This window comes from Cucumis sativus, chromosome 6 (genome assembly GCF_000004075.3).
Source record: "Cucumis sativus cultivar 9930 chromosome 6, Cucumber_9930_V3, whole genome shotgun sequence".
Lineage (NCBI taxonomy): Eukaryota > Viridiplantae > Streptophyta > Magnoliopsida > Cucurbitales > Cucurbitaceae > Cucumis > Cucumis sativus.
In genome coordinates this window covers 11,348,451-11,420,539 of record NC_026660.2, presented here as the reverse complement: position 1 = coordinate 11,420,539, position 72,089 = coordinate 11,348,451, and the positions used below count along the sequence as shown (strand labels likewise).

At 32.6% G+C, this 72,089-nt stretch overlaps 3 protein-coding genes across 5 annotated transcripts; 1 reads left to right on the top strand and 2 right to left on the bottom strand.

Moving 5' to 3' along the window:
- Window positions 1-456: 456 nt before the first annotated feature.
- Window positions 457-4,677, bottom strand: LOC101221933 (zinc finger CCCH domain-containing protein 3). Its single transcript, XM_004143148.3, has 7 exons — window positions 4,216-4,677; window positions 3,543-3,721; window positions 3,333-3,386; window positions 2,988-3,104; window positions 2,559-2,858; window positions 1,384-1,629; window positions 457-1,133 (listed from the first exon to the last, which is right to left on the bottom strand). Exons 1-7 carry the CDS (start codon window positions 4,265-4,267, stop codon window positions 789-791), a joined length of 1,293 nt encoding a protein of 430 aa, XP_004143196.1. The 5' UTR covers window positions 4,268-4,677; the 3' UTR covers window positions 457-788.
- Window positions 4,678-25,944: 21,267 nt separating this feature from the next.
- On the top strand, window positions 25,945-30,715 carry LOC116404455 (serine/threonine-protein kinase STY8-like). Of its 3 annotated transcripts, none has more exons than XR_004217295.1 (8): window positions 25,945-26,189; window positions 26,597-27,513; window positions 27,770-28,147; window positions 28,397-28,526; window positions 28,699-28,749; window positions 29,185-29,280; window positions 29,834-29,909; window positions 30,408-30,715. XR_004217295.1 is itself a non-coding variant. In XM_031886842.1 (8 exons), exons 3-7 carry the CDS (start codon window positions 28,097-28,099, stop codon window positions 29,894-29,896), a joined length of 372 nt encoding a protein of 123 aa, XP_031742702.1. In that variant the 5' UTR covers window positions 25,945-26,189; window positions 27,337-27,513; window positions 27,770-28,096; the 3' UTR covers window positions 29,897-29,909; window positions 30,408-30,715. The 3 variants fall into 3 exon arrangements, 2 of the variants coding, with proteins under 2 accessions (XP_031742702.1, XP_031742701.1); XM_031886842.1 differs by having other exon boundaries at window positions 27,337-27,513; window positions 28,416-28,526; XM_031886841.1 differs by having other exon boundaries at window positions 28,416-28,526.
- Window positions 30,716-37,968: 7,253 nt separating this feature from the next.
- Window positions 37,969-53,630, bottom strand: LOC101210608 (E3 ubiquitin-protein ligase COP1). Its single transcript, XM_004143185.3, has 13 exons — window positions 53,240-53,630; window positions 52,008-52,085; window positions 51,620-51,775; window positions 46,066-46,419; window positions 44,377-44,534; window positions 44,197-44,262; window positions 43,939-44,017; window positions 43,408-43,563; window positions 43,028-43,126; window positions 39,737-39,841; window positions 38,943-39,122; window positions 38,751-38,861; window positions 37,969-38,678 (listed from the first exon to the last, which is right to left on the bottom strand). The coding sequence occupies exons 1-13, from the start codon at window positions 53,552-53,554 to the stop codon at window positions 38,508-38,510; spliced, it is 2,028 nt and encodes a 675-aa protein (XP_004143233.1). The 5' UTR covers window positions 53,555-53,630; the 3' UTR covers window positions 37,969-38,507.
- Between the last annotated feature and the right edge of the window lie 18,459 nt (window positions 53,631-72,089).

Here is a 72,089-nt window from a genome sequence, read left to right as displayed (position 1 = left end):
TTTGTCAAGGACCTATAGACACAAATTCTAAAATTTAACAACTTGATTTGTTAGACACATTCCATAGTCTAAATAGGCTAAATTCTATTTTTTCTAAGAAAGTTTATGATTACCTATTAGAACACAAAAATTAAATATTCGGTTGGGGTTATATAGATTTTGTTAGAAATTTAGAAAAATGTGTACAGTTGATTTTTCAAACAAAAAGTTGAGCAAATAAAGATATCAAGCAAAAAAAAAAATAACAATTAAATTCATGTTCAAATCACAAGAAATACACACCACTTAATGACTTAATTCAAAACTTCAAAAATCCAAACTTTTTGATCCAACACAAACTTCAAAGACTTCTTGAAAGGTTTTGAAAAGGAAACATGAGAATTTGAATCTTAACTTGTCTAAAATCCAAGCATACCAAACGAAAATTTATCAAAGTAGCAATACAAAACCTGTGTCTATAAACTTTATGAACCAAAATCTCATCAGATTGCAAAATTAAATTCCAAGTCCCATCTCATAAATGAGAACGGAGTAAGCGGACAAAAAAAGAAGAAAGAGGATTGTTTTTAATTTCACCTGCACTTTATTCAACACAAAAAATGCCTTCCCTTGCCCCACAGCTTACTCAAGTAAACGAAAATCTCCAAGCAACTTGTCTCCACTCCACATTTATCACAGGTGAAAATGGGGGCACCGGAGGTATAAAAAGTAAAAGAAACTTTGTAATTCCTTCAACATACTAAACAACACAAGAGTCAAAATGAACAAAATAACCAAAGCTTTCAACCTCATTGATCTTGTAAGCTTTCTGAACCACCTGGTAATGAGCATGAAACGGAGGTTGCCTCTTCACCTGTGCTGTCTATTATGACTTTTGAATCCGTAGTTCGCCGTTTGTTGTTCGATGGATCCGCTTTCTGAACCCATTCAGAAGATTTAGATACCGTCCCGGGCAACGTCTCATGTGAGGACATTGTGAAGTTGTTGCTGGGATACTTTATAATAGACGAATCAAGCAGAGGCAGAGTGAAACCATAATTATAAGGATATGTCGGAGATGGGTGGTCAAATTTACAACTTGGCCCATACTTGCACAGCCCATACATATTGTAGTATGAACATATAGCTTGTCCCTGTATGAAGCAGTCAAGCAAGTAATCAACAATATTATGGGATGATGAGGAATAAAGATTCAACTGATTACCAGCTAAATGGATTTCATAAAACAACTCAACAAGCGGCAGAGATTTAGAGTATGTAGTTGATCTGTCTTTTCACAAATCGTTGTAATTAAAATGGTTCATGATTCCATTCCTACTGTAAAGGGAAAAGATGAATATGTGCATTTGCAAAGTTCAATCATGGTTAAGAATGAGAACTTACGGGTCTTGAAGGAAGTCCGAGCGCATTCGTTGCTGATTGTGCAATTCTTTGTTTCGGATGATGAAACTTGCAATCAGAACCATATTTGCATGTGCCATTGTTCATGAAATAACGACATTCTGGTTGATCAGGTCGATCAGGTAGTGTTGGAGTTGATGTTGATAAAGCCAACTGCCCATTAGAATATGAGTCCTCCAAATTGATATTGTTGTAACCAAGATTCGGAAGAATAGGATTGACATTGCTCTGATAGAAAACGAAAATGGTCACAAATAATACTGAGGCAACATCACTGAATCGAAAACTTCAGTTCAGTTGAATACAAAAGGCATACTTAGGCAACCTAATCTAAAACCACTCAAAGGAAACCGACGGATTAGAAACCTCGTCTCAAGTATTCTACGGTCAAAATGCCATGCTTTATACATTGCTCATAAATTTCCAAAAAGTTCAAAAGAAACAAGAATTACGTCAACAGAGCATCACTTATCCTTTATTTCTCATAAGTTTCAAAAAGAACACACAAGATACTGATAGACCCCAAATGTACTAAAAGGTAAGCTAAAACGGAATTATAAAATAAACCAAGAGTTTCAGAAACTTCAACCCTCTCTCTCTTGATATCTCTCTCAAGCTCTAAATCACTCACCAAAATATTCTCTATCTTCCGCATTCCTCTTCACTCTATTTATAGCCACATAACAAAACTCCATATCTAATTAATTAACATCCTTAAGAATATTCTAATAGCATTCCTATTAGATATTCATGCCCCACAGAAAATTGTAGATGAACCACCCAACCCTATCAAACTATTTAGCCCACCCATCTTGACATGCAGATCTAAACTGAAACACCAGGAAGAGAAATATCTTCTACCAAGCAAGAGCAAAACCATGCCAATGAACAAACATCCAAGGCAATTGTCCCAACTAAATTGAAACAAGCAACACACTGGAATATTTGAAACACCCCAATCTTTCTTTCACTAATGTACTTCATAATCCCTGAGCAGCAATCCTGAATGGATTGAGGACAATGCAGAATCCCAAGGCTACATACATTGTAATTTTCAGACAGAAAAAAAAAACATAATGGATATAATACCATCTTTTACCAGAAATCATGGACTTGAAAATTCAGTAGAATCCTTGTTCATTCAGACAGATACTAACCACGTAAGTGTTCCAGTCTTGAGCAGCTATAGCACCCTGTGATGGAGAAACCAAGACAGGCACATAAGATTGTTGGCCTTGTACACATGGACCAGGCATATATTGTACTCTAGGCATGGACCAAGCAGGATATGGCACACCAGATGAAGGCATGAATGGAGTGCCTCCAGAACCCAAAGCACCAGGTCTAGCTTGAGGTAACATATTTCCAACTGGTGATGGCTGAGGATGATTGAACTTACACGAAACTCCAAATTTACACGATCCAGTACGCAAATAATAAGGGCACGACTTTTCTTCCTACAAAAGCATTGGGTTCATCAAAATCATTACCATAAATGCAAATGCCTGCATTCTCGTGTAACCAATTAGCTAAGACACAACTAAGCAGATTGCACGGCATAATATAGATAAACCAAGATTTCACACCTGTCTCATGGGAAGGCCTAAAATATTAAATGTAACAGGCCCAGCTCCACGCCTATCTCTTGGATGATGATACTTACATGACCCTCCATATTTACAGGTCCCTGTCTTCAGAAAATACTGCAAATGCGTTGAAAGCTATTAATTCAAGGCATCAAAAAACGTCACCAACTAGAGCTGAGATGAGTCTCCCATAGTGGGGCTATCTCATTTCACTGCTAGATAGATTTCAAATCTAGAATAAAGACTTCATCCAAGTTGTTCAAAAAGTTTCATAAAAGATTATCAAGTAGGTACAATTCACAGAACTCTGTCAACATCTAAGAAACTCAATCTCAACAATAATACCTCACAGTCGGGTTGCCCAATTCTTTCTGGAAGTTCCCCATTATACAGAGCACCCTATAGATGAACAAATATCAAAAGAAGTAGTTTACGCAATCATCAGTAAACAGAAGATCATAGCCACCAGGTAAAGCATAAGAATTAAGATGATAATAGGAATCGTCTTCAATCAAGAGATTCCAATTTTCTTCCATAATAAAAAAGATCTTATACCTGACCAACGTAAACAGGATGATTGAATCGACAATTACTTCCATAGCTACAAGACCCAGTCCTCATATAATATAAGCAATCTGGTTCGCCAGGTCGATCGGGGTAAGGGCTTGATTCGGCCGCATCACCTCCATCTTGATTATCACTGATTTCCAACCGCCAAAGCGCCTCTGAGATATCTGATTCCAGAAGGCGATAATCAAAAATCAATAGATCAAAATGTGATGAACAACAAAATGATCCACACAGCACCAGAAACGAACTTCCTCGATTTTTAGATGCTCCAAACACTAAAGAACTACAAGTAGCAAAATCAATATTGCCAAACAAGAATGAAATTAAAAAAAATCCCTCAATGCTTCAAACACATCGAAACGCGATTGAAGTTCTTCAAAACCAAAATAACAGTGATTGCTCGAATACATTAACCCAGAATCATCTTACAACGAAAACATAAACATAAAAAGAACAATAAAATGGGTAATTTCACGGAATTTTTTACACACTTGAACACTAAAAAGAACAGTTGGAATTAGAAATAAAATTAAAAAACCTCGATCATGAAAAATCGTGAGTTATTAGATGATTATTACAAAGAAACAAGGATCATCAGATCCTCATAATCCCACACAAATGCATTAAAAAATAGAAATCGTTGAAGCTTCAGTGTTACCAGGGGATTGGTTAGGAACATCATTCCTCTGAACTTGCAGATTATCTGGCATCGGAAGTAGATATTAAAAAAAAAAAAAAAAAAAAAGGAAAACCCTTCAAATGCTTTTCAAATCCAACCAATCAAGCTGAAGAACGTCCTCAAATCTCCCGGGAAAATTCAGAGAAAGATTATAAAACTAATAACAAAACAAAATAAAATAAAATAAAAACCCTACTAAATCGCCGAAAACTTCCTTTTAAAAAAGCGCAAAAAAAAAAAAAAAAACAAAAACAAAAATTAATGATGTGATCTTCGGGGAATAACAAAGATGATCTGAGTTCTGAAATTGATGAGAGAAACCAATTTAGAAATTTTATAAGGAACTAAGGCGAGAAGGGAATCGCGGATAGATTGTGAAGAATCAATGTGAAAAATCCACTATTATTCCAATTCGATAAATTCCTTTTTTTTTTTTTTTACTTTTTTTTTATATATAATTTTCCTCTCTTTTCCCAATTAACGATAAAACAAGTTTCTTCACGCTCGTGTACGAATAATAAATACGGCAAGTGTACTGAAATGACGAAATTGCCCTGGGCGTGCCGCTGTTAAATACCTTCCGTTTGTCGTTGCTGGAGAGCGTAATAAAGCGGTAGTTACGTCGTTAATTCATTCATAAATACAAGGGCGTGTTTGGCTTCCATTATTATCGTTATTATTATTACCCATTTTTTAATAAGTCAAACATTTAAGAAATTATTCAATCTATTATTATTACTACATTTCAATCTAATAATACTAATATTTCTCCTCCTAATAATTATATTGCAATCTTTATTGTCTACAACAAAATCAAAATCAACATAGTTATGCCTGCATACTACATTGCATAGTGTTTATAAAAAAACTTAAAATAAAATCTTGATTACTTTAAATTTTAATCAAATTTAGACACCAAATTAAATAACTGTTGTAATTCTTATTCTATATATTTTTTACTTTTTTTTGTTTATTCTTAACGCTTATTTCCATAAAAAGAAATGTAAAAGTTTACATAAAGTCTCCTCTACTTCATAAAACCAAACTTGCTACAAAATTAAGTTTCACTTAAACCTTCTTTAAAATATAACAAAATATAGCAAAATATTATATCTATTTGTAATAAATCATTAATCTTTTTTCTTCTTTTTTTGTATAAGTAATCTACTATAAATTGATTGTGATATTTTACCGTATTTTTAATATTTTGAAAAAATTTACCATTTAAAATAATTTTTATTCTATTAATAATACAATCAAATATTTTAATATTGAAAAAAAACTGCTATATATCGAATAACTTTGTTAAAACTCACACATTTCAACATTGGATCTAATATTGCTTTTATTTTGAATCCTATCAAAGTTGTACAGTACATATGATTATATAATTTATTGAATTATTTAGAAAGACCAACCTAAAATAATAATCATAAGGTTAAGTTGTAAGATGGGTTTGTAATGTTTAAGGTACAATATGACTGACTTATAAGTTAAAAATTAAAATCAATATTATTTTTTCCAAATTGAAATTCAATCACAAAAGTAGAGTTTAGTTCAGAACTATAGTTAGCAAAATTCAATTTGTGAAAACAACTTTTACAATTAATCATTTAACATTGAACATTTCTCGATTAAGATAAAATTTGTGCAATATAAGCCATAAATTCAAATTTTCATTATAAAAAAAATCACTAAATTTAATGGAAATGTTTTATTTTATTATTCTTATCATCTTGTTAAATTAATAAGGAATTGAGAATAGTTTTTCTTTTTCAATGGAATTGGGTGAGTTTAATTTTAAGGACTAATTGTAAAATTTAATACAATCTATAATTCAATTAATTTATATCGCAAGATGTCATGACATATTTTAATTTGATTAATTTGTCCCAATTTATACCTTGATTTAGTTTTAGAAATATGATGTGATTAGTATTTGATGCTTTTATTATTTGAGCATCAACAATATTTTCACTTTTTTTTCTTCGTACCATGAACTTTAATTGTTGATTGAAATTTATTACGAATGGTAAATAAAAATAGTTATATATATATACACATACATACATACATACAAAAGAGTAAATAAGAATAGTTAAACACATGGAATAAAGTTGGAAAAATGTATTTTTCTCTTTTTATTTTCAAGCAAAATATTATTTATTGTCTTTACTCTTTACTCTTTTCTTCTTTTTTTTTTTTCTTTTTAACTTTTGGAATTAGAGTGGGCCTGAAGAATCCACGATGTCTTCTTCCTTCCTTCCTTCCTTTATTTATTTGTTTTATTTTGTTTTGCTCAAAGAAAGAATAACCATTCAAAAACATTTTCATTAATCTTTAAGGTTATTAGAATTTTAAGATTTTAGTACATCAATCTTGTACCATCATCATCAGTTTGGATTTGATTAGAAAATAAATATCTATTTAACAAAAAAAAATACATTTAAACTCTTTTCGATGAAAATTATTTAAAATAAAATTTGAAAGGTTTTCAAAGCTTAAATATGTTTTATCGGGAGTAGCTTATTATTTATAAATATAAAGTTAAAATATTAATGATTATAATATAGGTAACATGTCATGGTATCAAAGTAAGAGTGAGCAGTGAGTACAAAGATGAAGTAAACAAATATCATTTATATTCTTAAATAAGTTTTTAAGTGCAAAAAAAAAATTATAAACTTTTACAAGTTCAATCCATACGGTTCTTTAGTAGGTCTGCAAGAAAATTTAAATGTCAAGTGAAGATTGTGTTAACACAAAATTAAATTTTGTAAGGACATGTTAAAATAAAATTGGAACTTATAGTATCATTTAGATAACCATTGGATTTTCAAGAACAAATCTAACTATTTTTTCATATAATTTTCTTAACCTAGCTTGCATTAGTGGAAAGTAAACATGTTTTTTTTTTAAATGTTGTATTTTAAAACTTGATTTAATTTTTAAAAATATTGATAAAAAATAATAACAAAAGAAATTAGAGCTTGAAAGAATATTTATAAATTTAATTTAAAAAACTAAAAAAATCAAATCATCATCTAATTGGATTCACACTTTTTTAGTTAATAAACTAAATAGAGACATACATGCATACAATTATTTATATGTCTGGGAGACGTAAACACACTTTAAATTTGAATATAATTAAAAACAGATGTAAAAGCTATAATGAATTTAGTTAATTGATAGTTTATATAATTTCTTGTTTGATTTTTGTGTAGTTATTGAAAAAGTGTTACAAATTACAAGAGCAGACTCCTAATTTAATAAATAAAAAAAAAAAACTTAGTGGTTTGAGAAAAATGAATGGAGAAAGAAAAGACAACATTGAATAGATTGCATTTTTTTTTAAGTTGGAATATATTAAATTAGTAGCTAAAAAGAGTATGGTGAAGAAAGAATATATTACATCACTCCATATTATGTCCACAAAGTGACATCAAGCGAAGACCATAGTTGACTTGAGAAAGAAAAAACAAGAGGGCAAATATGTATTTCTAGAAGAGTGAAAATAAATTATAAAATGAAAATAATGGTGATTAATTAAAATAAATAAATAATAATAGTAATGTTTAAGCGCAGAGTTTATGGTGGAATTAAAAGAGGTAATGTTTGGCGTTACCATCATACCATTCATCATCCAGTAACAATTAGAAAAGAGAAAAAGAATGTGAAGGGCAGTTTAGTAATTTAAGGAGAGAGTTTTCTTTCGCCGTTTAAGTTGGCGAAAAATTGTCGACGTGAAAGGGGGCGAAGGGCGGTGGCGAAATGTGGGCCAGAATTTAAGTGGGCGGGCCCACAAAAACTGTCCAAAAAACCATTTTGGAGGGAAATGACGGAAATGGGGATGGGAAAAACAACTTTATTTGGAGACTGGAAGGGTAGAAGAGTGATTGAAGTTGGTGAATGGGAATTTTGACAAATCCATGTGCCATTTTCCGATTGTTTTAAAAATTTATGGAGAAAAGTGAAAAATCGTCGCCGTCAGAGGGGCATCAGAGAAAATATAGATTTGTGGCAGAGACCAGGCGCCTCCAACTCACGTGCTTGCCCTCATGGAGAACCAATGAGTAAAAATGAGTCTCTCAAAACCCGAAGGGCTTATAAGTTATATCATTATATCTTCTTTTTTGTACTCCAATCTTATTTTATTATGATTTCAAATACCTATTATTTGTTATTTTAAAAAACAGAACTATATTAATAATATTGAAATTTAATTAATACTATTTTTGCACCTCCAATTTTAGTTGGGTAGAAAGAAACCTCACATTTAGTTTTGACTATATTATTATAGGGATTCCCCAACCTTGTTTGTTCTTTCTAAATTAAATGCATGTGAGAGTGTAATGTTTTAAAATACTATTTTATTATCTAAACTAAATATTTCCATATAGATATATATTATCTAAAATGTACCCATGTTTTATTTTCTACCACTACACTATAACCACCAAAATTAAAATTCAATTATTTATATTATAACTTTAAATTTGAAAACTCAACCCTAGTTCTATGTTCAACTATTTTTTATATTTTATTTTACCTTTTAAGGTTTTTGTGAAATTATCTTTCAAAAGGGTAAAAAAAAAACAATTTTCTTTTATGCATGCAAACTTTTTTCTATATACACGCATCATACCCCATAATTGAAAGCATACACTGGTTTGTTTATCAATATACAACTACCTCTCACTTGAACGATTGCAACCTATTGATATTAAGTATTGGATAATATATTGGAGTCAACAAACATTTTGAACAATCATGTCACCATCCTAAATAATTGTATCCCCTCTATATTAATTGCATGTGTTGGACTTAATAGACACTTGAAGAGGTGTAAGAATAAAATGCAAAATAATATTTATTAAAAAGTGAAAGCAAAATGGAGAGATGAAGATTCTTTCCCAAAAGCAAAATGGAGAGATGAAGATTTTTTCCCACATAACACATTTTATTTATAATATTAGATCCCTTCATCAAATTTTATAAATTATCTTTGAATTATAAGTTTGCTAAAGTATTGTATGGAAAGGTTTTGACTTAGAAATGAAATTTGTGAACTCAAGTTCCATAATCTACATATATATCAACTTTTATCAAATATGTTGATAGATTTGTACACCAATTGCAGTTTTCAAACATATAAAAATGTCAAAAGTAATATTGAAAATTTTGAAATATTGATAATATTTTTTACAAACAAATATCAAAGTTCAAGATGCTTGTTTGCTATTCTTTCCAAAAAAAAAAAAACTTATTTATAGTATATTATTATTGAGTATGAGTTCGACCATACATACTCAAGAAATTTTTAACTTCTAAATTCATGATCGAAAATATATATTTTAATCAATTAAATAATGATTGCGACATATTTATTTTAAGCATTGCTTCAACTTGGAATAAAAACTTTTCAAGTAATTTTTATGCTCTGAATGATAATTTGTTCACCAAATTTATTCATTCAACTTGTATTAAAATACGTAGTTAAAATTTAAAGTTGTTAATGTATGAAAAATAAATTAATATAAGTATAGGGAGGATAGATTATTCATAAATCAACTGCATGGCTTTGTCAAAATAAGTAAAACCTATTTAAAAAAATATTTATACATATTCGTTAATATATTCATAAATCAAAAGATTTTAGATATCCATAATAAATATATATTTTTATAAATATAAATAAAACAAAAAAATATTTTAATCTTGATAGATCATAACTCAAGATTATGTTATCCTATTTCCACTGCAAATCAACCATCTAACATGCGTTTGGAAACAGTGCAGATTATAGATACCTACCCTAAGAAGCATACATATAAATCTTCTCAACATGGAAAAGACTACTCAAATTTTCAGCTCATTCATTTAACATTGTATAACACTTAAATTTTAATTAATATGCATAGCGGATAAAAAGTACAAATGCAAAGGCTAAAAATCATCGAAACAATGACTTGTTTTTTTAAGAAAAAGTTAAGAACTAAGACATGAACATTTTAAAAGTTAGTTTAGCGGTAAAGTAGTAAACAAAATCATTTTTGCAAAAAATCCAAGAATGGAAGGTTCAAATTTAATAGGGAAAGCAAAAGTCTAATATACTTTTAATGAAATGAAGATTATAAAGTTCAAACAACTATATGCTTGATTCACCAACAATACATCAACATCTATATCTTATTATTATTTTTTCTTTACAAAAGACACATATACCTTATATATTATTAGTTTTGTTTTTGGAAAACATATATATTTTATTTCATAGACCACAATACACTTGATTATGAGTGCTAATATACTTTACAATCAATCTTAACATATATATATATATATATATACACACGTCATATATTAGATATATACTTGTTTTGATAATGTTAAATAATCTTATCTTCGAGATTGTTCATGAAGTTTTCTTAGAGGATAATTGAAGTTGTTGGATCTAACACTTTGTCTCGGACCGATTTTGTGACTATCATATTGTCCACATACAATTCGTAAACTAGATTTTTCACTTTATTCAAAGTTAATTTTGGGATTTGATGTCCAAATTTCTTTGGACTATAAAAAGATTGGGGCTCATGGTTGCCAAACCATTTCGGATCGAGTGAATCGAAAGCATGTGATCTAATAGAAAGAATTTCTTTTACAGTGGAATTTATTCTTCCTTTCTGAAAAAGAAAACTTGTCTTATTTTAGATATTGTTGAATTCTTCTATCATTGCCCATTACTTCATTGTAATTTATTTTCAACCATATCCATAAAATCATTATATTTCATTATCTAATTAGTTTTTCTAATTGTTATTTCTCTTAATCCACTATAGATGCAATGATTAGAGATGTTCATATAGACAATGCAAAGATAACTCAACCAATATGAATTGAATGTTCTTTTTATTATTTTTTCTAGCAAAGAAGAAACTATAGAGAATTTATAGAGTTATTGCTAACAAACTTTACAAATTCTAGAAATCAAAGTAAAATTGTTATATTGAAGATGGACTAAGTAACCTAAAGAATAGAAAGAAAGAAAAAACAAAATCTAAAAATAGTAGCTGATAGCATAATGCAATAATTTGTAATACCCCCTCCCTCCTAGTACATACTTGCAATACATTACTCTAAAAACAATTATGAAAATTTCAAATTTCGACTTGTCTAAATGATTTTTTTTAAAAAAATAATGTGTTTTTAGAAAGTAATGATAAATTTAGGGCATTTGCCAAAGTATTGTCAAAAATAGGTGAGCAAAGTCATGTACCAGATACACGGCTTTGATAAAGATGATTGGCGTTGTGAACTCGGCCCACGTTTTTTGACTAGAGTCGTGGTCCCGACCCACGTTTTCTGTCTGGAGTTGTATACACGGTACACGACTCTGGTACAACTGTACTCTTTGACAGGCAACAGTAGTGTTGATTGATATTTGTCACATAGCGGGAAAGTTGTGTATCGAGTACACGACTTTCGTACAGTCAACAATCAACCCTAGGGTTCAATGAAAGCTAGCGTTCACAAGAAAGCTACCACATGTCATTCATGCAGTGAAATTGTGTACCGTACACGACTTCACCTCATTAAAAACCCTAATTTTCCACCATTATGCCCTTCATTGCAACTTCAAATATTTCTTCTGCCTCTCTCGTTCTCCCTTATTTTCTTCGCCAAAAACCTTCAAATTTTCAAGATCTATCTACACACTTCCATCCTACACAAAAAATCAAGAACTCCTTCCATTCTTCACACCAAAAAAGTTTTCTTCCCCTCCATTTTCCTTCCAATTTCTTTGTTCTTTCCATCCATTTTTTGTTTTGATTTTTTTGTTTTTCCCCTCAATTTTTCTTTTTGGTTTTTTTTGTTTTTCCCCTCAATTTTTCTTTTTGGTTTTTTCGAAGATGTGTGATTATAGTCAGATTTCAAGATATGTTTAGCTTATGTAATATAACATGATATATATTCATAAAATTCATACAAACATTTGATTATATACTTTTTTTAATTATATTTTTTCTAAACACCGTTTTAAGAAATTTATTTATTTTAATCAAGATATGATCCCAATTTGTTAGATGTTGTTTCATATAAGTCTGTGGATTGCTTGTTGTTTATCAAACCATCAAACTTTTAAACGATAGTTTATTGAAATTGACATTTTATAATTGTACTGTAATTTTTAACCAAAAGTTTCAATATAGAAACTTTTAGAGGGTGTTGAAGTTATTTTATTAATGAAAAGTAATAAACAAGATTTTGACGTGATAATTGATATATAATTTATGTTGTTATTCTTGCAAAATAAAAAAAATTGTTTAAATAATAGTCTTATTTTTATGATTTTAATTTTGTATTCTTCAACTTTATTTCATTTTAATTCGTTTACTTTTAAAAATTATAATTTTTTCTTTCATTCTTATGTTATTTTATTTTTAAAGGTGAAATCTCAAACTTTTTAATGGTATTCCAATCAAAATAAATGAAGTTAAAAGTTAAAAAAAAAAAATGAACAAAGATAGATTGAGAATATTTAAACCATTTTGAAAACATGAATGACATAGATTTTGAAGTAATATTTAAACCTAAAATTACATGTAAATATATTGAACATCATTAGTCATTGCCGCATATAGCTACAAATAAACATCTCTATTGTGTACACTACGTTACTAATATAATAAATAGACACATTAAACTGATGGCGATCTTCATATTTAACAACTAATTAAATATGTCGTTGCGACTTGAAGATTTAGTTATTATTGAACCTGGTAATGATGGAGATATTGATATAGATGTAAAAGTCAATGAATTATTCGGTAATGAAGAAAATATAGACACACTTGTCCTCAACGTGCTTCTTCTTCTTCAAGACACTGATAGCTTCTTCTTCTTCAAGACATTGATATGTTTATTTTAGGGTTTTGTAATTATTAATAATGCACGACTTTTATATAATTGTTTGATGTATATCTTAGGGTTTGATGAATACTTTAATTATAATTGATTGATATGTAAACTTAATAACTTAAGTTCATACTATTGTAATCATGTAATGAAACATAGGTCGATTGATCCTCTTAGTGGTTAGATTTTTCCTTTTCATGTTATTACTGCAATACATATGTGTTATTAATGAAATATTTTTTAGGTTATTTTCATAATGGAACCTAGACCGATTGATCCTACGCAGCTATATATAGAGTCATCCCATCATTCACAGTCTGTATGAGAGACCTCATCCACAATTGTTTTGAGTTGTCAATGAAGAGAGGCAGCGTTTGAGTGCACGATCCCATTCGATCAGTGTATTGTGTCATATTTAAAGGTTGTTGGATTTCTAGGGGTTTCCCAAATAGGATTCATGCAGTTGGACTGACACTTGATTACTACTTTGGTCGAATGTTAGAGACTAGAGACTCACACATTTCATATGCCTTGTGGGGAATGCACGATCACACTACAAAATATTGCGGTTCAATTGGGGTTACATGTGGATGGTGAGCCTGTGGTAGGATCGTTGTTTTATGACTAGAAGGTACTCTATGAGGATTACTTGGGAGTTCTTCCGCCTGACATGAAAGGTCAATGGTTGAGTCTTCCGTATTTGGCAGAACAGTTCACAGAATTGCCACCTGATGCTGATGTAGTGAGTGTTTAGAGATACGCTCGTGCATACATTATGTAGTTGATTGGAGGGTTTCTATTTACCGACAAATCAAACACCCCAGTCCACTGCATGTTTTTTTCGCTTTTAGTCGATTTTGGTATGTATGCTTGGGGCGCTGCATGCCTCGCATGGTTGTTTAGGGAATTGTGTTGAGCGATAATGCACAATCTTAGAGATTGCTAGACCATTAATGTTGTTGCAAGTATGGGCGTATGACATATTCCCTATTGTGGCTCCACAAGTACCGCTACAAGTGTCAGTTGATCGACCTTTGAATTTCTCCTTATTATGGCACCACAAGTACCACTACAGGTGTCAGTGGATCGACCTTTGAATTTCAAGTATTCTTCTATGTATATATTATTTTTTTTAGTAAAATTTGCACTATCTATAACTTATTAACGATCTCTTTCTCACATTAGATGAAGCGGTGTTATACCTTCATCAGAACTGCCAGCAAATATGTTGCTGACCTACTGAATGATATTTGATCAGCTGATCAACTTTCAGGTAGTAAAATATTATACGAAAGTTGTTTAGATATGTTTTTTGTTGCTTACTTGTGTTTATTTTTTTCACAGATTAATTGGACACAATACACGCTTCACATTATGGCATTGTTTCTTCATCGATGCCATAATGGTCAAGCGGTGTGGACATACATGGGTCCTATGATTTGCTTTCATCTCGTTGAGAAGCATAAGCCAAAACATGTATTACGACAGTTCAGTATGCTACAAATGCCACCAGGGATTTGCTCAACTGATCGAGGCCTACACCAAATTGATTTAAGAGGCAAGCACGATCAAGATTGGAGTAGGATTCATGCAAAGCATATAGGAACGTGACAGTTGCAAAATAATTTTTGTGCATAAGGAGAAGCAACATACGAGCCAATAGTATCAGATAACTACTTTTCCTGGTACTCGTCGATTACCAGACGCTTCATCACACCAGATGGTGCTTAATGTTATCGCATGATAATAATTTTAATATGATTTATAAATTTAATACAAGTATGCACATTTTTTAATTATATTATTTATAATCGTTCAGAATAATTTTGTTCAAGATGTACATTGGGTTTCCATAGAAAACAATTTTGAAATTTTTAGACCAACGTGTGACGAAGTCATGAAAGATAAAGACCAACTTGTTCAACAAACTCGACGACTAAATGTTGTTGACACAGATCGTAGACGCATTCGACGCAAACGATGACGATAGGACGATGATGTCGTAGAGGGAGATGAAGAAAATTCTTAATTTGTATAATTTAAGTGTTATATAACTTTTAAATTTTGCTAAAACTTTAATAAAGTTGTATAAATTAAAAATTGGACTTTTTAAAATTAATTATAAATTAAAAATTGCTAAAATGTGATTTAGATGTAGGAATCTGAATAATATCATAATATAATATTCTTTTAAAAAATAGAGAACCAAGTAAAAGAATTACAAAAGTTAATATAAAAGAAAACAAAAGGAAATAGAGACATTAATAGTGTCAATTAATACACTCATGGTTTTTGAGATTGTTTTAAGTGACAATACCAAACATCAATAAATAAACAATCTTTTGCAAAACAGATAATTGAAAACATGAAATGGAAAAAATTATCACTAGTTAAAGTGATTTTATTACTAAACGTACACAATATATTTCTTTTGAAAATGTTTGTTTTTATTTTTCTTTTATCATTATTATAAGGTGTGAGAATAAATAAAACCTAAGTTAATCTTGAAGGTGATAATACAAATTTTGTGCTACCTACGTCAAACGATCGATATTCTTTTTTAAAGACAATTCCAAAAGCTATCTATTTCCAATTTAATAATAAAACTAATAAAAAAAAGTCTATGTTTTGGTGATTCCATATGAGAATTGTAGGCATGAAAAAACAAAAAATTTAACGACAATAAGCTACTAAAAGATTTAATTTTTATGTCTAGAATTTTTTAGTGATATTAATAATATAAATATTAAAGAAATAGATGACACACAACACATCACATTAATTTTTTTCTTTTTTCTTTTCTCTAAATATTACCTTCCCCTCACACCAAGAAAAAAAATAGTAATAATATCAATATTAAAAGAAAAAGAAAGAATCCTAAACGTAGAAGATTATAATAGAGTTTTTATAAGAAAGAAAATTTCTACTATGTTTTCATTAATTTTTCACAAACTTCCCGTATGTATTTACTGAGTTTTTTAAACCCTAATAAATTTTTAATTTTTTAAAAGGAAGTCGTGTATCCGGTACATGCCTTCCATAATCCAGTCACCTTCCACGTGGTTCGTGGATCGTCAATTCTACGTCAAACTGGTCAATTATGTTGACGTGTAAAGCATGGAGACGTGTATCGGGTACACGACTTCCATCAATTTCCCCAAAATACCTTTTTTTAACAATAGTTTGCGAAAACATCTATTGTTATCATTTTTTCTCAAACAACCCTATTTTTGTCATTATTTTCAAAAAACGCATAATTTTTTAAAATACTCATGTCTAAAGTCTTTTGTAAATGTTTCCATTTTGTTATGTAGTAGAATTTTTTTTTACTTTCAATGGCATGACTCAAACTTTTTCTCGAATGAAGTGGTAGTGAATATCAATATGTTTTGTCCTTTTATGTAAAATTGGATTCAACGAAAGTTTGATAGTACTCTCATTGTCACATAGTAAAGCAACACAACACAATACAATCAATTTGTAGAAAAGATATCTCTCAACCAACATTATTTCAACAAAGCACATTCTTGAACATCCATTGTTGTTGTCATTCAGGTTTATGCTAAATAAAGTAATAATATATTTTTTTCATGCTACATTTAGAAATGACTATTGCACCCATGCTAAAATAATACTTGAATTTGAACGATCTCTATTAGAAAAATAGGATTTAACGACGCAAAATATGTGTGATAAAGAGTTTCCATGACACTTATTTTGCGTCCTATAAACCCCTATTAAGATAAGTCATTTAATGACACTTTGAAAAACCAAAGTGTTATTAAATTTGTGTAGATGACACTAATATATTATCAATAATATACTTATATGACACTCTAAATGTGTCACTGTTATCTATAACTTAACACAATAAAAATGTCATTGTTCATGTGCTAACCGGTTTGTTTATGTCACTTTGTTGTTATTATTGACGATTTTTATTTTGTGTCATGTGGTACCTATTCGTTACACATAATTCTTGTCTAGAAATGTACTATCACTATCACAACATTGTTCATGTGTAATAAATGCTTATATATTTAAACTTTTTAAGCGTCGTTATTGTTCAATTCACACATGTTTTACTGTCATATATTACTTATTTCAACATTTCTCTGCTGTAAAAAAAATAATTAAAATTCAGGATTAAAAAAGATATATTTATCGTTACCTATATAGTTTATAAATATTTTTATATTGATAATGAAAATTTAAATTACAATATTCTCGGTAAATTTTTTACAAGAATCCAGTATATCAACTATAATACAATAAAATACATGTATGAGTCACCTAAAATAATGATAATTAATGCATGAATCGACATGATTTCATGATCCATAAATTTATCAAATACCAACAAATTTATCGAAAATAAATTTTAATCAACATTTATTAAGTACATGCAAAGAAGATTTCACATTCATAATACGCACACAAATGCTTTGAAAAGCAGCCAAGGTAAAATATTGTTAGGATCTAGCTTAATATGCACATAATAACATCCAAGCAACATGCACATGATAACATATTATTTCTTAATTTAATAACATATAACTTTGCCACATACTATAAGTTGAAATCCTTACCAATGCACGTTGAAAGATGATACAAGTAATGAGGTTCCTATCCAATTTCAGCCAAAGTCTGAAAGTCATACATTAAAGGCAGTAGACGAAACTTTGCAATGAAAACTATCTTACAAATTCAATAAAGCAAAAAAAAACTTTAGTATGATGAGACTAGAACATTTATAACAAAACAATCATAAATCAAGCTAATAAAAAATTATACCATAAACTATCTTAAAAGCCCATAAACCAATCTTCATTTTGTAACAATATAAAAGGATCTACCAAGGCATATAATAAATACTTATATACATAAAGCTATCACCCCAACCACTTAAAAAGGGTCTCAATCCAAAAAGAGAATACTAATTTTATAATCACACAACACTCTATTAACATATGTACATAAACAATAATTAAATCTAATCAAATTTCAAATATCCTTCCTTAAACTCCCCATCCTTGAAAAATTATATCGGTAAGCCGAACACCCTACATTCAAGAAAGAAGAAAAGAAGAAAAAGAATATACTCCCTTGTACAAACCATCAAATGCAACCTACCATCTGAAAGATGATAATGATGAGGAAACTCTCACACCCAAAAATCCTTCTAAAAATAAGTAGTTAACCATTTCAGATAGAGCATTTAAAACTGAGGGTAACATAGAAACACTTGAAGCAATAATAAGAACCCTTAAACCTAGCAACCTTATGATAACTCATAGAAATACAAGTTATTTGTAACCTTTTATGTAAAATAATGAGATCTAAACACATGAGAATAGAAGAAAACAAAGGAAAAAGTAGGTGATTTGGCTAACTTGTGAATAACATAACATGAAAGAGCCTCATCCCAATTTTACTGCGTTTTAGTGCTTATTTCGCAGGATTTCTAGGCAAAAGAAGTGAATCTTGGCAAAGCAACGTCTAAGGTGAGAAGACGCGTTCAACCAAGTCGTTTAACAAATAAGCAAGCTAGGCGTTTAGAGCACTATCATACAAAATTGGTTGGTGCAAAAGTCTGAAAAAGGATAAGTTGACAGTCTGTGCAGCGCTGGTGTAGCTTTTCAGAGCATTAGTGGTGCGTGGTCTTCTGTCAACATCAAATCTTGTCTATAAATAAAGTCTCTCACTTCAGAACAAAGTATGTATAATTTTGGTCAGAGAGCAAGCTTATACATTGTCCAACATACCTTTCCTTGAGTTTCTAGGTGAAAGCCCAGAATAAAAGAGAGAGAGAGTTCTTCCCCATTCCATTTGCTCCTCATAAATAGGAAAAAATCAGAGTCAAGGAGAATGAAAAATCATACTATGAGGTGTAATTCCTTCTTCTATCTTCCATTTTATGTTTATATTGTAATGTGTTGTAAGATGTACTTCATGGACGACACTAAAGTTATTTTATTTAATACATTTTTATTTCGTTCTTCCATATTCTTGCTTCTTTCTTTTTTTGATATGTTTAATTAGCTTGTAGTGATAAAATATATTTTAATGCTTAAAAAATCATGATGTTTGTGTTTTAAGTTCTGTTGAGTTAAGTGTGGACGTCAAGAACATTGTATATTCGAAAGGAGAACAATGATTTTGATCGTAATCATCTGAAAAATGAGAACACTTACTTAACTATGCAATTGGCGAGATGATTGTGGGAATGCATTCTTATTTCCAAGTTCATCTTTTACATACATTGCAGAAATGACAATGTGTGTGGCGAAAGCATCGAAAGGTTGCCCATCTTAATTAAGGAAAAACAACTTAGAATGCTTATAAAATGATTAGATATAAATCGTAGTTTAACTTTGTATATTTGAATTCCGAAAGGCGAGCAAGTATGACAAAGGTGCTGAGAGACAGCTCGCCTTAATTCAGAGTTAAGATATGCTTTGTATCGCATTTAATCTTTGAGCATAGTTTATTGTGTTTAGGTAATTAGACTATTTCTGCATTGTCATGCTTATAGTGAGTTCTTTATTCATTTTTCCTCATCTTGCCATGTCATCTTGCACGTCCAAAAACACCATAGTGTAAAATAGTAGAATAGAAAGTACATTATCCATATATATCATACTGTACAAATCATACCACATGATTTTGTAACACAATATGATAAATTAGGATCTTAAATTTCCTGTGTTCGATCCTGAACTTTCCAGGAAACCTCTCTTCACTTACACTTAGACGAATGAGAGAAAAACTTGCACAATAATGTTTATATTCAACTATTTAACAACAAATGGATAAGAATGCAACTTTTAACGCATAATCCTTTGTAGTCATCAAACAATCGCTCAATTAGAGCTCATATCACCATATCCACAACTAAGTTGCATGCACATATATAATTACAAGCACCTTCCACTTGAGACTCATTTTCTTGAGTGAGGTAAATACGTACTTACAATATTGACAAAATTCACATAGGACAACATATCAACTTCTAAGTATATTTCAACATGATCCTAAAACATAATACATGTTTAAATGGATCGAACGATATAGTTTTTTGTTGACTACCATAACTGCAACATAGTCAACACAACAATGCGTAATCTAATTAAACTCATACGAAATAAAATTTTAAGTTATTCATTTGATAAATATTACCTTTCACCAAAAGAGTAGAGGGTTTATGTTTCAACATTCTCGATCATATAGTCAATACAAAAGTCAACTCAAAAAACCTATAAACAATAAGGATTGTAAGACAAACATACGCAAACGACAGTTAGGTCCATCACATCTAGAATTCTAAACTTCCAAACACGACTTAAAAACTATAAATTCAATTGAACTCCAAAAGCTCAAGAGGTTTAAAGTGACAATATTTGAATTTAAAACAACGTTCAAAGTAGATTAAAAATTTACTGACGAGCTCACATTAGTTACCATCAACTTCAAATGAAACAAAAGGCAACGAGTGAGGGGGGTCTATTGGATCGCCTTTGCTGTGAAACCATCCATTCCCATATTCATACTTGAAACAAACATGAATGCATTTCTAAAGTTGATTATCAAACAAAGATGAAGATGTACCTATTGGCAACCATTACTTCTTCATTTGTAACAACAAAAGAATCTTCCTTCCAAAATTTTCTACAGATGAATATTGAAATTTGATTGGGTCAATACAGTATAGCAGCAAATGTGTGAAGGTAATAGAACATATAATAATAAAAGTTATCTTACACTAAGTACTTTAGTTAATCTAAAATGAGAAACATATGTATCCATGCATGTGTCATAAGACTAAAAAATGTTTTCAAAAACTAAATAGACATAAAAATGTTTACAACAAATACAAAAAATACCAGACTAAACATGTGTTTCAACAAATTCAGTCCCCTCTGATTTTACAACATCTAAGTCATCTTATGAGTGTGTTGAGGGTGATCCTTCCATCTATCACCATATAACTAGGTATCGTCAGTATGCGACAGTTGCAAATAAGATACTATACTATTTTATAGAATTCTTATTGTATTGTAAGGATTAATGATTGAGAGCTTCAAATTATATACTCACTATTTTAGAGAGTTTTCTTTTGTGTGATTTGAAACTTCAACATATTATAACGGTTGGATCCTAACCCGTGGAAATGATTGAGTTTGCTCTTGAACTCGAAAATGGAGCAAGTAGCGGTTCGACTCTAAGCCGTGGAAAGAGTCAAAATAAGATTTTCAATCAAATTCCCAAGAGCTGCTTGAAAAAGTGGATGTAGGTTGGTTGAGTTTAACCATACCACTTCCAAATTACGGTATCTTTTTCTCTCACTCTTTTCTAATTATTTTTGCATTTAATTTTAGTTATATATTCTTGTTGGTTGAGTTTGATTGCATACTCTCATCCATATCTTTTTATCAATCTTGTTATTTAACATATTTTAGAAAGATTCATTTTTTTTTATTTTAAAAATTATCTAATTAATTCAATTTAGATTCATTTATTAAAAAGTTTAATTAAACCCTATCACCCCCTTAGGGTTGCCATAGTAATCCAACACAAAGCCCTTACTTCTCTTAACCCCCGTCTCTTCTTAAGAAAAACTAAAAGATCTACAACTTCCATTTTATTTTCTCTTACAACAACCCCTAAATCTTCATCTTTCTCACAAAAACTCTCTACTTATTGTTTTTATTATTTTCCTTCAATGTTCTTTATCTTTTCTTATTCTTACTATTCTTAGTATTTTATTTATCTTTCTTGGAGTTTCCATAAAAAAAATGAAAAAAATACAAAATGATTAAATATTTACTTATTATTCTTGTTAGGGTTTCTCTACTTTTCTTTCTCTTATAATTATTTATTTATTATCTTATGAGCTTCTCTTTTATATATGTTTTTATTTATTTATTACATATTTTTCCATACTTTGTTGTTTATCTCTTTTTTGTTTATTATGTCTTTCCTTTGATAATTTATTCTTAACCTTTATTATCTATATATTGTATCTTTATTTTATTTTTTATAATTAGCATTTTTATTTATTTAATTGTTTTATAACATTGATTATTACCTCTTTAATAATTTCTCATCTTCATTTTTGCTTCCTAATTAACATGTTCTCTCTCTTTTTATGTTATTTAATATTTTTTTTCTTTCTTTTGTGGTCAATTTAATATGTTACTTTTTATAATGGTTTAAATTTGTTAATATTTTAAATTATTTTTCTTTTTAAAAAATAACAAACGATGGAATCTATAAAATTTGGAAATCGAATTTTCTAAAATTCTAAAGGTGAGTAGACTTCCATCTTCAATAATTTTTCTTTAGAATGTAAATATGTAAGTGATATTTGTTGTTTACATAATATTTTGCATTAATTGCTACTTTCCTATTCAATTTAATATTTATTTACTTGTTAAACTTCTCTTAAGATATTTGAAAGTTCTTTTAAGTTATATCTTTTATAATTTTTTTTATCGAGCATATTTATTTTTATAATATTTCTGACGACGTAATTCAGAAAATTTGAGATTTCAATTTTCTAGAATTCTTGAGGTGAGGAAATCGGTTCTTTGAAAGTCTGAGATCGATCTTCAATAGATTTTTATTAAAATCTCAATATGCTACTTTATATTTTCTCAACTCAATATGCTACTTTATATTTCTATTTAAAGTATAAATCTTTCTAACTAAAATTCTAACACTTAAGTCCTCTTGATTTAAATTTTTACAAGTTTTAAATTCTTTCACAAAACACTTTTTTAAATCATTTAGAAGATTTTTGTTTTAAGTTATAATTTTTTTTTTTATGTTTTTCAAACCTTCAAAATTTAATCTTTCATTTCATAACATTTTTTAATAAGCATTTTCTAACAACTTATATATATATATATTTTTAAAACAAAATCATACAACGAAATCTAGAAAATTGAAAGTCTAATTTACTAGAATTCTTGATGTGAGAGATCACATCTTTTGGAGTCCAAGATTTGATTCCAATAAAAAATGATTTTAAAAAAATCTCTTTATTAGAAGGCTATTCCTACGAGGGATTTTGAGAAATTGTACTAATTTCTCACTCTTTTTAGGTGAGAAAATTTTCTTCAATATAGTTCAATTGATTAAATGCTCTAAACTTATTTTATGAGATCATTGCTTCAAATATTGGAGTAACGAGGGTAAAATAAGACATTATTTTTAAAGAATATTTTCAATTCAAAATTTAAAATTTTGCCACTATTTTCTAAACGGGTGTTGTGGGGTGCTAACACCTTTCTCACACATAAATGACTGCCGAACTCAACTTTAGTTTTCGCATACCATTTTTTAATGATTTTATTTAAAAATTGTTTACTTTATTTCGGTGTCCAATCACATCGTAAAAAAGATTGGTGACAACTCTTCTCTTAAAACTAATCCATTTGGAGGACGTTGGCCGCTTCGCATTGTCTCGAGCATGTGGTGACAATGTGGAATGACAGTGGCCACTACCAAAATGATGCGAGTACAAGGTATAAAAGACAGTCAAGACTGCAAGTTCAACATTGGATGTTCTATCTGGTGGGAGGGGTGTGGGAGGGGGTGGGGGAGGGGGGAATATGCCTAATGAGTAGAATTTTTTAATAGTCACTTTATAGTAATTCAGTTTACCGTAGTGTCTCAAAATCAATTATCAGGATAGGCGTTATAGCAAAATGTGATTTCATATTTCATAGTTTATCACGTCCTATGTCTCTCGCATACCGGATAGTTATTTCTTAAAGTCATCCTGCAAATTCAATTACATCCTTGTACCCTTTTCTCGACTCAAGCATTTGCCATACTCTTTTACCAAGTTCTGGCTATGTAGAGTAAACTCAATGCGTATAACAAGTATCATCAATTCCCTCATGCATAAAGCGTCTTCCAATGTCAGATCCACAACAGGCAAATAACATCTCATACCAGATCACACAGCAAGTATGAGGCATCCTACTCAAGATCACACAACATGAATATGACATTCTATTCTAAATCATACAGCAAGAATAGAGCATCTTATCCCAGATCACATAGCAAGGATAAGACATCATATTATTGAGGTTACAAAAGTCAACTTACTTTGAAACATAACATTAAATCTCAATATTTAAACATAATGTGATACAGTATGTAGAGAGTATATTATCACAACATTTTTTTCATTGGTAAACTCACATATGTTGGTGGGTGGAAAGCATGCGGAAAATCATATGGTCCATGGATTCGAAAGAATACAGTAAAGTATCAAATACCAATTTGGAAACTCTTTTCTTTATTTATAAACTTTTAGTAAAGGAAACACTCACTGTTATGGTCAACCAGTTTCCTAGTTTAGCTTTCTAGGTTTAGGTTTTTCTGCTTGTTTCAGAATCTTGATTGAAATGAGATCGTTCCTCGTCTTGAATCCTTGACACTCTCAAGTTCTCTCTCTTAGCAAAATCAGGGTAAAATTAACCTCAAATGACCTGAACAATTTATACTTTTCCAATTAGTTATTCCATACCGGAATGATTTCTCTAACTGACAATGAAAAATGATCCAATCTTGAAACGCCACATGTCTCTGTCTACCCTTATCCTGAACTCGGATTGGGTAGTCAGGTCTCATAAGTCGTCAATTTACTGATATCTGAGTCACATCATTGTCTCTAGGTGAGGTAGGTTAAATTATGTCGTTTGGTCGTCGCGTACCTTTTCTGTGTAGGGGTACCTTATCGCATAAATCTTCCATAAATTGCATTTTTTCTAACATGAGTTTTCTTCCGCATTATTCTCATCGCATACCTACATCAAGCTTAGTGATACGCGATCAGGCCCTACAGATTCAATCAAGGGATAGAAATTGAATAAAGGGTGTATTAATTCTTCTTTCTTAGCTCCCTGCAGGAGAAGAGAGAGGGGGGATAAGCAAGTCTTATGTTGAATAACGATCTTTTTAATAAGAGGAAAAGCCCCAGGCCAGTCACATTACTGAGGGGGAAGTAGACGCCCTACCTAGATCTGAATCTGACATTTGAGAGGCTCGATGATAAGCATCCCTTGCTCCTTCAAAAGTTGCAGTATTAGTCCTTGTTTTCGTTGAGTCAGTTGTCCATGAATCAAGCATAATGGTGCGTTTCATTTTTCCATGTATCTATGAGATTCCAACACTATTTTCCATATCTCTTAAAGTTCGAGCATATCTAGTTGTGAGACTACAAATTTAGGTTTTGGGCTATATATTTCAATGAGATTTGTATGATATTTTAAACTTAGTTATTCAAATGAAACCTTGGAATTTCTAGTTGTTAAATGATTGTTTGTAAGTTGGATGCATGTGAAAAGAAGTTATCCAAAATGATAGTGGTAGATAAGTGAAAAGAAGATGCAAGCATCACACAAGGAGGTAGGTTGTAAAATTAATGAAAGCAAGCTTATCTCCGAAAAGGAATTTTCGTTTCAATAATTTCTTTTGTATGACTTACTGGTTAATCAAATTTTTATTTTCATATTTAGGGGTTTGTTACTTGTTGAACCATTATGGCATCGATGACATTTATTTATTTCACAAAATAGAGGGAGGAAAAAAAAATTTCACGAAAGGGAAAAAAACGCGTTTTTGGCGGGAAAAGACGGAAATTTTCGAAAAATGTTTTTCGCGACAGTTATTTGATGTCATAAAATAGAAATAAAATAATAATAAAATAATATATTTAATATAAAAAAAATAATAACTTTTTTAGGGATTTTTAACTTATTCCCTTATTCCCTTTCCCCTTTCCCCTTTCCCCTTTCTTTCGTCTTTCTCCCCTTTTGCCTCCCCTTTCGCCTCCCAATCTCCGAACTCCTTGAACTCCCTTCTCCAGACGACGACGAGGTCCATCAGACGAACAACCACCGTCGATCTCTGAAAATGCTGTCAATCGTCTCCCAACGTTGTCTGTCACTGCCAATCGTCACCCACTGTCCATCTTTGGAACCAAGCGCCCGCCGTCGACGTCGGAGACATTTACTAAGGTTAGGTTTTGTTACTGTCTCTAATTCTTCTTCTTCTTCCTTTCCATTTCTTTCTTTTTGTTGTTCTGTCTCTGTATTAAAACTTATTTGTTGAGGAACACTAGTTTTGATTGAATTTTTTTAGGGTAGATTTTGCTTTACCAAAGATATGAACACCAGTCCATATTAAGCCATGGAATTCTTTGATCGTAAAATCTTCACCAAAATTTTCATAATTATTTTTGATGGCGTCATTCCAATTGTTTGTTAGTGCCGATTTCTTTGCAATCTTTAAAATTATTTTCTTTGTTTTCAAGAATTTGTGTAGGTTGGTGATGAAACATTTTGGTAGCTTACAATGTGTTTGATGAAATGCCTCAATGAAGCATTTGGTTGATTTTTGATTGATTTTTGTTCGTTCGAATTAGGAAATCAAGGCCAAAGGAGATGTCATGGCTATGGGCTGAAACCTTTTTCGCCTATTTGCTTACTTGGAATCTGAATCTGTTCATCGTGTTTTCTCCGTCTTCTTGTATCGTTGTACACTGCCGCTTTAACGCCGGTGTAATTTTTCGCTAGTGCAATCCGATTTGAGAAAATATATTTTTCTTGAGTTATGCTGATCAATTACGTTTTACGACGCTTTGATCACGAGGAAATTGGAGCAGGATTGATGAAGAGGAAAAGTTTATCTTCATTTTTATGTTATGCTGATTTGTCCTTCTTGATGCTATACTTCTTAGATGTGGTTCTGAAGGAAAAGGAAAAATAATTTGTGGCTTGAAGCAGTAATTCTTCTATAATGTTTGTATCATTGTGTTCGTGTGCCCGTCTGTGTTTTTGTTTTATAAAAAATATATACTAGCTTCACTAGTCAAAATCAATATTGTACTTGTTTGTTCAAGATATTATTAGACAGAAATGGAAATTTTGAAGTCTCGAAACATAGATTACAAAATATGTCCACTCGAAATTATAATTAGATATAGCCAAAAACTTCATGTAATTAAAACTCTTGAAAATTTTTAAGAAGCTTGAAAGCGATATGTACAAGGTCGTGTGTGGTCAATGTGAGACTTGGTTCAAATCTGTTCAGTTAGTTTTATTTTGCCATCTTAGAATTACTATGACCTTGTGATATGACTATTGTGGAAATATACTGTCAAAGGTATGCTATGGACGTCAATGTAGAGAGGGCTGAAGATGTTCTCATGCACAAAAATCTTCTCTATATGGCACATATGTGCAATTGACAGTATATTGTGGAAATATACTGTCAAAGGTATGCTATGTTCTCATGCATGATCCTGCTACTCGACCTGCAATTGACGTCCGTCTCGTACAGGTAATGTCTATCACGAACTATTGATTATTGCACTAGATTTTCATATTACAGAAGTAATGGAATTTGATGTTACATCTCTCGCTATATATGTGATTAAGTAGTTTTTTAGTGTAATTTTGTTGTTTTATTTTGTCTGAACAGTATTTTTCATTTAATTTTCCCAGTGTTCTAAAAGTTAACCTTTATACATTCTGTATAAGAATTCTATCTAGTTCTTGCCGACAAAATGCAAATGTAAAAATTGGTCAACTTGCAGGTTCATTCATCTCCTGGCAGGAACTTTGGCAAGTCAGTTAATTGGAGCTTGAAGGAAAAAGTGGACCAGGAGCGGTTTTCTAGTTATGACAGCAATCAGTGATTCCTCCATGTCACTTTAATAAGAGTTCAATGGCCCCTTCTGTTCTTAGTCCATCCTTCCCCCCCCCCCCCCCCCCCCCCCAAACTTTTTCTCGGTAAATCGGAAAAGGTTTCGTTCTTTTTTTTCTTGGAATTATTTAACATATGTTGCATGTGGATTGGTTAACAATGAAACATTTATGTATGCCCTTGGTTCTCAAGCACCATCCCAATACTTTCAGGTCCAATGCATGAAATTACAATATCAACAATTGACAAGCCGAAATTGCTCAGTCAGGTAAACTCACTCTCTAAATTGTATAATTTTTGTTTTTACTAGAGCTAAGTAGCTTCTTGTAAAGGAGCATCTTACACACTAGTAGAGAGGGTCATTATTGTTGGAGGAACTAATGTTCTTAGTTAAGCGTTTATGCTTTTGGTAACATTCCCATGTTTGTAGCACAACTATTTGAAGAAAATTAGCTGTAAATACCGAATATGATTTATTGGACTTAGCTAAATTTTTTATTATATGTGAGACATTCAGAGCAGAAATTACCTTTTAGTTGACGTCCTTACTTTCTGAGATTGGGCTGAATATTCAAGAAGCACATGCTTTTTCAACAACATATGGCTTTTCCTTGGATCTTTTTGTAGTTGATGGTTGGGTAATTGAGGTAATATAGTCTTCCAAGGCTTTTCTTTCTCATTTTCACACGACATTGAATGGGTTGTGGCAGGACATTGGATATTTTTTCAGTTCAGAATGGTCTTGATCTATTTTTCTTAAAAAAATATTATTTATACCATCCATGAATTGATTTTTTACATGGAGTGTTGAAATTACAGGACACCAAGCAGCTAAAAGATATACTGGCAGAAGAAATATCAAAGATTCAGGTAGCTGCCAATATTCTTGTTAAAGGTTACATTCCTGAGGATGGTTATACTTCACCTCAGATGTTATTTGAATTCTAACTAGTTGAGTTATATAGAAAAGACATCCTCTATTCACACCTTGGGAAAAAGTAGGGTAGGTGCAAGATTGAGCCGTTAAATATTTAAAAGTTGACACATTAAAATTTTAATGCCATTGCTCTCCACTGTAGGCTATGAAGTACTTTTTTATTCCAATGATTTTTCTTTTATACAATAAATATCTATAGGCACAATCATTATTTGATTTTGCAGAGTAGCTAATATCAATTCTAGCTAAGTTATTCCCGGGGTCGCTTTCTTAAGTGTGCTTCCTTTATCTTTTTTATTTTCATTTAATTAACTTTTCATCAGTTTGTTCTCTATTCCAGACCGATATTAAACCAAAATGTTTGACAGGTTATCAAGGTAGCTGATTTTGGTGTTGCTAGAGTGCTAGCTCAATCTGGTGTGATGACTGCCGAAACTGGAACATATCGTTGGATGGCTCCGGAGGTTAGTATCATGCAAATATATACTATTCACCCTATGGACATCAGGTGCTGCGTTGGCATTCATGAAAAGTGTAGATATTAGATTTCAACCAATGTGTAATGGATCAGATTTCTATGTACCTCATATTTTCATATTTTCATGGTCATATATGGTACACGTTCAGTTTTGCTATGGCTTGAACATCAATCCATTCCTAGGAAGTTTTTCAGATGTGCAATAGTTGTATTAAGAATTCTGGAAAGGAACTAAGAAAGAAGAAGAAACTTGTTTCTTCATCTGGATTGTCATTGATGATTTATTGTCGTTAATATACTTCAAAGTAGTTATTTATATAACTTTGGACTTGGAATCATAGAACTTTTTGAAGGCAAGTTTTCACAGTCTTGATAGCTCTCTATTTCAAGAGGAAATGATATTGGCATATCATTCACCAATACTAAAATATTATCCTGCATTTAGGTGCTTTGTTTGTAGATGCATTGCTATTCCTTATTGGGATGGTAGTTTTTCCTCCTTGTTTGTCTTCTGAATGTTTGTTGTTGGTGAATGCAAGGTTATTGAGCACAAGCCGTACGATCATAAAGCTGATGTTTATAGCTTTGGGATAGTGTTGTGAGAGCTGCTTACAGGTGTCGTTTTTTATTTGGTTCTTGTTATTTGACCAATTTGTTCTTCATGCCAATTTGTTTTCAAGAATTTTGTTCGTTCTTTTATTTGGTTCTTGTTATTTGACCAATTTGTTCTTCATGCCAATTTATCAGGTGTCGTTTTTTTAATAATCATGTAGCTTTTATTTCATCTATTGAACATTTTAAATTTGTACAAGTGTCTTTCTATTGTTCATTTAGCTATGATGTACTATGTACCCCTTTTCTAGGGTCAATCTTGACCAAGGTCGAGGCCAAGTACACCTTTTTTTTTAGTTTAAGATGTAAAGTTAGGAACTTTTTTTTACTTGATCTTAGCTCTAATTGAGGTTGATCATGCTGGCTTGGACTAGGGCTTAAGCTAGACCCCTTTTTGTTATTCTTGATTTAAATATTATGTTTCTTTCTTGTAGTCATCTTTAGTTATTCATTGACTGTACGTATGTGTTATGGATACTTATATTCATGTTGTCTTTGTAGGTTCAACTGGAGTCCACAACTTCATGAGTTTTCTTTCAAAGAACATTTTCAGAGACGAACATTCTCGGTTGGTCGTTTATGCTTCTGCAGAAAATCTTGTCAAATATATTCTAATGCTATTTAAAATATTTTTTGATTAAGGGCTAGTATTCCGTACATGTGGATTATTGAAACTTATATTAAGATGTATAAATATTATAAATCGTATTATAGTGTATATATATTAAAGTGTTGGCTATTTTTGTGTACATTGGTGTGAAACTTGTATAATTTCAAATTTGTCATTCTCAGCTACATTATTGTCATTCAAATGGTTCGTGTAATGGTGGAGCTGCATGGAGAACAGGAAAAAACTATAGGAAATTGAGAAATGTGGAACAGGAAATAAATGACGTAACAAAAGAATTTGTGATAGTTATTAGTTGTTGTAAATTGGAGAACGATGACAGTTATTTAACAAAATAAATTGTCACGATTGCTTTATATGTGACAGGAATAACATGTCGTCAATAGATAAACAATGACAATTTTTAAAAAAAAAAAACTGTCACGATTGCAATATATTTGACTGGAAAAAAATGTCGTCAATAACTAAACAATGACATTTTTACAAAAAAAAAAACTGTCGCGAATAACATATTCGTGACAATTAATAAATGTCACAATAAATGAATTCGTGACATTTATTTAACTGTCGTTAATAAAAAAAATGATGATAGTTATTAAATGTCATAAAATAGATTATGACAGTTATTTGAAGTCGTTGAATGTTGATTAACGACATTTATTTCATGTCATAAAATAACCTATTGCGACAGTTTTCGAAAACTGTCGTCGAAGGACTTTCCATGACTCCCGCTTCTATGACTGAAAATAACTGTCGTGAAATTCCGACAGTAAATAACTGTCGTCGTAGACCACTTTTGTACTAGTGCATGCTTGTCCTCAATGTGTAAGCATTAAAATATAATTATGAATCGAGGATTTATATTATTAAGTTAGGGGATTAATGTATGGTTTGCTCACACAAATATACATGAAAGTAGTACATCTACATGAGAATATTCATTAGGGGTGAAATTGGGTTAGATTGGGAGACATTCTCAACCCAACCCATATCTTCGAGTTATTTGAGTTGACAACCCGAATAACTCGAATTTAGTTTCTAATCCAACCCGTAAAATATCAGTTGGGTTGTTGGGTTGTAATGTTTTTTTTTTTTTTTTTATCGTTTCTAGTTTCTTATGGTTATATAAGTTCAAAATTGTTACATTTAATTTTCAAACATACATAATTCAAAATTTCATACAATAAATTCAAAGTTTATAAACCTAATTTGTTTTTTATTAAATAATATATTATATTAATTCAGATTGTGTTGAGTTGAACCAAATTTTTCAATCCTCCAACTTGAGACCCAACCCAATCCGAAAAAATCAATATTTTTTAACTCAACCCAATCCGAAAAAATCAATATTTTTTAACTCAACCCAACCCTTATAATATGAGTTGGATAGTTTGGGTTATTTGAGTTCAACCCATATTCTTACACCCCTAATATTCATTATGAGCTTTTCTCAATTCATGACTATTTTCCAAAGAAAATAAACTACTAAACGACCATGCTATCTACCATATTTGTTTTCATTGGAATTTTTTAGGAACTAATTACTTTAAACTTATAAGAACTAAGGAGAATGTCGACATTCAACTTTGGTTAGAATGGTGAACTTATTTCTTATTTCAGATTAGTTCATATACTAAAATTGATCTTTACTTGTCTCGGTTGATCAGTTTCCAATTTCAAAAGTCTACCTAAAGTTGGATACTATCTTGTTGGTCGATTCTTGAAGTTGATTTATGCATTGCTAGTAGATTATATTTTACTGTTGTTCATGTTCAGTATCTTAGCTTGAATTTTTTTAATGAATTTAGCGACCCATTTTGTGTTCTTTTTTAGTTGAAGTATGAGTGGAAACAAAATGTACTAAACATAGAGAATGGTGGAGGGTTATTGTTGGCCATTTAACTCATTGGGTTAAGTATAGTTTTAATATTCTATTGTAAGGTTTTTGCTATGTAAGTGATTAGAACTTTGTAGGTGTCTTTGAGAGAGGTGAATGTGAGAGTCAAAGTGACACAAACACTTTTTAGTTTATTTTGGAACTCAAACTTTGACTCAGAAAATTTGGTTCTTACATTATTTTGTAGTCAAAATGTGACTTAGACCAGGTTTAGGTTGTTTGGAAAGCCACAGTGTGACTAAAATGCTTTTAAAAAATTTTAGATGGTTTTCATAATCAAAATTACACTTTAAGTTGTTCATCTTTGTAACCATTAGGCCCTAAATTTAAATTTATTTTTATTTCGTGCTATATATTATATTTGGTACTTAATGTATATTTGATGATTTAGTGTTGCAAACCTTTGCATATTGGGATGATAAAGAACATATTATTGGTAAGTTCCTTATTTCTATATTCTTCAAGTTTATAAACTTATGCATCAAAATGCTCTCCAACCACGTCCATATTGAACTTATAACTTGATCCCAAAGTTGCAGCTATAACTTAAAGTACTTGAGAGTATGAACAATGAGAATGACTTCTTTTTTTTCTGAATAAAAGGGAAAAAAATGGTAATGGTGAATACCATTTTGTCTTCGATGCTTTGTTTTCCATTTGCATTTTCTTTGTACAGTCTTAGAAGAAATTGTAACTTAGGATTGTTTTAGAAGTGAGAATATGTTTGTAGATATTATTCATAACCACTGAAAACGCTATCAAAACTTTTTAATAGCGTTTTTTTCACTCTATGAAAAGTCTTTATAGCAACATATATATGTACTACCACAACAAACTTTCAATAACATGGATTATGACAATGTTTTGAAAATGCTATTGAAAATTTGGAGTAACATTTTTTTATGATATCATAACTAAATCTTCTCGTAGTTTTCTCTACCAATATAATAAAAGACACTACCAATATAATAAAAGATAAAAGAAATTTTGAGTATTGTTGAATACAAGATTGAGATAAAATTCTAAACAAACTTGAGCAGAAATGAAAGTAAATATTTACAAACAAGAAAAAAAATACATAATCTAAAATTAGTAGCTGACAACAAAATGGAGCAATTTGTAATAATAGGGTGGGTGGAGAGTTCCGTATGCATCCTCACCCCTATTTTAATGTTGACCCACCCAAGTTTACCGTTTAGTTTTGTAGGAATTGAGGTGAGGGTTCCCATAGAAAGTTTGTGTGGATCCAATTCCTCACAAATATTTTATTTGATTCATTTTAACACTTTTTAATCTTTTGTTAAACCAAATGAGTGTTTAGGATTTTGTGATATTAAATGAGTCCTTTCCAATTCAACTTTTACTTAAATAATACTCCAATGAACAGCTCTTACTAAAAATGAATACTATTCCTTGGGTAAAAAAGATATAATTCAATGGCTTAGTTTCCATAATCCAACAAATTTTCACTCTTCAACTTACTATAATAAATAAATAATTTATTTTATTAAAATAGAGTGGTCACAATCTCTTCGCAACAAATAGTATGTTGTGCGGGTACCACTAATAGATGGATCATTTACACCAAAAAATAGGTTAGACCTTTTTCACCTTTGTTGAAAAACACAAAGATCGTCTCTTCGTACGTGAAGTTCATGATTGAGAAGTGAACTAATTTTTCATTGTAAAAGTTGAACGAATTACCTTGACAAAGGATAATTGTCGTAGTGCGACAAGTGAAAAGCTAAGAATGGGATGGATGAAAATGCAATATTTTATATCTTCATCTATCACTAACATACAATATATTCACGAAAAAAACAATTAAAATCATTTCAAGTTCAAAAAAATTCAGAGCAAGATTTTCTTTAATAAAAAGTTGTGCACATTCGGATGTTAAAATCTATACGAATGAGAGAACATATGAACACAATGAATACTCTAGAATAGAGGAAAACGGATGTGTTGAACTTCTAGTCGAAGACGATTGTATGGTATGATCTAACATGTGATGAAGCAAGCAAACAATGTTGTCACCGACTTTAACTTTAAGGATACCTAAAGAATCTATTTAAAATGAGAATTAAAAGAAAATAAAAGGTAAAAGGAAATAATAATTAGAGAATGAGGGGGTAAAATGGTGAAAAGGAGGATTAATTTGAGGCCAAGAAAAGTGTAGGAAATGGGTAATAAATGAGGAAAATCAAGAGTGGGGGCCAAGAAAGAGACAGATTGAACCTCCCCCACTCACCAACAACAATATGTTAAATTAAATAAATGGAAATTTCTTTCCAAAACCCTCAATAATATCTTACTCTCTCTTTTTCTTTTGTTTGTTTTGAATTCACACACTCTCTCACACTCACTATGGGTGTGGGTGTGGGTGGACCTTCTCTCTGCCACGTGTCGCGAATCTCCGTCCTCTCTTCCTATAAAGTTTCTCAATCTTGGACGAACAAAATATCCCAATATTAGATCAAAATAAATCATTGTTCTCCCTTGTAATTACTTTTTATGTCTCCAATTTATCGTCATTCAACCTTGTGTTTAACATTTATATGAGGTTCCTTCTTTTCAAGTACATCCAAAATTAATGACAATCTCGACTCTTGTTTACTTAAATTTGTAAGACAAATTTCCATAGACAACATCGATATGATGTTTGGTATGATATAAGCAAATTCAATTATTAGAGTTTTGATAGTAAGCATGCATCAAATAATTACACGAATCACGTCTCTACCTGGGAGTTGAAAGAGAGTAGTCTGTGGAGGTTTACAGGTCTTGTTGTCAATAAAATAATATTGAGGACAGATCATGATCAGCCTACGAATCTCAAACATTTAGTAGGACGTGTTCATGGAAACTAGCATCGTTTGGGCTATGTCATATCATGGTTAGCAAATATAAGTTTTCTAATTGTGAATTTTCACTTTTAGATGTATTTCAATTTAATATATATCGTTATATTTTATGAACTATTCACTAAAAATTAGAAGGGGATATTTTTCAAAAATAGAAAAATTGACAAACTATCTATACTTCATTAAAAAAAGATCGCAAATGGTCAAATTTTCTACTTTTTGACAACTTTCGTTGTTAAAATGTAAATACTTAATTTTGATGAGATTTATTGTCATAAACATTAAATTATCACAATTTTTAAAGTATAATCTCTTAAGCTCTAACGAAAATACAAAGCTTAAAGATGATTTTTTTTCAATTCTTAAATGACGGAGCAAAAATAACTCAACAAATATTTGAACGTCATACCACAATATAGATAATTCGAATTTCTCTATCTTCAATTGTACTTAAAAAAATGACATGTATTGATGTGATTGAAATGACCTAAACATGAACAAAATTTCAATTTACTATGATTACCCAACATTTACTAACACATGAAAAGACAACTCTCTTTCTCTCCTATGAGATTGTGATGAATGATTGAATGTTATATAAAATGAAAAACAAAAGAAAGAAAGAAAAACCCCCGAAATTTTGGATGGAAACAAAAATCCCTTGTATTGTCTGTGGAAAACAAGAATGTATGTATTAATTCTTGTGCAGAAAATTCTTCAATCAAATAGAACGTATGTGTAAATTCGTATGCAGAAAACCTTGGAATCAAATTAGTCTAGTATTCTAAATGGGTCAAATAAGGAAGTGGTATCATTTTGAATTTCTACCACTTGACTTCCTGCTTCATTCCCATGTCTAATTTTTCTTTATGGGAATCTTTGGTACCAAGCACCACTCACACCCTTATTTCTTTTCTTTTTCTAAAAATAAAAAAGAAAAAAGAAAAAAGAAAATTGTGCTAAATCGAAATACCTATTCTTCTTAGCCTACTTCATATATTTTTTTTAATTGACAATCTTCACACGCAATAAAGTCGCCTTCCTTCCATTCACTTTCTTCTTCTATTCATTCGTTCTTTGTTTATTTATTTATTTTATATATTCTTCCTGTTATTATTAAATTGGTTCACTTTTTCCCCCTTTACGGCATCGTTTTCCTTTTTCTGCTTTTTGCTTTTCTTTTTTCAAGAGACGGTGAGGGGATAACCGTTTTTAGGGTTTTTTTTTTCAATACAAAAAGTAAGAAGTGAAGGAAATTGAGTGGAGAATTTGGGGGATAATCCACATATCTTATTCTTATATTATTGTCTATTGAATTTGAAAAAGAAATAAGAATGAATATTCATCAATTATATGGGGTTACCTTTTTTCAACAAAGAAAAAGAAAACCATTAATGGTTAATTATCTAAAAGAAGGAAAAAGAATGCGACGGACGAACATTTGCAGGTCTTGTGGAAAACAAAAAAGAAAAATAGTAACATTAATGGTAGTGGAGCCCACTTTATTCTCAGAGATTTTATTTGCCTCAATGCTAATCCCAAGGGATGATGAATGATGTTCCATTCAAAGCTTAAATTTGTATAAACTTGAAATTAACTACACCATAAAGTTGTTTATATTATTAATTTTAAGGAACCATAAAGTTGTTTAATCTACAATAGCCACCAAAGCTCAATTGACGTAGTAATTACTACTGTCACCCCCTGCCTCCAACAAATTGTAAAAAAAAGAAGGAAAAAAAGAGTTCATCACATGAGACCATATAACTTTTTAACTTACGAAACCCTACCCTTAATATTAGATCATAAATTTTACACAGATGAAGTCAAATTTGTATTATTGTCCTCCAAATCATGGCTTAACTAGCTTAAACCTGTATACAATCTTCAATCCCCAAAAAGATGTAAAATAACTTGAATACTACTAGAGTGCTGCCCTGGAGTATGTAATTTCATCATAGTACTTTAATAGCCATATCAGCAGTATTCACTAAATAAAGTAATATAGTAGAGAACGGAACCATAAATATAATACAAAAAGTTTTCTCCTTGCCACCAAGCTACTACTTCTAAGATGAGGGATTTTTGGGGATGATGATCATCAAATTGACAAAAAAATAATAAAAAAAGATTAAGGGAAAATAAAAGTTTTAAAATGAGATGAAAGAGGAAAATGATGACAAAAGCATAATTAGCATTGTTATGTTAAAAGGGAGGCAGTTGGCAGTTGGTCAAGGAAGTTAAAGCAAACATCAATTATTGAAATCAATAGGTCAAGTAAAGCCAGCAGAAGTCAGTACTCAATTCATGCATGAAGGTAATAAAATAAAAATAAAATCATAATAAAGGTCGCCTTCAAACTATAGTTTTTGGTACTATAGGGATATTCAAAATTTATGGTCCTCAACTTTAGACCAAAATAGCCAAAAAGATATAGGAATGGGTCATCCAATAAACCTTTATTTCTTCTAGTCAAAAGCAGGCTTCAAATATCTTTCTGCTCCCTTCTGCTGAATCATCCAAACATTGAATTCCTAATTTTGTTTTTAAAAGCCTAATTCTAGGAGGATTACAAGCCCAAAGAGGGGGCATAGTTGACTAATGCAGAAGAAACTGTCACCTAAATTTGTGGTTTATTGGCAATTATTAAGAACATTCTGAACAAAAAAAGAATAGACAAACTCCTACATTTTAGAGTGAGAAATGGTCTAATAAGAGATTGAAATCAAACACTGGAATAATACATTAGTCAAGTCCTTTCTCTTACTGTCTCACGGTCAAGGCCACCAAACGCTTGCTCTCCCAAAACTACCCCATTTTTGACAATTCAATGTTAAGACTCATTCACAAGTGAAGATGTTATTTCAAGGCTTGTTACAAGTATGGGGGACATTCTATTTAGCAGTCCATCGTATTCATAACCATTTTATAGAACACAATCTTAGCTTATAGCTTCCAAAGCGATGATTGGTTCAAGGACATAATTGACTATTGAGAATAGGATGTGGATAGAGAGAGGAATAGATGGTGACTTGAGGCTAGGTTTAAAATAACCCACCCAAGTTTTTGATGGGTACACATAGCCTTAACTCAAAAAGACCCATTTGTGTTGTATTTCCCTAATATGTGAACTATTGTGTGAGCATTACATACAATTGAGCTAAAGACGCATCTCTATAGAATTTCTCTTCCTAAATGGTCAAATAAACTTATTAAACCGCAAGAACCAGCACCTTAATTGTTCCCTGACTGTTAGCCGTGAGGATAGTAGGACTGTCACTCTTCCAGCAAACAGCACTGATGAAATAAGATCCCACATCATCCTCTACATCAGTTACATCAGGTGAACCGAACCTATGCCACGTCAGTGGTCGGGATATTTCCTGAGACAGGTAAACTCTGTGTTAGTTGTAATATGAAGAATGGAAAACCAAGGCTTTTCAAATCTAAATAACCTTGTGGTAGACAAAGACTTCATTTGTCTCGCTGCCACAAGCAATGTATTCGTTGTTCACGGTCAGACCAACAAAGTTTTTCTCATTTGTATGGCCTCTAAAGGTCCGAACCTGTCAAAAACAAAATGGAAAGAATTCAGATAATTCCTTGATAAAATTTTATAAGTTGGGATGGATGAATTGTATACTCACTGGCAGATTTTCCTTTACATCCCATAATCGTAAAGTGCTGTCAGTAGATGCAGAAGCAAGCTCACTGTTCGATAGAAATTTTACATATGACACAGCTTTTTTGTGACCGGTGAAGACGTGAAGTGGATGGCTGATGTTTCTTAGATCATAATAATGAATATTATGATCTGCTGAACCAACCTGAAGAATAGCCAATGATTTCATGCCTCAACTCTCCTTTATCATAACTAATTTAGAAAACCAAATAGTGGCGCTAAAAGATGCTAGATGAGTCCTGAATAGCGCTAATGAAAAAGCAAAATCCAATTAATTAAGTATATTTTAATCTCTTCTCGAGAGAGTGATAAATACCATAGAGAATTCCCAGAAGTAATTCTAAAATGTTATTCACATATGTTGAGCAATTCTCATGTTACATCAATTCGGGATTTTACACAAGATCCATCCAAGGAACATCCTAGAATGAAAAAATGATAATAGATTAAACAGCAATTTGTATTTCAAATAGTTTCTTGAATATTTACATGTTGAAAACTTGACGACCACTAAGAAACTGTAAGAAAAACATGATATAAAACATCAAATATTTAAAAATAGGTCTTCTCCTACAATCTAAATTGCAACCATGAGGTGAGTGATCTGATCATAGAATTAAAAGATGCATGATAAGCAAAGGCGGACAAAAAAAGTAGATAACTTCCAAAGCAGAAATGAGGTGTGATGCTCGGATAGGAAACTCAACAGATAAATGCAGAAGAAAGATAACTCCAGATAAACAAAGTGAAGGCTCATACAGCTATGTGATTGCCAGATCCAGGATTGAATTTGACACAACATATATTGGCTTTCATGTCGATATCAAGGACACTGGCCTCCTGTTTCATGCACCAAACTTTGACCTGCATGTTAAGTTGAAAGCAGATGCAGCAAGTTGTCAGGAAAGTCCACCCATAACCATAATAAGATTCCAATAAAAATCAGAGTTCTTTTCTGTCCCACCCGCCACCACCATCACAACTAGGACATTGCTGTCAAGTTGAGTTACTTCCTGCCCAAATCTCACATTTAATTTAAATCCTGATACAGTTACTCTGGAAATCTGTTAGACCTCCTATTATATTCCAATATCAACATAAGAGTAAAAAGGAGGAATGTGCTAGTGTGAGAGGGGAGCCGTCCAATAGCAAAGGATGGTGACCACAGTTAGTTAGGAGTGAAATGTGGTAATGTGCAGTGGGAAGTTAGTAAGAGAGGGTAGTCAGTTTTTCATTTGGAAGTGGTTTTCTTCTCGAGGAAGTGTGTTCTGTATTTTGTCGTAGGGCAAGTTTCCTTGTTTTGAAAGAATCAACATCTCAATTCCCCTATCAAGATCCTCCTGATCCTAAAACTAATGTCGACCGATTGGGTAAATTAGTTCTTGAAAAGGTTCGTATTTGTAGGTTTGAGAAAGGTAAATTAACTGAGTAAAAGAAAGGTTCGATGATACATTCTGAACATGCCAATGCTAGGTATTGGCTGAAAACATCCTTAATTTGCTACAAAGTTTGTAGAAAATTTGAAGCAAGTGACTAATAAAGCCAGGCACAAGACACCATTTCAAACTGGAAACTTTATGTTATTAATTCACAAACATGCTCCTAAGAATATTAAAATGGGTATTCTATTCATATCTAAAGCAGAATGTTTTACACACATCATGCATCCGTATATTTCCCTCTTTCCTTTCCTTTCCTTCTCTTTTTTCTTTCCTTCTTTTTTTTCTTTTGGTGGAAAAAAAATACACTTGTGATATCTATGGAAAGTAGAGATGAAAAACAAACACAAGTTTTACGTGGAAACCCTAGTTCATGGAGAAAAACCACAGTCAATCTCTCCTGTTATTTTCTTATATTAACAAAATGATACAAGGGAGGAAATAAATAGACTAAAGTGAGGAATAAAAGAAGGAAAGAATATTAGGTCAAATCTTCCCTTGGGCCAAGCCCACTAAATCTAACAATATCTAATTCTTTATGTAGTTTCTACTATGTCCATATGATTTAAATGCTTTCCGTAATGAGAAATTACAATGGATGACTATTTTAACAATAATAATTAAAGATACAGCAACATTTTAAAAAAATTGCAAATGTAGCAAAACTATCACTAGACTTCATATGGTATATCAGTGATAGACCAATATTTGCAACATGATCTATCGGTGATAGACTTATATCATTGATAGAATTTGACAAATTTTGCTATATTTGCAAATTTTTTAAAACTGTGCTATATACTTAATTAATTTGAATTTAATTGCTAAATTTGCAACTATCCCTTCTGTAATTTGTACCCTTGGTTTGCAATAGTTCTTATGCAAAAGATTGTTAATTGATTTAAACATTGATAACTATAAACATTTATTTTCACAGGGGGACGATTTAAGGGCAGTTTTATCCTTTTAAAAATGAATAATGATGAAATTGAAAGAATAGAATTTATTTTTCATTAAAATAAAATTGAAACATATGTTTTATAAATAAATGCGTTAAGATGCTGATAAATGAGGAACACACAAACTTTTCAGCAACCTCTAATCCCAATGTTCTTGCAAGGAAACGGAAGCAACATGAATAAGATGCTAGAGAATAATTATGCTACACTAAGGGTACATCGAGAATAATCTCATGATCTACAAACTACAACTTGGAGGGTCAGGTGGGTTGTCCTTTAAAAAAATAACAATAGAAGGTTAAATACCATTTAGATTTCTGTACTTTGAGTTTTGTTCTATTTAGTCCCTCAACTTTCAATTGTTCAATTTTAGTCCTTGCACTTTTAATAAAGCTTAAAAATGACCCCAGCTATTAAATTATTATTAACAATGAGTAGGGTTGGCAAAGAAAAAGAATTAATATGCCATATAGGATCGGTTCCAAGGGAGCACAGAGGCCATTCAAAATAGAGCATCCGGTGACCTTTGTGAAGGTGAAACCAAGTGTGCACCGGCTAAAAACCAAGACAGCCAAGGAAAGCTGTGGCTATGGCTTATGGCTTATGGCTAACATTACGAACCATGTTAAGTTCAGAGTGATGAGTAGAACAGAAATGTGTCATGTGGGTCTTCTTTTAGCACTAATGGTAAAGGCAAAGGAGACACTATAAAGATTGGCTTAATAATAAGGTTTTTCTGAGATGCATGCGCATGGGTAAGAAAATGATGGTGTTCATTTTGATCGTCTTTAAAACAGGGGTTTCAGGAGGTAGGTCGTCCAAGTAGATGGGATCAAATAGGGGATGAGTAATTAGTGACTGAAATTGGGTTGAGGGAAGAACGGAGGGCTTCAAAAGAACAACTGGAAGAAATTAGTGACTGAAATTGCCAATTGATTCAAGGATAAGGAAGGAATTCCTTGTAAATCCTATTCTCTTTCCCTGAGTTTCATCAAACTCCTCTCCAATAACCTCTCAATCTAAACAAGAATTCAAAATATTCAATAAAATTTCTAAGAAGAAGATGATGATCCATGATTCGTTTGTGCAATGCCTTCACCACTGAAATGCTCCTCCAAAATTTCGTTAGGCATTCTCTCTGTACCTTCCTTCACTCACAAAATGGCAGCTGCACCTCGTTTGAGTTGCTTTGGCCACTGCGAAGTCATTGTCGAGCAAGAAAAAAGAAACTCCAGAAATTCGTTGATGAAGCCGAGATTTGCTCTGGAGTTAGACTCTCCTCCCCAATTGAGGTCTCTTACCAAGATTCAATCTAACTGATATTTTTCTCGTTCTTATAAAACCCATTTTCCTTTGATATTTTGGCCAACCCGATGCATTGGTTTTTAACCCAACACGCTGAGATGGCATTTGTTTATTATTTTCTTTGGCCAAATCATCCAGCTATTAATAATAACCCAATATCCAGAACTACTTTTAAGCTTTAAAGTACAAGGACCAAAACTGAACAATTGAAAGAACAAAGACCATAATAGAACAAACATGAAAGTTGAAGTTCAAGGACCAAAACGGTATGTTAACCTAAAAAACTAAAAAGCCACTATACATACAATTGTAAACAAATAGTTTTCTAAAATAAATCAATTAATTACCTTGCAATCATCACTACCAGACACCAGCCTTGACGGTTCTGTACGAGAAAAATCAACACTCCAAGCACGCTTTTCATGCTCTTCGTACTCCATCACACTCTGAGACACGATGTTTGACAAGCAAGCTATTCTATCATAAACTCCAAATCGATATTAGAAAGGGTTGTTTTCATATAAAACAAAAATGCTGAAAACATCATGCAGCAAAATTATACTTTCTATCATTGGTAGACCATGAATGATATATGCCCATCTAGGTCTATCATTGGTAGAAAGTAAAATTTTGTTATATTTGTAAATATTTTCAGCAATTTTGTCATTTAAAACAATTTCCAAAAGTAGTGATTGTAAAATTTAAAACCCACAGGGTTATGACTTACCTGCCCTCTATTTACATCCCAAACTGTTACTATACCCTCATAGTCGCTGCTAGCTATTATGTTTTTTGATTGTTTGTCCCAACTCAAGCAACTTAATTTTGCACGTGTTGACATTTCCACTATAGGACAGTGGGCATCAGGAGGTTCATTAACAACCTATAAAATAACAGCGTGAAGTCAAAGAGCAGTTGCATAGCTTCATAAATAGACCTTTCATCATTGTCAGTACCAAAAAATGACCAGATTATGCCAATGATAGTACACTGAGAAACTCTCTGACAAGCAGGCTATGAACACCAAAAGCCCCGTTCATTAAATCATTGCCCATACAAGTTCCATAGAAATTATGTCAAAGATCGATATGTGGAAAAGACAATTATACTAAGGCAGCACTTTTATCAAATCAATCATAGCGCACGTGCTAATGGCTAACAGCTAGGGATTTGACATATTCACTCTATACAGAAAATGATAAAGAGAAATATCACAGAACAAAAACAATAAGTAAAGGCATCTAAACAAAGACATTACCGAAGAGAAGTCAAAGACTTTTATGCATCGAGAAACACCAGCAGTAGCAAATAACTCATCATCTCGGTCAAATTCAATGCTGAAATATGAACAAACCAAACAATCAACCTGCAGAAACTCGAGGAACATGATATTGGACAGCAATAATGCTACTGAATAATTTTAGCAATATAATAAAAGCAAATATTGAAGTACCAGTTTCAACTTGCCTTAACCAATCAAATTAAATTTCTGACATTCTTGACGGCAGAGCCTTACCTTGATACTATGTTGGTGTTGTGAAATAAGTCCCCATGTCTAAGTTCAGCAATGACTCTCAAGCGACTATTCATTCAACAGAAAGAAGTTTCAATATGCTTGTCATATCCAAAATTTCCACCATAGTTATTGCACCAAATACATCTAGCTCTCTTACAAAATAAAATTTTTCAACTGTACCTGTATCGTGTGAAGGTAGTCAATACTGATTGAAAATCTGAAAGGCCTGGATTATATCCTTCTCTGTGCATAACATTTTTATCCTTTTCCTGTTGATCAAGCAGTTGGTTTGGCAGCTGACGTCGCTTTTGCAGATAACATTCTTGTAGGTCATTGAACTGAAGCCACAGAGGAAACTAGAATTAGGAGAACAAAATTACAAAAAGAGAGGAGGGAAACAAAGAAAATAGAAGTGGAGACAAAAGGCAACTCCATTAAAAGAAAAGTTTAGATGGAACTGATACAAAAGAGTCCAAACAATAGAGCCACGCGATCCAAAAATCTGACAAAACCAAAAGACCCCACCATTATATACTACCAATCATCAATCAAAGAGGGAGAAAAAGGTGGGAGGCACATACTAAAATTGGTATAATGAAACCATAAAGGCTGCTATGAATTGAAATCAATTCCACCGGAGGAAAAACACTTGGTCTTCTGGTTTTCATGAGCAATTAAGTCATTGTTGTACCATCTACTTAAACCATAATCCTGACAGAGATTTAGCTGTTGTGAAAAAAATTTCACAAGTCATGGACCAGAGCCCAAGAAACAGGTTTTATCTCTCTCTCTCTTGATTTTTGTTCTTTTGTTCTTCTTTTTTTTTAGGAAAGAAGCGAAATAACTTAATGTTAAAGAGAATGGAAAGTGACAACTATCATTACAAACCAAAGGAAATTATCGACATATCAAGCCCACTTATCCATACAGCCAAGGTCCTCCGAAGCCTCACCGTTCTCACATCTACTGTCCTGAAATAGGATAAGGAATTACTAAATTTTGGATTCTTATAGAACTCCAAAAACGTTTTTGAGTTTGGGGCCTCAATAGAGTGAATTATTGTATAACCCCCAGGAGAAATACCACAATTACTAGCAGTTAGCTGTTATTGGAGCAGTGCTAAAGAGAACAAGTCCCCTAAGAACACTCCAGAGTCATTTTGAGCCCAACTCCTTGTTCCAACATTGCTTTGGGCTGGTTCAATAGTAGGGGAACTGGGAAGAAACAATTTTGCAAAACAACAAGATACTTTCCTTAAACTCAGTAAAGGGTTTTCCGTCTCATCGGCCATTGTAAAGGGCAATTTGAAGAGAATCAGGCTATCTTATGCCCTTGCCAATATTATAATTAACGAGTCTTGTGACAATTAGGCTTGGAAATTAAGGAATCAGATTTTTCTATTCAAAGAATCTCTATTTCTATCATCAACTAAAGGCAAAAGGACCTACACCACTACATTTGAAAGGGGAACTATCCAAGGGAGGTAACAACTTTCCTTTGGGAACTTGGTCTCTCGACTCTCTCCCGCTTTAAAATTTATGACATGCTACAGAGAAGATACCCACGGGTAAATATATTTGCTAGCTGCAGTACCCTATGCAAAATAGATGAAAAATCCCACAGCCACCTCTTCATCTTGTCTGTTAGTTGGCATACTGCCTTTCCACGTGGTATTGGGGACTTTCTCACTGTCATGCTTATTGGGAATCCATTAAAGAAAAGGAAGGTCCTGTTTAATCTAACCACTAACATTGAATGTTGAAAGTAGAAAAAACTGTGGTGAGAATGGATGGACTCAGAAGTATATATTGAAAAAAGAACTGATGAAAGAAGTGTATATTGAAAAAATGAAAAATTGTCAAACTAAACCTGAGCATGGACACGTTTTTTCCTTGCAACGGATAGACCAGTATGATTCACTTGTGGTTCTGCCCCACTTAATGAATCCTTTTTGTAGAGTCCATAAGTGCTGACTTGACTCCTTGAATCTGCTTTCTTGTTTTGAAAATTCCCGGCAGACACAACACCCCAGGTGTTCAAAGAAGTTGAGGTAGGCCCATCATTTCTCTTATCCATTAATGTTAACCAAGGTTCTCTCGCTTTCATATCATCTCCAGCCTTGCGTAGCTTCATGGAGTACCTATCCCTTGCACGAGACAGCTCCATCCGATGTCTCTCCACTGCACTTATGTCCTCCTTAATAAACTGGAGATCAATTTGCACCTGTCAATATAGTAATAGAGAAAATAAATTAGACAAATGATCATATAGATACAGAGCCGAACAAACCAAAATCAAACAGAAAGTTCTTTTAAGTAGAGGTTATCAGTACAAAGGTATCCAAACCATTCACTGAAACTCTTCAAGATGATTGCTTACTGTTAGAATTTGTATCTATGGAAAACTTACCATAAATATTTCTTTTCCTTTTCTTCTGTGCTATCTACATCCTATTTAAGTTCTCTCATTTGTACCATTTTAATTATCAGGAAAATAATAAAACTAAAAACATTGTGGTTTTTCTCCCGAACCCCTAGAAAAAAATTTAGGAAACACCCTGACCAAAACAAATGTTAACACCGCCGCCACCGTGGACACCATGGAAAAACTACTCCACCAGATTTAGAAGGCGCCGATCTACACAGTGAGTCAACCCTCGCCGCCGTCTGGGCACTCCGTCACCGCCATTGGCACCACCATGGAAAAAGTACTCCACCAGATTCAGAAGATGCTGATCTACACAGTGGGCCAACCCTTGCAGCCGTCCGGGCAATATTCCGGCCAAAAACCACCGCACACGCCGCTTCCGTCTATTTATCTCACCGCCCATCCCATCCGCTTCTACGCGTCGTCACCTATCCAACCATTTCACCCTTCCGGTCATCTGCAGCTGCATGCGCTGCCTATTGCCGCCGGACAGCAACCTACAAAACTGTCAAATTTGTACAGCAATGTAAATCTGTCCGTCGACCCTTTGCGACAACCTTTCTTCGGTGGGAATGAGGCTGATCAACCCCATAACAGATCGGAAATTGAAGTGAACGAGTCATTGGCACCCTCCAGTCTTGGGCAACCATATGTTTGTGGTTCGACGATTAACCAAATCTACAACAGAGTTGTTTTTGAAGTTGGTGCATCCTCTAAATCGATCGATCTACCGATGTATTCAAAGAACCCGATAACTTCGCTCCCTAATGTACCTTCGAATTATATAACTAACTCTGCTTCCCATAGTGCTCGATTCTCGACCTATGGTAATGAGAAGGATAGTGGAAAAGCAATCCTCGTTTGTGAGCACTGCAAGAAACAATGGCACACCAAGGATAAGTGTTGGAAACTCCACGGTCGAACCCCAAGAGGTAACAAACGCTCCTCCAACAAGCACTTAGGGCATACCGATGTTAGGGAGATTGCCAATACCTATCAGTCAACTAGCCCTACTACTAGCCAGACCAGCCCTCCTACCCAAGGCGCCATTGCTCAGTCAGGTATGCCTAAGTCCCTTGGTCTTATTAGTGTTGATGGGAAGAATCCCTGGATTTTAGACTCGGGGGCCACAGATCACATGACAGGTTCTTCGGAGTACTTTGTCTCTTATAAACCCTGTGTCGGTAATGAGAAAATCAAGATAGCAGATGGTTCTTTAGCCCCGATTGCTGGCAAAGGACAAATAGTTCTCTTTGACGATTTCTCTCTTCAAAATGTTTTGCACGTGCCTAAGCTTTCTTACAATTTGTTATCTATCAGTAAGATCACCTGTGAGCTGCATTGTAAAGCTACTTTCTTACCTGATTCTGTCTGTTTTCAGAACTTGAGCTCGGGGAGGACGATTGGCACTGCCCGGCATAGCAGGGGACTTTACATCCTTGATGATGATACCTCCGGTAGTAGTATCTCTAGGACTGGTTTACTATCTTCCTATTTTAGCACTTTTGAACATGACTTTATGTTATGGCATTTTCGGTTGAGTCACCCGAACTTTACTTATATGAAATATTTGTTTCCCCATCTTTTTCCTAAAATCGACGTCTACTCGTTATTTTGTGATGTGTGCATTCGGGCAAAACAACATAGGGTTTCTTTTTCTTCACAACCATATAAACCCACACAACCGTTTACCCTTATCCATAGTGATGTTTGTGGTCCCTCCAAGGTCACCATCTCATCTGGGAAATGGTGGTTTGTAACTTTCATTGATGATCATACCCGTCTTACCTGAGTCTACCTTATCATCGATAAATCGAAGGTTTCTTCTATTTTTCAAAACTTCTATCACACCATTGAAACCCAATTCCATAAAAAAATTGTTATTCTTCGGAGTGATAATGGTCGGGAATTCCAAAACCATAGCCTTAGTGAATTTCTAGCCTCTAAGGAGATTGTTCACAAAAACTCGTGTGCCTACACTCCTCAACAAAATGGAGTGGCCGAGCGAAAAAATCATCACCTTCTGGAAGTAGCCCGTTCCCTTATGCTATCCACGTCCCTTCCTTCATACTTGTGGGGAGATGCTATTCTTACAGCAGCTCATTTAATCAATAGAATGTCTTCTCGTATTCTCCACCTTCAGACTCCCTTAGATTGCCTTAAGGAGTCCTACCCCTCTACTCGTCTTGTTTTTGAGGTTCCTCTTCGTGTGTTTGGGTGTACCGCTTATGTCCATAATTTTGGCCCTAATCAGACCAAATTTATCCCTCGGGCTTAGGCATGTGTGTTTGTTGGGTATCCCTTTCACCAGCGTGGTTATAAATGTTTTCACCCGCCATCCAGGAAATACTTTGTCACTATGGATATTACTTTCTGTGAGGACCGACCTTACTTTCCCATTAGCCATCTTCAGGGGGAGAGTGTGAGTGAAGAGTCTAACAACGCCTTTGAATTTATCGAACCTACTCCTAATATTGTGTCTGACATCAATCCTCATTCCATAGTCCTACCCACAAACCAAGTTCCTTGGAAAACGTATTATTGGAGGAATCTCAGAAAGGAAGTCAAGTCCCCCACTAGTCAGCCGCCGGCTCCAGTCCAAGACTCTGAACCTCCTCGACATCAAGGTATGGAAAACTCTACTGACCCTTATACTAATAATATGATAAGTGAGAATGACAGATTTGATGTTGCTGTTCTTGAAAATGTGGAAGAAAATAATAGTGGTGATGAGATTGAGACAAAAACTGATAATAATGAAGCTAAACAGGGTCATACATGGAAAATTGATGAGTATGGTCCCTCTCTTGACATTCTCATTGCTCTGAGAAAAGGTACCCGATCGTGTACTAAACATCCAATTTGCAACTATGTTTCCTATGATAATCTCTCTCCACAGTTCAGAGTTTTTACAGCAAGTCTTGACTCTACCATAATACCAAAAAACATCTACATTGCTTTAGAGTGTCCTGAATGGAAGAATGCAGTCATGGAAGAAATGAAGGCTCTTGAACAGAATAGAACTTGGAAAATTTGTGCTCTCCCCAAGGGACACAAAATTGTGGGATGCAAATGAGTGTTCTCTCTGAAATACAAAACAGATGGTACTCTTGACAGACACAAAGCAAGGTTAGTTGCAAAGGGGTTTACTCAAACCTATGGAATTGACTACTCAAAAACTTTTTCTCCAATTGCTACGTTGAATACTGTTAGAGTCCTGCTATCTGTTGCTGTGAACAAAGATTGGCCTCTCTACCAGCTGGATGTTAAGAATGCCTTTTTGAATGGAGACCTTGCGGAGGAGGTCTACATGAGCCCCCCACCTGGATTTGAAGCGCAATTTGGTCAGCAGGTGTGTAAACTCCAAAAATCCCTATATGGTCTGAAACAGTCTTCCAGAGCATGGTTTGGCAGATTCACTACCTTTGTCAAATCCCAAGGATACAGTCAGGGGCACTATGATCATACTTTATTTACAAAAGTTTCCATGACAGGGAAGATTGTTGTTCTAATAGTTTATGTGGATGACATTGTTTTAACTGGAGATGATCAGGCATAAATCAGTCAACTAAAGCAGAGAATGGGTGATGAATTTGAAATCAAGGATCTGGAAAATCTGAAATATTTCCTTGGAATGGAGCTGGCCAGATCTAAAGAAGGTATCTCCGGGTCTCAAAGAAATTACACCCTTGATTTGCTAACCGAGACAGATATGTTGGGATGTCGTCCTGTTGATACTCCTATTGAGTTCAATTGTAAACTTGGAAACTCTGATAATCAAGTTCTAGTTGATAAAGAACAATATCAGCGCCTTGTGGGTAAATTGATTTACTTATCTCATACCCATCCTAATATTTCCTTTGTTGTGAGTGTTGTCAGCCAGTTTATGCAAGCTCCTTATGAGAAACACATGGAAGCTGTCAATAGAATTATGAGATACTTGAAAACACCTGGTAAAGGGCTGATGTTTAGAAAAACAAGCAGAAAGACCATTATGACATATACTGACTCGGATTGGGCAGGATCTGTTGTTGACAGAAAGTCTACCTCCGGTTATTGTACCTTTGTTTGGGGCAATCTTGTTACTTGGAGGAGTAAGAAGCAAAGTGTTGTGGCCAGGAGCACTGCTGAGGCCGAATACAGAGCTATGAGTTTGGGAATATGTGAGGAAATTTGACTCTAGAAAGTCCTATATGATCTTCATCAGGAATGCGAGACGCCATTAAAGCTCTTTTTTTATAATAAAGCCGCTATTAGTATTGCTAACAACCCAATTCAACATGATAGAACTAAACATATTGAGATTGATCGGCATTTCATCAAAGAAAGACTTGACAGTGGGAGCATAGGCATATCGTACATCCCCTCTAGCCAACAGGTTGCTGATGTTCTCACCAAAGGGCTTCTAAGGCCAAACTTTGATTTTTGCGTTAGCAAGTTGGGCCTCATTGATATTTACGTCCCAACTTGAGGGGGAGTGTTAGAATTTGTATCTATGGAAAAAATATTTATGGAAACTTACCATAAATATTTATTTTCCTTTTCTTCTTTGCTCTTTACATCTTATTTAAGTTCTCTCATTTGTACCATTGTAATTATCAGGAAAATAATAAAACTAAAAACATCGTGGTTTTTCTCCCGATTCTCGGGTTTCCACGTAAGCCTTGGTTTCGTGTTTATTGCTTTCAATACTTACCCCATGCCCTCCAGCCAGTCAGCTCTAGAATTGAATTGTCTCTCTTCTAACTCTAACCCAAAATTACCTTTTAGCATCTCACACATAAGTATGGACTGGAAGCATACCATAATAACACCACAACTACAACTTATGACATTTATTTGATCAATTGATAAAAAGACAAGTACATTAATACCTGCTGAAGTTTAAAATTTCCCAAACAGAAAACGATCAAGTGATGTGAAATGCAGTAGTAAACTATAAACAGCAGTCAACAAACTACATTAGATATTACAGCACTAGTGTGGAAAAAGATACCTCATTGAGCTCGCTAACTTTTTGCTTCCTCAGGCAATGCAAGAAATCTGTTAAAATTTTCATATTTCTAACCGATTCTTCTTGTTCCATCTTTCTCTTCTTCTCAGAAAGCATTGCCAAGAGGGAATCCAACTCCTTAATTGACACATTACAACCCTACGAGAAAATGAGAATCCTGTAATGTTTATCGTTGCTTCATGATGAATAATTTGAAATGCATGAGCCATGAAGTATATAAACCTAAATACAATCCCTATCAGAGAAACCAAACGGTTCAGGAACTGTTCATAGGCACACAAAGGAGTAAATTGAGTAAGATATTAAACAGTACTTCCAATTTAGAAACTTTGTAAATACAAATCAGATGTAGTGGGCCTTGAAAACTAACCTCTTGTAAAGCATGACGAAAAAGTTCAATGGGGGTTGCAGTTTTTGCTATTTGATGTGCAGATGTCTTCTTCAGTAGCTACAATGTGGTACAGAGAAACCGTATCATGATAAGCTGCATTTCCAAATAAATCATTTCAAAACAAAGACGTTCGCATCTGTTCACTAACGTGTACATTAGATACTTGAACTAACTTTCAGTTATAGTAAAAAAACAAAAACAAAAAAATAAAGAATTAAGCAAATTTATCTGGTAAATTGATATTCTATTATTATTAATTATAAAAGAATATCATTTTGATTATGGAAGTAAAAACCATATCAATATGAAGAATCAAAAGAAAATGACTGCACAGATCTCAATTGTAATTTAGCCTAAAAAATTAGTAGAATGAGATTGTCAGTTATAGACATGCTTCACAAAATAACATTTGTGTTTACTACAAATACTATAACATTTGATGCTTAAACTGCATCATCAATGAAATTAATAAAAAAATATCAATAGAGAAAACTTGCACGCCAACAAACGAACAGTATAAATGACAGGATTTCTCTGTATAGGACGATGATATTGCTACATGGAATTATACCGTACCAACACAATGTTCAACTCATAACCAGAAAATTGAAAATTAGAAATCAATCATTTTTCACTAACTTTCATTAGCAATCAGCATTAGTGATGGCAAGTTCACTACATAGTTATGGTCAATGATCATACTTAGATAAATCCATACACGGGAGCTTCGCATTTAACACCAATATCACCACATTGTCACTTCCAGCGTTTAATTCTATAAATAGACCAAAAAGAATTTCTACGCCAATAAAACACAATTGATAACCCAGACATCACTATATTTAACTATAATCTTAAGCTCAGCTACTCTAAGAACAAAATATAGGTTTAAGTGACTTAGTAATGCCATAAATCGTTAATTGACGAACCATTCAGGAAACAAGACAAATTACCAAAAGAGATGAGGTCGACAACGCTAGTAATCTTATTCATCATCCAGTAAATGACTGTATAAGCTATAAGCACACACAAAGCAAGGCACATAAACAGCAGAATATAAACAAAGTGATCGAAAATTTTCCTATATCAGAAATAGTTTCAAAATTTCCTGAAGACCGAAAGTAAGTAATAGAGAAAACAGTGTAAAGCCATAAATCGCAACAAACGGCGGATAAAAACGCGAAATAACAGGTGAATTACAGAAAACAAACCTTATCAAGCAAAAAGTTAGGAAACAGCTGGTCAGAGGTGAGATGTTGAGCACAGCAAGGGCAATCACTCTTGTTGCGAAGATGAGTGATGATACACATGTAACAGAAACTGTGACCGCAGGCAGTGAGGAACGCATCCCTAATGATCTGCATGCAAATTGGGCAGAGGAAGTCCTTGTCCAGCTGAGCTGAAGCCTCGAAGACGGTGCCGAGCTCGGCAAGTGAGCAATCAGGAATTGACGGAGCTGAAATGGATGAAGACACCGGCTCCGTCTTCACCGCCGGAACTAAGGCTCCGGTTGATCCGTCGTCCATGGACGTCTCTGAGGAGGGGAGTTGTCTGAACGAGAGCAAAGTAAGAGAGAGAGTGAAAAGAGAGGAAGAGAGACAGAGAGAGAGAGAGAGGAGAGATGGGGAAGATGGAGAGCGGGACCCATGAAAGTCTTTGTGAGGTTTACAATGCCCCACGTGATCATTAGTGCGTACGACATCGTTTCATAAACCAATTATTTGGGTTGGGCTTCTCGTTAATACAGATTTGGTTTTTTTTATTTGGAGTTTTAACTATTATGTTATACCATACTAGAATAGAAAGATTTAGATAAAAGAGTTAAATTGATTATAAAATTTCACAAATGTCAATTAAAATTTTGTATATTTTTTTTATAATTATAATCTTATTATTATTAATTATATATGATTTTTGAAATTAAATTTAAATTATTTCATTATTCAGCTTATATGCAATTTATTATAAAATGATAACTTCTTTATTCATGCATTTAATTAATGTATAATTTTATTATCAAAATAAATTAGAAATATTATGAAAATAAATTAGAAATGTTTTTTAATTAATATAAAACAAAATTCAATAATTCAATAATTAAGTATAACCACATATCATATTATCCACACTACGTTAATAATTTCAGTGCTTCTATCTGTCGCCAGCAACATTTCATCCTTCAATTTTTTCTGTCTTTTTTTTTCGATCGCAATGACTTCATATTATTCATACCACATTAATAATCTGAGTGCTTCCATCACACCGACAACGACTTCATCCTTTAATTTATTCGGTCTTTTCTTCCAACAATGACGATATATATTTTGGTCATGTTCCTCTTATTTTGTTTAATTTTATACTTTTCAGTTCATTTTTCTATCATGTTCGATATACCACTCCAAACACGAATTATACATTTGTTCTGTATTTTTTTTAATTTTTTACACATATGCTACTGAATGATACATTTATGTTTTGTATTCTATTTCATATATACAACTGCACATATTCAATAATACATTCACAGCTGTATTTTTAGTTATGTAATTTTTTCTTACTGAAATTATATATCACTGCATACATAAATTATGTAACGAATCAATAATTTTTTAATTATTACATATATATTGTTGCATAATACATATTTTATATATACTATTCATAAATTAGTTTAACAAATTGACAGCATAATTTTTCATTCATAAAATATACAATGTATTACTTCATATATGTTATTCATAAACCAATTTAACAAATGGATAACATAACATTTCAAATATACAATATATTATTTCATATATACTATTCATAGACCAATTTATCATTCAACCATTTTTTCATACAATTTTATGGATTTTCAATTCTTTTATCAAAGTTCCTACATCGCAAACATATTCAATTTTCCTCAATATTACATATACAAGAGAACAACTAATGTGTCGCAGAAGGCTTTAAATATATACTTTTTATTAATTTTTTTATTTATATGAAAAGAAACCCACTAAAATTTTCCATTATTTACGTCCTTGTCATATATGGTTAATGTTGCTAATAAATTAGTTTATTTCCAAGCGATTAATCGTTTTTGGAGAATGAAATTGGATAGAAAAACGAACGGAGATGAACGATTCGGAGAGGAAAACATGGAGAAAGTAGAGGGAAGGAGAGAGAGTGAGTGAGGAATAATAACAGAGGAAAAAGAGGGGGACAAGGACACTTCCGGCGACGGCAATGGTGACGGCGAAGACGGACGAACGAGTAGAACGAATCTCTTCCTCTCCCTCTCTCTCGGCCGATTTTCTCTTCCTTTCATTTTGCAATCGGTTCTGTGTTGAAGGGGAAGATATAGATGGACTTTCCCCGACGTCTTTGAACACGTCGGGAAAGGACCTTTTTTCCGACGTCGAGTAATCCCAATGTCACGGAAAGGTTAAACTCGCCTCTCTTCGTATCAAACAAATGAATCCAAACTGCGAAAAACTGTACTATGTTGTAATGACATAATGTTGTTTTCGTCTTGGACTTCACAAAACATGAATCCTTTAGGATTCAGACTTCCAATTGCAGCAACTCACAATCATAGAGAAATTTGTCTGGACTTGTAAACACCTACAATTCCTTAAGTCTTAACAAGAGAAAATCATAGCTTTTACTTGGTTTGCAAATACAATAAGTTGTACTGAATCATTGTTAATTAACAAATAGATAGAACAATAGACTAATGAATAAATTGATGTTTACTATAAGTTGATGATATTTAAAAAAAAAAAAATGAAAGAAAGGATTGAAAGAATGGATTGACAAATAAAGAAGTGTTTGATAAATATGATAAGAAATGAAAAGATAACAACGATTCTTGGAATAGGAGTACAAAGAGATGAGGTAAGGGACAATTTATACATATGAAATAACATTCTAAGAACTAAATGTAAGTTTCCTAGAAATACCCTTGACTTCTTTCAACACTACGAAATTTTCTATGAAAAGGCCTCACGCATAATATCTTCGAACATAATCTGAATTCACATGATTTTTTTTAGCTTAACACCATCCATATTGGTTAAAAGCAAAGCTCCTCCTGGAAAAGTTTTTTTCACCACAAACGAACCTTCATAATTAGGAGTCCATTTTTCTCGATGATCCTTTTGAAATGAAAATATCATTTTTAACGCCAAATCTCCTTCTCAAAAACTTCGAGGGTGCAATTTTTATTGTATGCTCGCATTAGTCTTCTTTGGTAAAGTTGTCTGTGACTTAATGCTGCCAAACATTTTTTTTTCAATGAAATTCAACTGCTCATAACGACATTCAACTTCATCTAACTTAGCTTCCATGATAACTCTCAATGAAGGTATCTTAAGTTCTAAAGGTAGGACAACTTTTATACCATAAACCAAATAAAATGGTGTTGCCCCTGTTGAAGTATGAACTGATGTATGATATCCATGCAGTGTAAATGGTAAAATTTCATGTCAATCTTTGTATGTTGTTGTCATCTTCTCAATGACTCTTTTAATATTTTTGTTGGCTGCCTCAACTGCCACATTCATCTTGGGGTGATATGGAGTCGAATTTCTGTGATTGATCTTGAATTTCTCACAAAGTTCGTCCATCATTTTGTTATTAAGGTTCTTGGTATTATCTGTAATAATACCCTCTGGTAGACCATAACGACAGATCAACTCTTTTTTGATAAACTTGAGCACCACTCCTTTTGTAACATTGCAGTAAGATGTTGCCTCTAATCATTTAGTGAAGTAATCAATCGCCACAAGAATAAAATGTTGATCATTTGAGGCTTTAGGATCAATGGGTCCAATAACATCCATTCCCCATAAAGAAAACGACCATGGTGCTGACAAGACATGCAATGGAGATGCTGCTGCATGAATCTTATCCATATAAATTTGACACTTTTTACATTCTCTTGCATATTTTATACAGTCTGATTCCATCGTTGTCCAATAATAACCAGATCTAAGTATTTGTCTAGACATAATATGTCCGTTCGCATGTGTTCCACATATTCCTTCATGAATTTCTGTCATAATTTGTTTTGCTTCTTCCACATCAACACATCGAAGGAGTACCATATCATGGTTTCTTTTATAAAGAACTTTACCACTTAAGAAAAAGTTCATGGCCAACCTTCTTATTGTGCGCTTGTCATTCTCTGAAGCTCCATATTTCTCTACAATTTATGTATTGCTTGATATCAAAATACCATGGCTTATTATAATACAGGTGGGCTCTGCAAATACTGCTTAATTTTGTTGAAAGCTTCTTCACAATCCTCATTCTATTTTCTTGGATTGTTTTTACGTAAAAGCTTGAAGATTGGTTCGCAGGTTGAAGTTAAATGCGAGATAAATCTGGATATGTAATTCAGTCTTCCAAGAAAAGCTCGAACTTCTTTTTCTGTTTCAGGGGATTGCATGTCCATGATAGCATTCACTTTATCTGGGTCTACTTTGATCCCTTCTTCACCGACAATGAATCCCAACAGTTTTCCCGAGGTTGCCCCAAATGTACATTTGGATGGATTTAATTTCAATTGATACTTTCTCAACCAATTAAATAATTTTTGGAGTATAGTTGTATGATCTTCATTTGCTTTGGATTTTGCAATCATATCATCAACATACACCTCTATTTCCTTATGCATCATATCATGAAAAAGTGTAACCATTGCTCACTGATATTTGCCCCAGCATTTTTTGAACCAAAAGGCATTACTTTGTAGCAGAATGTTCTCCAACAGGTAATGAATGTTGTTTTTTTTTTTTATCTTCTTCAGTCATTTTAATTTGATTATATTCTGAAAAACCATCCATGAAGGAGAAAGTTGAGTATCCTGCAGTGTTATCCACCAACATGTCGATATGAGGTAAATGGAAGTTGTCTTTGGACAAGCTCGATTTAAATCTCTATGGTCCATACACATTCTCACTTTTCTGTCTTTTTGTTTGTTTTTTTGGATACTGGAACAATGTTTGCCACTCGTTCAGGATATTTGGAGACTGTGAGGAACACTGTTTCGAATTGTTTAAGTACTTCCTCTTTTATTTTAAACAATATATCAAGCTTCATTTTACGTAGCTTTTGTCTTACTAGGTTGCATTCCGTCTTCAAAATGTACTACAATATCCGTATTTAACCTCAGCATATTCTTATAACTCCAAGCAAAAATATCTGAGTACTCACGTAACAAATTGATTATTTTTTTCGAGTTTCACTGGTCATTGATGTGCCAATTTTTGCATCTTTTAATTCTTCTTGAGAACCCAAATTGATTACTTCAACTAGCTCTTGGTGAGGACCTAAGACCTTATCTTCTTCCTCTACCATTCTTAACAGTTCTGAGGATATTCCTCTGGCATCTTCATCGTCACTTTCTTTGTCAGATTCCATAGTGTATATTAAGGTATCAAGGGTAGAATTGGAATTACTAACATCTTCGTTCTTATGAATGTTGTCTATGAAAAAGTTTGGACTTTTGTGTTTAATTTGCAAGATGCAAGAAAGAAAGCAGAGAGAAGAAGTTGGAAAGAACGAAAGGAAAATGCGAAGATTTCATTAAATAACAAATAAAACAGTACATTCATATTGTAAAGCAAATAAAACATTGTGGCCTTGTGTAGAGCCACTATAAAATAAAAGGAATTTGACAAATAAAAGCTTAATCATTACTCTTGAAATTCTTTTGAAAATGTAGGTATATCTACAACATCCCAAGTATTAAGCTCGAAATCAGGTGGACATGCATAAACTGTTTCTCCTTCATTTTTGCACTTTTGAAACAAAGCAATCTACAATGTTCACTTTTGGATTTTCATGATTAGGCAGTGGATTGTTGTTGACATCCGGCTTCTCACCAACTTTTTTGAAGCTTAACCATCCATCATTAATCAAAGATTGCACATTCCTTTTTAAAGCCAAACAATTTTCAATTGAGTGTCCTGCTCCTTCGGCATAATAATCACATCGAGCATTTGAATCATATCATTTTGGATAAGGAGATTGTATAGGATTCATTGGGATAGGAGCTAACTGTCGATTTTGAATTAGATGAGGTAAAAGTTCTGTATATGTCATGGAAATTGGATCAAATTGTCATGTATCTGAGTTGGTCTCGCTACTTTGACCTTGTACAAATGGTTGAGAAGAGTTTGAATTAATAGGCTTTTGGGCTCTAGAGAAAGAGTGAGTTGGTACATAGTTGTTATGAGGGACATGAGAAACATTGCTTATATATGAAGAAAAATTTTGGTCATGTTTCCTTTGGCTAAAAAAACGATTTGTGGTTCCCTAAATTAGGAAAACCAAATGCATGAACCTCATCTTCTTTCTTCTTAGATGTTGTTCCTTTCTTTAATCCCTCATACTCAGCTGAAGCCTCTGCTAATCTCCCGTGCTTTATCGCATATTCAATTCTTTCACCAATAACAATAATGTCACAAAAATTGGTTGTAGCATTACCAATCATTCGATCATAGAATGGAGCCCGCAAAGTATTCATATACATAGACGTCATTTCTTTGTCTGTTAATGGTGGTTGAACCTCTGCGGCCATATCTCTCCATCGTTGAGCATATTCTTTAAAGTTTTCTGAATTCTTCTTCTTCATACGTTGCAAGTCTAAACGATCTGGAGCCATATCAATATTATGTTTATATTGCTTTAGAAATGCATCAGCTAAATCCTTCCAAACATGAATGTGTGTATTATCTAATTGAATATACCATCGAGTAGCTGGACCAGTCAAACTGTCCTGAAAGCAATGGATCAACAATTTATCATTACCAATATGCATTGTCATCTTTCTACAATACCTTATAAGATGACTCCTTGGACACGATGATCCATCATATTTGTCAAATTCGAGAACTTTAAACTTTGCTGGAATGATCAAGTCTGGCACTAAGCACAACTGTGTTGCTTCTATATTTCCATAAACATCAGTCCCTTCAATTGCTCGCAATCTTTCTTCCAAAACATCTAGTTTTTGCTTAGCCGAAGTGTTCTCATTTTGCCTTATGTCTTGAATTTTAGCCTGAGCTTCCAATTGTTCTATATCTGGGACAGGAGGTGGAACATCAAAAAGTGGATTCATAGCAACATAGTGTCGAGCAGTTTGAGACTGTGTAACGTTCATGTGGCGTGACATAAATCTTGGGGGATAAATGGGATCATTGGTGTCTTGAACTGGATTGCTTGATTGTGTTGTTTCTATGACGACTTTTCCTTTTCCTATTGAAAGCAATTCCAGTATTTTTGAAACTTGTTCCCCAAGACTATTAATATCTTGTCTCATTTTATCCATGTCTTTATCTTGTTCTTCCATGATTCGACTTTTATGCATCGTATTGTAAGGATGATGAATTGGAGTAGGGTGAGCTATGTTTTACTTTGATTATTTTGAAAACTTTGAAGACTAAAGAGCAAGGGAAGAAAGAGAAAGAAAAATTTAAAATTTAAAATTTAAAATTTAAAATCAAAAATCAAAAATAAAAAAGAAAGAAAAAACATGAAAAGAAAAGAAATAAGAATTTTATGTACTTTAGCTTAATTGTTTTTTAATATTTAGTTAATTTTAGAAAATATAAAGATTTTCATGTACCTCTACAATGTAAACATTACTTTCTTTAAAGTATGCATGAAGCCAAATGAACCAATTTCTAGGGAACTAAGATAAATAAAATTTAAATATCAAACTCAAAATAATAATAATATAGAAAATACTATTATTGAAATTCTTTTTTTTAAAAAATGAAATATGTATTATTTAAAATTTTAGGAAAATGTGAAACTTTGTTAAAATAAATAAATAAAAATAATTTGAATATTTGACTTTTGGATAAAATATGTCAAAAAGAAACTGACATGGTGTTGGTATCATCTAAACTCTTAGAAATTAAAAGGTCTTCAAACTTATTCTAATGTTATTTAAGAAATAACAAAAGAATTAATCTGAGCGAGGATTTTTCATGTGCCTACACGGGAGTCGAAACCCTTCGAAGGTCAACACTACTCCATCCTCAATTCTAGTCCTATAAGGTTGTAGCCCGGGTAGAGGGCTTGTGAGTGTGTGTAAATGCATGTTGGCATAAAAAAAATGTACCAATAACATAGTACAGAATATTACATATGAATCAATAAAAAAACAAATAATTAAGTGAACCAACATATTATAATATAATAAGAATAAAAGATAAGAATGTACTGGCTTGACTCTCTTACACATTGCAATGTCCCCAGTGGAGTCGCCAAGCTGTCGCGACGTGATCGCTACGCGGAGCGGCCGACCTCCCCGTTTATTTAATTTTAATAAATAGTTTTGGAGTCGCCACCAATCATATTAAGGTGTGATTGGTCACCCAAAAAAAAAAAAAAAAAATGGTCTGCGTACATTCAGAGATTTAAGTTCGGGAGTCAGTTGTGTGTAGGGAAGGTGTTAGCACCCTACAACACCCAAAAAATGGTTACCCAATTTTATCTTTTAAATTAAATTATAGAGGTTCACAAAACAAAGTTTTTATTTAGGTTTTGTTTAAATGTCCCATGTTTATCAATTCATATCGAAGAAAGTAAAACCTAAGCATGAATTGATGATTATGGGTGGCATAGGAGCCACTAGAAAAATTAAGTTTGCCATTAGAAAAATGAAGTTTACTTTTGTTTTAAAAGATTTTTATTCACCTTAAGAATATTAAGATACCAAAACTTGATATTTTAATCTCTATCATAGGTGTTTAATGAAAAATTTCATATATCTAGAATTAATAAATTCATAGAAAATACTACTCAGTCTCATTTAAAATATGAAATGTGTTAATTAAAAAAATAATCTATTAATTAAATTTCAAACGGAAAAATTTCATGTATTTATGAATTTTAAATTATAAAATCCATAAAAAACAATATTTTTTCTCCAATTTACATTATTATATTTAAATTAAAAAAAGAATAATAACAATGGCAAAACATTATGAAATTTGAAAAATACTTAGGTGTAATATGCTGAGATAAAATAAATACATTGATAATATATGCAAAATGTAAAAGATATTAATGGAGGATGCAAGATAATTAATTAATACAACACATGCAACATAATTAATTAATTCAAAATGATGCAAAATAATTGATTAATGCAGGATGCAAAATAATTGATTAATGCATAATTAAACGAGGGCCAAATGGATATCAAATAATAAGGTTTGGCCCAATATGCAAATAAATAATATTGCAAATAAATAATCACACCAAAATGAATATCAAATAATTATAGCCACATATGCATACTGATTAATTAATACATCATGCAAATAATTAGAATGAGTGAGTGAAAATGTCACATACAAGTTGCTAATTAATTAATAGGCCAAATGAAAAATGGTTGTTGCCAAATATTAATTATATTATGCATAATTATTAACATTGATAATATATGGATAGCAGTAATTATTAACGGAGTATGCATATGGATAAAGTAATTAACAAAGACTGTAAAATGGATGTCAATGAAGAATGAGTATTACAAAATACATGATGTTAATTGATTAATTATGCATAATTACATAATTATTAAGGCATGTCATATGGATATAAGTAATTAACTGTAAAATGGGTGTTAATAAAGAATGAGTATTACCAAATACAGAAGGCTAATTGATTAATTATGCATAATTATTAAGGCATGTCATATGGATATAAGTAATTAACCGTAAAATGGGTGTCAATGAAGAATGAGTATCCAAATACAAATATATTATGCTAATTAATTAAAAAGAAATCACCACAGAATGGATGCCCAATAATAAAAGGAAATCACCACAGAATGGATGCCCAATAATAAAAGAAAATTAACACAGAATGGATGCCCAACAATTAAAAGAAATTAACACAGAACATAATGTTCAGTATTTAAAAATAAAAAATAAAAAATTTAATATAGAATGGAAGGTAGAATGCTCAGTATTAAAAAAGATACAAATAATAAAATTAACATGTCAAATGATGGTAAAATGATGAACACGATGGTTCATAATTAGAAGCAGTATATCAAACAAGAAAAAAAAATCATTAAACAAGAATAAGAATAAAAAGAGGAAAAAGAAAAAAACTTACCAGCAGGTCTGCCCTTAAATGCCAAAGGTTATCCTTTTGATCTTCTTTCACTCTTCACCTCTTTCTAAATCCTCCAATAATAAAAAAAAATCATTCCCCTTTCTTTTTTCCTCTTTCCTTTTTATAGGGCAAGCTCCATAGTTTTTTTTTAGATCACGAGATGGGGTGCAGACTAGAGAGAAATAGGAAGAAAGTGGGAGAGTGGGAGAAAGTGATAGAGTGGGAGAAAGTGGGAGGGTTGTGACTCAAGAAAACAGGGGATGGTTGAGAAAAATAGGAAGAAGAAAAAACAAATCTTTACTTTTAAATTTAATTTTAAATATGTTTTTGTTTTTGTTTTTGTTTTAAAACATAAATTTAAAAATTAAGATTTAAATTTTAGAATTTAAATTTAAATTCAAATTCAAATTCTTTTAAAAAAAATTAATTAATTAATGAAAAAAATAAAAAGGTAGGACAAAATACGATATCTACATATATAATTTTTTTAAAAAATATAACTGGTCGGTTTAGTCAGTTTCATAAACCGGCCACCTTTCATCATTACACATACTGAATTCCATTCGATTTTTACTTTTAAAAATCAAACTTCGACCGCCTACATTATTACTCGGCTCGATCGGCTTCGGTTTGATCGATTTCGTTCGTTTGTTTTGATTTTTCGGCCCACCATGCTCACCCTCTACTAGGGGCAATGACTCACAATTCAATCCAGTTGTTGCTTCAAATTCTCTTATCCCAAACTTGGCTATATGTCCTTCAAAACATATTGAACCAAAGTTCATCTTCCTTCGTCAAGGTACATTGTCTTCGAATGATGTGATACAACAATTGGCTTTGAAATTTTGTTATTTTTAGATTTAGGAAACTTTCAAAAGGTGATTTCTTAAACAATTGTGATTGTTCCCTATCTAATTTTCTTCTAATGTTCTTTAGGACATCTATATGTGCATAAATACTTAGTTTCTGGACTCTTAATCAATTATTCCTTTTAAGGACCTACAAACATACGTAATAAAGAAAATCATATAGTATAGAATATATGTCATATATCATATATCATTAATGATATAAAATTAAGTAGCATACAAATTATATATCATATATCATATATCATTAATGATATAAAATTAAGTAGCATACATATTATATATCATATATTATACAATGTATATAAAATATCATTATTAATACCTCATACACATCCTTCCTTGCAGCTCTGCTTTCCCCACCTTTCTTCTCCACTTTAGCTTTCTAAAGGCATAATAACATGTCAGTACCAATGCATAATAGCATGTCAGTATGAATATGAAAATATATGTCAATGTATAGTGTGAGACCCATTTTTAATTTTAGTAAGGAGGTAAAATTCGACTAAGTATTGAGAAGTTGGCATTTGAATAAATCCGCAGAAAGAATTAATCGATAAGTTTTTTATGGTTAAGTATACGTTTTTGTGATTAAGTGGGTAGTTCACGAAAGAAGTTGTCCGATAAGAAGAGAAAAAGTCTTCGTGTAAGTTAAGAAGTGAAACTTTTGATAGTGTTAGACTAGGTGTTTTGGGTGGTCTACTTGAGAAGAACTAAGTGTTTCGTGAAGAAGAAGTCTACGAGAAAGCCTTGAAGTTTAAGTTCTTGATAAGAGTTCTATGCGAGTAAAAGTTGGTTGGTTCGCGTGGAAGATTTCTTATAGTAAAAATATAACCATGCAATAAGGTTATTTGCGAGAAATGTTAAGTGGTTGAAGTTATTCGCAGTTTGGGTTAGGCTGAAAGCAAGGTCTGGCGAAGAAAATGTCAAATCTTATTTGAAAGGGATGAACGTGAATAATAAATTTACATGTGTAAAGTTTTAAGCAGGAGCTGGCGAACTGAGAAAAGTTTATGCATGACTAAGTTAGTTTAAGTGCTCTATAAAAAAGAGGATTTGGGTAACTGAGGGGATGATGAGAGTTTTGTTTAAATATTAAAGTGATGTTGGTTTAGCCACGTGAGAAGATGCTTGGCGAAGGACTTCTTTAGTAAAATTTTGTGAGTGCTTTTCTCTGAAATGAATTTATGTTAAAAACTTTATTATGATTTCTCTTTACTTATTTGGAAGAAGAATTCAAATGAGAATGTTTCAAGGAGTTTTTTTTTATGAAAAGTTATGTTTTCAAGCATGATTTATAATGTTAAAGCTCGATTTGATGATTATGATTTCAATACTATAAAATAGTTTTCAAACCATTAGGTTTTTCTTTAAGATAATGCAAACTTTTATGTGCACATAAAGAGTCAAGACCACCATGGGGTGTACAGACTACATGGTGATAAGAAGCTGACTTATGCGTTGAAAGGAGCACAAACCTTAACGGTCTAAGCAACAAGGACGAATCTGTATGTTCTCGGATGCTGTTGATACAGTAGTCTAAACGCGAGGTAATGAGACCAAGTGTAGAGAATGATTTGGGATCAAAGGTTTATGCTAAATGAAATGATTTTTCGGTATGTTTAAATGATTTTTCGGTTTTCAAGCTGACTTTTGTTTTCTTGTTTTGCTTTAGTAATTGAGACTGTTTAGAAAAATTTAACTGAATTAACGAACTGGTGATTTGTAAGCTTTTCTTTGAAAGTTTTGATTATTTTAAACAGAACCCAAATATAAATTTTGCTTTCTTTGAGACTTTTAATTTATTTGAATTTGATATTTTTGTGTAAACTCAGGTCTTTGTTTGAAATTAACGATTTCGACTTAGTTAGAAAAGTTGGATCGTTATAAAAATTGCAACAATTTGTTTAAGGTTGAGGATGGTGCTCCTTTACAATATAATAATATACGATTGGAGAAGTGTTTGAACACTTATCCGTTGTTTTCTTAAGATGAGCAATGCTCAAGTTGATAGTTTAGATGGAAGATTTAGATAAATTAGATATGGAGGTTTTTCACATTTTAAAATTTAGTTTATACTAAACATTGTTTTACTTTAAGGTTATTCATTTTATTATTCCATATTTTTCGATGTTTATAATCTAATCCAAAATTTTGAAAACTAATAAAATTGATAATTATCAATGGATACAACTACTATTCAAGAGGTATTAGAAATAAGAATAAGTTGTAGAGATAAATAAAATATTGGTAGACTTTGCTAGAAACTACTGCAACTCCAAGATATATATCTAAGATCTCCAAAAAATTTGCTATTTCATCCAATTTCCCCACTAAACAAATGACTAAAAAACCAACAAAAAGAAATAGAATTCTTCCAACACCAACAAGAGTAACCAAATTACAACAATAAATCAAGATAAGTTCATTAGTAACATAAAAAGTTTATTTCTTGCTCATAGTGAAAACGTTCATAACTTTTTTTAATCTTCAATCATTAGTAAATCAAGAGTAACCAAATTACAACAATTTAGTAATGAGTTAGATAACAAGTACTTGTGTTCAAGTTTATATATATAGTTGTTTATGCTATAACTATCATGCAATGACGATACGATACAACTCAATAGCAAACACAAACAAAAGATCAATAGAAAAGTCAAAAGTACTCAAATTCACTTGGAAAATGCATAGACAAACAAAAAGACCCTACACATCATCAAAGTTTAAAATCTCACATTTCATTTTTCATTCTTTTTTTCTCAAAGTTCAGCCCATAGCTATGAAATCTCCCTTGGCCTTGATTTCCTAATTCGAACGAACAAAAATCAATTAAAAACCAACCAAATGCTTCATTGAGACATTTCATCAAACAAGTTGTAAGCTACCACAACTATTACTTCAAATATACAGTGCAATTATCTCACAACTATACAGTGCAATTATCTCACAACTATATTGATTTCTAGGCTGCATTATACATAATTCATTTTACGAATATGAATATGAGTATTTCCTCGGCTACGCCTGTACATGTCTTCACATAAATATCAGAAGATATAAAAGGAAAATGGCAGCTCAAATCCTCTCTTATTCAAAAGTTTTAGAGGAAAGGAAGGGGAAAAAGATTTTATAAGAAATTTAAAAACCATTCTGATGTATAAACTTTCACACAAAGCCAATCAACCCACCTGAGTACTAAGAAACACGAGGAATTAATTCCTATAAACAAACCAAGAAAGAACAAGATTAGTCTCTTTTCCATTGAAGTCAAAACTAGATTACATCACACACACCTTTTGAAGATTACATATTAACATTAAAATCCACATATAACTCATTTATTGCTTCAACAGTAAAAGAAACTTTTTCTCCTTCCACTATCCCATATGACTCCTTATGATGGAATTTCGCCGCAGAAAACATATTGACCATGTCTAATCTGACTTGGGTCTCGCCAATAAATAATTTTTCCTACTTCAACGCTTTTATTGGCTCACAAAGAAAGTCTGGTAGGGGCCCGCTGAAGGGGAGCAACCCTTTTTCGGTTCTTACTACCTTATCCATTTATTGGGCTCTCAGTTTCTTTCCCCTTTAAACATTCTCAAGTTTAGGAGTCTGCCTTGCTTTTTCCTTTCTTTCGTTCTTTGGCATTGATGAGCCTTGGATCTTCTAGTCCCAACCTTGTCTCCTCAGGGCTCATACTTCCTAAATCTCTTGTGAGTTCCTCACCACTATATCCATGGGATCCACCGCTTGCTACTCTGTCGTCTTATATTTTGTGGCAACTCTTTCTACTTTCTCACCCAGTTTCTCAAGCTTTTCCTGTTTCATTTTCTTGGGAGTCTGTATCTTCGCCAATTTGCTTTTTGCTTCTGCCAAGGAGGTCACACTTTGCCTTTTCTCCTTGGATATCTTACGAAAACACTTATCCTCTTTGCGGGCTGCTTCTCGCTCTATCCTGTCTGCTTCTTCTTTTTCCCGTTTTTCCTTCATCATCCGTGCTTTGTGTATGCGTTCTCTATTTCTTCTTTCCTCATCTTCCCTTATTCTTTCCTCTTCCTTTCTTGCCCTTTCCTCACGGAGGGCTCTTTTCTCTTTCTTTCTTTTTTTTCTAATTCTTTCTTCATCTTCCTTGTTCTTCTCTTCCACGTCCCTCTTCGTTTTCTCAACAACCTATAATTCTTCTAAGAGTTTCATAACTTGACTTGATAATTGAAAAGGAATGTGTAGAGTTTCCTTTGTGCTTGGCTTCCTTATGCCCCAAAAGTACTTTTCCAGGCCCGTGTTTTAAGTGTAAGTAATGTGGTCGTCTGTCCTCTGGATTTATGGCTTCCATCCCTATTCCCAAATCTAGTAATTCCATATATATTTTTTCCTCTCGCCTAATCTAGTCTCCAGCTTCCAAACTAGGTCTAACGAAGTGGGTTTCATTTTGAGTTAAGGGGTGGGTGCATGGCTTGAAGATTATCTTCTTCCTAGACTCCTCATGTCTGGATTTCTGAGAAGTGGTTCCGACGGTCTTTGAAACTTTTGGGTGTTTGGGTTGTTTTGGTGAAAATGAAACGTTTGTCTGCTGAAGACTTTTAGTAATTTGAGTGATTTTGGAGGTTTTTTTATGCTTGTCGACCATTGAAAATGGATAAATGAAGGGACAATGGAGATGAAGTAATTTTCCAGCAAGGGTTTAAAAATGGGAAATCCTAAGCGCGATAAATTTTAAAGAAAAACGTAAAAGGGAGTGCTTCAGATATATATTTGCTAAGGGGTAATTATTACGACCATCACATCATTAATTGCATCTGGCACAGGTCAGCGCATCTCTTCAAAGCCTTCAGTGATAGTTTGATGATGACGACATCTCACATTTCTCACGTAAAGCACAATTTTCTAGACAATTTAAATTTCAAAACCCCAAAGCATGCCACCTAGGTTTCTTTCGCGTCATTGTCCTTTGATTTCTTGCATAGCAGCAAATCGTCCAATGATTTTTCATAAGCACAAAAGAGTTCTAACTATCCTAGGGATATTAAGCGATAAAGATATATTGTAAAGAGAGCAAAACATGAAAGATGCGATTAAAAGAAGTTCGTAAAGCGATTAAGAAGATGAAAAAGAATTCAATTAAAATAAGAAAATAAACAACTAAGCAAGAAGAAGAAAAGCAAAATAAAGCAATAATGATACACAAAAGGATGCATTATGTATACATGATAAACCTTGCAATGAGTTACAAAATGCATATATGCGTTTCATAGGCACTGTGTAAAAGGCGTTTTACAACAGTTTGACAAAAAATTTATCACATCGTTCTTTGTCAATGTACACCTTGAGCCTCTGTCTGTTTACCTTAAACGCATTTGTTCCATCTGATGATGTGATCTCTACTGCACCATGTGGAAAAACTTGCTTAACCAAAAATGGCCCAAACCATCTTGATCAGAGCTTACCTAGAAATAGTCGGAAACATGAATTGAATAATAATACTTTCTAACCAATTCTAAATTCACGTTTACGAATTCAGTTATCATGCCATGCCTTTGTCCTTTCCTTGTACATTTTGGCATTCGCATAGGCTTGAGAACTCCACTCTTGAAGCTCATGCAATTGAAGTAATCGCGGTGTGTTGATCAAATTTCAACTTTTTGGATGCCCATATCGCCTTGTGCTCCAACCCAGCTGAAAGTGACATGTTATCCCGAAGACTATCGCGTAAGGGGACATTCCAATTGATATCTTATATGCAGTGTGATATGCCCATTATGCAAAATCTAAGTGATTCAACCAATACTGTATTCTCCCCACCATCAACTAAGCTAAAAGTAGTTCACTTATTTAGTGATTACGATCTCTATTCAAGCCCTTCTTTCGAATGTACAAGGTTGAGCTACTCACACTTAGCGAAGCAGAACTCTTACTGCACTCATTATGATTCTCAGAATATCACAAACATCAACTATTATTATTCAGTTAACCAACTATGTAGATATGAGTCGACAAGAAATATGGAAGAGTGGAAGAAGAAATGCATTGCTTTCATAGAAAATATGTTAAAATTTTCATCCACAAAGTTTAGGTTACAAAACAATACAATATAAAAAGGTACAAAATGGACAAACCACAGATGAGTTATGCCTTAGAGTTTGATCTCTCATACTTTTTGGCTCTAATTTTTGCTTGTATCTGAGGAGAACAATGGAAGGGAATGATCTCTATCTCCTTTGTTGCAGGCTTCCACTTAAAACTCAAAGGAAGAAGATGAATGAGTGAAAAGAGGGACTTGTTTTTTCGACCAAAAATCGTACACCGATTGAGGAGTGAAACACTGTATTTATATTTGATGACTGATGTTGACAAGCCGCTACGCGCCATTAAAACCTCTAAAAAGTTGTATTCGACGCTGCTCAGACATCCTTTGATCTTTCTTTGAATTTCCCGCCAACCGATCTTGTCTGCCATTGCCTTAATCACATAGCTTGTACTTCTATTTTCGTAAAGGTTGCGCTAGGCCTCTTGCCAAACTTATTCTTGCTGAACTTCACTCTTCTTCGCTTGAAAGCCTACGACAAAAACACTAATATACTAGTAAATTAGGGATCCGGTTCTTTTGTATTATGCGATTCGCAAGATAACCAAATCGTTGATTTTTTGCTCTATTTTCTTCTCTTTTCATTCGATAAGACGTCATTATTTTACTCAAAATGTTACAATAACTTGTATTTCTACAAGTTATCATACCTCCAAATTTAAAATAATGTTTGTCCTCAAGCATCATCTCAGAATTTTGTTCTTGATTTCTTATGTACTTATCGCTAAACCTTTCAGAATGTTTTTTTAATTCCCAATGCAAACTGGCATTTCATCTTTTCTTCGCCTACTCTGAACTTGAAAATATTTCTAGATTCTCTACAAGACAAGCTTAATTCTCAAAATATCTTTGTTCATTTTCGGAAAATCTTATTTTCTCTGTTGCGAAATGTCTTCTTTTAAAAAATTCTTAGTTCCTTTCTTTTTCTTATACTTTGTGACAACTATTTTACTTATTACATTTATCTTTGAGTGAGAAATCTTAGGCACTCTATGAGTTTGTTCCTCTCCTCATCTATAACTCTTAACGTCACTTATTTATTTACTCCCAGCTTTTGATGAAGCTTTGCTTCTTATTTGCTTGTGTGAGAGTCGACAACATAGGAGGTTCTTGTTTTGATTGCATTCAGGAACAACAAATGGGATAGTTTTGCTTGTTTGTTTTTTTTTTTCTTTTTTTTTTTGAAAAGGAATGGACTCCTTCATTTTTTGAAAGCTTTGACTCGGACCTTGCACTAAGCCTAGGTGAGGATATGGATGGAGGATTGTGATAGACTTTGGACCTAGTTTAACTCATGGCGGGTGGCCCTATGTGCACATAGGAGCGAATATGGAGGTTGGTACTGTGGTAGGGTGCTAAGTATGCATGAGCTCAATTTGGTTGCGTGTTTCCTTGTGGATATCAATCACGTGTGAGTTATTCTTGGCCGTGTATTTAGTATTCTATCATGGTTGGATTGGATGGAGGTTGTTACTGTGGCAAATACTAAATATGCATGAGCTCATTCTGGTCACGTGTTTCCTTGTGGATATGGATCACTTGTGAGTTATTTTCGACCGTGTATTTAGTATTCTATCATGGTCATATTGGATGGAGGTTACCATCGTGGCAGGTGCTAAGTATGTGTGAGCTCAGTTTGGTCGCATGATTCCTTGAATCATGTGCGAGCTACTCTTGGTTGTATATTTAGTCGCTCTACTATGGTAGACCCTTATATGGTACAGGTTTGTTGATATTACTTATGATTTACAGAATATGTTATGATAACATTTTAATAGTTATTTCATTATTGATGCATATTTATACATTTTTAAAGCATGTTTTATGAGTTTTTAGTACTTCTAAAAACTTGTCACTGATTGAGTTTTTAGCTCACATTTTCAATGTGTTCTCCCCCTAAGTAGAGGTCAAGTTCCACACTTTCTTTGAGCATCTTGCTGCTGATTGTGGATTTCTTTTCGCTTTGTATGTCTA

Coding starts and splice junctions, on each gene's coding strand:
- LOC101221933 (XM_004143148.3), bottom strand. CDS start 4,267: ATGCCAGATAATCTGCAAGTTCAGAGGAATGATGTTCCTAACCAATCC. Junction 3,105..3,332: donor TTGGGCAACCCGACTGTGAG/GTATTATTGTTG, acceptor ACGCATTTGCAG/TATTTTCTGAAGACAGGGAC. Junction 1,134..1,383: donor TCGGACTTCCTTCAAGACCC/GTAAGTTCTCAT, acceptor TGCTTCATACAG/GGACAAGCTATATGTTCATA.
- LOC101210608 (XM_004143185.3), bottom strand. CDS start 53,554: ATGGACGACGGATCAACCGGAGCCTTAGTTCCGGCGGTGAAGACGGAG. Junction 51,776..52,007: donor TTCGTCATGCTTTACAAGAG/GTTAGTTTTCAA, acceptor ATTTTCTCGTAG/GGTTGTAATGTGTCAATTAA. Junction 38,862..38,942: donor ATGTAAAGGAAAATCTGCCA/GTGAGTATACAA, acceptor TGTTTTTGACAG/GTTCGGACCTTTAGAGGCCA.
- LOC116404455 (XM_031886842.1), top strand. CDS start 28,097: ATGCATGAAATTACAATATCAACAATTGACAAGCCGAAATTGCTCAGT. Junction 28,527..28,698: donor TTGATGGTTGGGTAATTGAG/GTAATATAGTCT, acceptor TTGAAATTACAG/GACACCAAGCAGCTAAAAGA. Junction 28,750..29,184: donor AAGAAATATCAAAGATTCAG/GTAGCTGCCAAT, acceptor AATGTTTGACAG/GTTATCAAGGTAGCTGATTT.